The sequence below is a fragment of the Lemur catta genome, chromosome 19, assembly GCF_020740605.2.
Source record: "Lemur catta isolate mLemCat1 chromosome 19, mLemCat1.pri, whole genome shotgun sequence".
Classification (NCBI taxonomy): domain Eukaryota; kingdom Metazoa; phylum Chordata; class Mammalia; order Primates; family Lemuridae; genus Lemur; species Lemur catta.
The window spans coordinates 10296339-10368427 of record NC_059146.1 but is presented as its reverse complement, the minus strand read 5'-3'; positions in this window follow the sequence as shown (position 1 = coordinate 10368427).

Below are 72089 nucleotides of genomic sequence, written 5' to 3'. Positions count from 1 at the left end.
ACAAGCATCAGACAGAAGGAAGACTCTTTTTTAATTATGAAAGGAGGGAGAGAAAAGAGAATGGGCACAGAGAAGGCAACTTTCTAAATGTGTTATTGGGGCCGGGCGTGGTGGCTCATGCCTGTAATCCTAGCACTCTGGGAGGCCGAGGCGGGTGGATTGCTCGAGGTCAGGAGTTCGAGACCAGCCTGAGCAAGAGCAAGACCCCGTCTCTACTAAAAATAGAAAGAAATTATTTGGACAACTAAAAATATATATATAGAAAAAATTAGCCGGGCATGGTGGTGCATGCCTGTAGTCCCAGCTACTCGGGAGGCTGAGGCAGTAGGATCGCTTGAGCCCAGGAGTTTGAGGTTGCTGTGAGATAGGCTGACGCCACAGCACTCACTCTAGTCCGGGCAACAGAGCAAGATTCTGTCTCCAAAAAATAAATAAATAAATAAATAAATGTGTTATCAGGAAGAAAAACTTTTTATTTGATTATTTCTATTTTCTCTTTGAAATACTAAAACAAGAGCTCTACTAAAAAATGAGTGAAGAGGTGGTTGACTATGTGCTTGAAAAGAATGATTAAAGTTTGCAACATTCTCTGTAGAGAATAAAGGAAATTACTGAAACAGAACATTTAAGGGATAGCACTGAAAGTTTGCTTAATATTGGAAAACAAGAATTTGTATTGTGTCATATACTGTTAAATATATATATTCCATTTAGATGTGGCAGTCAACCAGAATAATGGCAGAATTTAGAGTGGAGAGGACTCATGTATTCTAGGTACTGCATTCTTCAGTAAATGAGAGGGATTTATAATATACTTGGTAGAATAATAGAGACTAAAATTATGTAGCTGGAGGAATAGGCACAGCCAGATGGCATATTGCTCAAAGGAACAGATGCTTTTAACAAGAGGGTGGAGCAGCAATGATGCTGAAACTACATTTGTGAGTGAACTGGATGTAATCCCCGTTTCCAGCACTAATGTAGATGGGATAGAGGATAATGAGGAAGCTGTAATAGGAATTATACTCTTAGCAGATAGACAAATTTCAGTTAGTGTAATGAGATGAGAGCAAAGTATAGTGAAAATGTTCAGGTTGCAAGAAGGATTTGGAGCTGAGAGTTTAAGTTTCAGAGGCAGGATGACACACTTTGAGAAAAGGAACAACAATGGGAGAAAGTTAGTATAAAAGCAGCAAAGCATACAGTAGATACTGAAAAACACTGAATTGTTCACTTTAAAGGAGTAAATTTTAGGCAGGTGAATTGTATCTCAACACAAATAATTTTTTAAAGCATGGAAAAGAAATAAAACTAAAGGTGATATCATAGATGGTGACACTACAAGGGAGTAATGTAAGAATTACCTAGACACAATTTTTTCAAAGGAATTAGCTTCATCCATACCCTAGAGAAGAGAGGTAATTCAGGCTCTTCCTAAAAATAATAAGCAGCAGACAGTAAAAAGCAATGTACACACATATTTGAAGACACAGCCAGCGTCCACCCTTTGCTGTAGTGCTTTCTCAGCTGACTTGCAGAGAAAACTGTGAGCACTGATAAGCATTAATGCACATCACCACGGGCACAGAATCAAATTATGAATGGGGTCAGCAGGAATATAGAAGCAAACAGACACACGACTAAAGTAACAAAAAAGCACATGGATATTTGTAGCAGCCTTATTTATGATTACCAAAACTTGGAAGTAAACAAGATGTCCTTCAGTAGCTGAATGGATAAATTGTGGTATGTCCAGGTAACGTAATACTATTCAGGGCTAGAAAGAAATGCACTATCAAACCATGAAAAGGCATGTAGCAAACTTTAATGTATATTATTAAGTGGAAAAGCTAATCTGAAAAGGTTATATACTGCTTGATTCCAAATCTGTGACACTTGGGAAAAGGTAAAACTATGGAGACAGTACAAAGGTCAGTGGGGGCAGGGGTGGAAGGCAGAAGGGATAAATAGAGCACAGAGGGCAGTGAAAATATTCTGTTTGATACTGTAATGATGGACACAGGCCATTATGTATTTGTACAAATCCATAGAATATACAACACCAAGAGTGAATAATGTAAACTATGGACTTTGGGTGATGTGTCAAATTAGGTTCATCAATTGCAACAAATGTACTACTCTGGCAGAGGATGATGATGAGGGAGGCTAGGCATGTGTTGAGGGCAGGGGATAAGGTAGGTATATCTCTGTATCTTCCTCTCAATTTTGCTACAAGCCTAAAACTACTCTAAAAAAATAAAGTGTTAAAAAATTTATTGGCAAAGAACCATTATCTCCCCATGTGTAGGTGAACTCTTGCTCTCCAAAAGCAGAAAAGCAGATATGGTGCCTCATATGAAATGCATAAACCCCTAACTTTTTTTACTTTTGTGTCTACTATAAATTTTTACTATCCCACTGGAGTTCATTCTCTATAGATAGAATTCAAATCAGAAAAAATAACATAAAATAAAAAATATAAAGGAACAGGGATTGTGATGTTCTTTTTTATATATCATCTATTATCAGCAGAAAAAAATGCTTATTCTGTTCTAGGCTTAGTGTTGAATTTTGAATAGCAGAGAAAAAGAGAAAATGAAGACAGCCCTCACTGACAAATGTTCCACAGAAATAAATCCGAGATGCTACAATATGGCAATTACATTGATATAACAGACAACAAAGCCCCTTGTAACAAATCCCAGGAGCTTTAAGAGAAGGGAAGAACACTATGTTATCATAGAGGGATTCACTTCATGTGAAATTCATTGAGTCTCATGAGCTGTGTTTTGAGATTCTGTTATCATTTTAATACAGCTAGTTTTTTTAAGAGTTGTTTTAAAGGCTTTGCTTTTTATAACAGAAACACAAAAGGAGAATACTAAACAAGACAATTTAACAAGAATAAAATAATAATTAATTAAAGCCATATCAGAGTCTGAGAAGATATTGGAAAAACTGATTTTGAGCAAGAATAGTCTGTGTTATAGTTTCTTGATATAATTTTCTGGGTAACTGAAAGGCTGGACAGGAGAGAAAGGTAAAAGTGTTTAAAAGTAGAAGAAAAAATAAGCACATATATTTCCTGGAGAAAAATTTAGCAGTCTAATTATGTCATTTACTTACAACACTTAGTTCAAAAACATTAAATTGAATAAATTAATAATGGATTCATAATTAAGAGAGTCTTTGTAATTCTTATAATGTAAACAGAGTAAAAAGATTGCCAACTTTCTATAACCCATTGTCTAATCCCACTGGAATTATAGTTCATGTCTTGGGCATTAATCAAAAGACTTACACTTTGATTTCCTTGTTCTGTAGAATTAAATTATTTAGATTCTTTTTATTTAGCTCTCAAAGGAGGGCCTCAAACACTCATAGGAAAATTTCAAGATTCTCCTCTAGTACTACTTTGCTTATCCTTGTCTATCTTTGGTTGTGCCTTGGTTGGAAGCAAAAAAACAATTCAGAATTCTTAGTGCATTAATACTTAGATAACAGTACACAAGGCAAAATTTCAGAAATGCCATTTACCATCTCAGCAACTTGACAAGTTATCAAGTCTTTTCACTCTATTTTAATTTTTCAGTTATAAAATTTTTTAAATGACATTAAGTATAGAAGCCTAATTTTCATTTGTGATAAAGAAAATAATAATCGTCAGACTTTTGTGAGTGGTAAGGTTACAGAGCAATGATATGGCTGTTTGTAAAGTAGAAATGGTATAGAATTCCTCCAATAAAACTGTTGATATAAGTGAGAATGAGACATGTTGAAGAAGGATATACATAAAAGCCACTGAGTGGATTTTTATGTACAAAAAAAATTATTGAATTCTTAGAAAACTGTTAATATGCTGAAATTATTAATAAAATCAAAGGAAAAAAAGAAACACTGAAGCACATTTTATGACTGACCAAACAATAAAGTGGAAAGGAATACAATTTAAATATGGTGAAATGGAATAATGAGGTAGGGTCAGAGGTGCAATCATAGATAACTCAGAACTCATGATTAATATCAAACTAGAATCGACATTGATATCCAAGGGTGAGAAACAGCTTTGGAATGAATACTGGTTAAAGTTTGGCAGGAAACTGGAATAAGATAGTGAAGAAATTAAAAATATTCCAACCTGGCAGGGGAGGAGCGAGATGGCTGACTAGAGACCTTGCTTGCTGGACCATCCCAGAGGGAAGGAAGGGTTTCAGATAAAGAAGAGAGGACAGGGGACACAGATCAGGTTTAGGTCAGAGAGAGAAGTGCCAGAGCCTGACAGAGACCTCACAGAGGGAAACTGTAAAGCAGAGAAGGAAGAAGATAAAGGAAAAAAAGGTATCAGTGAGGATCAAGCACAGAGAGACTCAGAGCTCAGTGAAAGGGTAAGGGGGGATCCTTTTCTCCCTCCCACAGTCCTTTGGTGATCAGTGACTTGGTAGCTTTTCCACCCCCACGAGCCAAGCACTGTGGCAACCATGGAATTGTAAGATCCTGGAGCTTGCACATTCATGTGGGGTTCCTTTCCAAAGAGAGTGACCCAACAGGCCAGAGAACTGGCTTTCTTACACTCAAACTCTTGTCATTCCCCTCCCTTACCCCACCCACTACAAGCCGGAAAGCAGTTTGAGCCCAGAATTTGTCAAGTGGCCACCTCTCCCCAGCTGGCGCATCCTCCAGTCTGAGGTTTCCACAGATAGAGAGGCCCATGTGTTTCCCCTTGAGGACATGCAGTAGACTCAGGGTGCCTGATCTGGGAGCTCCCTGCCTGCTGGAGTTTCTCAAAGACACATATCAGCAGGTCAGACACACAGTCCAGATCCCATGGCCCCTGGACACAAGCAGGTTGCTGGGGGGGACACAGGAATGACATTTGGGAGTTGGACTCAAGAGGTGAGGGAGCCCATGTGTGTGGAACTGACTGGAGAATACAGTGGGGGTTTGAGATGTGGCGATCTGGGGAAGTGCTCATCCCCCCCACAGGAAAGCCATGCTATTGGACTATGGCGGGTCCTCTGGCATGAAAGATCCCAGCCCATGGTGTCACACTAAGTGTGCCCTGTTCAGGTGTGCCCTGTACATTACCCCTGCCCATTTGCAACCAGATACTGGAGGGCAGGGACAATGTAATAGGGATGGGGCTCACTCCCTACAAGCCAGTTGGGAAATCACAGCCCCTCCCTCACAAGCAGGCTTCCCGGTCTGGAGAGTCTGCCTTGATCCTCCTCCCCGCAGCTTTCCTTAGTGGCAAGGAAGATGACCTTGGAGCCCTGTTGAGGCACAAAGACATGCTGTTGGATTAGGGCAGGTACCCCTGTGGGAAGATCCCAGCCCACGGCACCATAGCAACTGAGCACATTCAGGCATGCCTGTTTGCAACCAGACACTGGAGGGCAGGGTTAATGCAAGAAGGCAGAGCTTACTCCTGACAGCCAGTCAGGGAGCTATGGCCCCTGCCTCAGGAGCAGCCTTCCTAGTCTGAAGAGGCTGCCTTGACCCTCCTCCCAGGACCCCACCTAGCGGCCAGGAAAATGACTTCTAAGTATTGCTGAGGCTTTGCAAAGCCTTCCAGGCTCACATAACCTAACCATGCCCAGTCTCCCTACTGCACCCACCTCTGCTGTAGTGGAGATAAAGCAATTCCCTGGGAGCTACAGGGTCTCATCCAAGGCCTGAGGCATCCAAGTGCACTGCTTGAGGGACTAGAGCTTATCACAGGCACCAAAGAACTTCTCTGCAGTTGGCTCTTTTTTGCAAATATAAACCATTAACAGGGAGAACAACTCTATAGCTCATTACAGCATCTACCAATTCAATCAAACAAGGCATGCTGATTGTTACAAACATCACCCACCGTGTCAAAAATTTAGCTGGGGGTCCCAATACAATCCACACTGCTGGGAAGAGGTGAAGACAGCAGGATAGAAGTAACCTGTGGGGACACTGCTTCTTAAGAGAGAAACAAAAGTTACAGACAACTCAATCTGTGTGGGGGTCTCCCTCCTCCACTGCAGATCTCTGGGCTGATCAAGGAGCTGATCAACTGAGCAGTTCAGGAGCTGCTCAATCAGTGAAGGGACATTCCACCAGAAAGCAGGTGCAACAGAGATCTGGTGTCTGCCAATCCCAGGCTTCTACACCAACACCATCCTGAACTCTCTGGTGCATGAAGCCAGATCCACTCAGGACCCAACCTTCTAGCAGTAGCCTGTGCATCAACCCTACCAGACCAGGGAGGGAACAGAGACTCCCCTGTGTCATGCCCGGTGACTAGGGGCCGAGCACGCCTTTTCCCTGTGTGGAAGTTGATCAGAGGAGGATCCCTACACACCACAGGCACCACTGGGGAAGCCTGGGGTGAATGCCTCAGTGGGTCCTAGGTGTGGGTGGAGAACCTTGGCTGTGCCTACACAGACCCTAGGCTGCTGAGCCAAACCCCTGCCTGCATGACTGGGCATCCATCAGCAGTCCCCATGCTGGTAGAATAGCCACTCATATGGGCAACTCTGCCTCTGAAATCCCCAGAGCCAACTCTAAGGCTCTCACTGAGCCGGAGTCTAAGGCTCTGCCCCTCTAGCTCCAGGGCCCCCGCTGGGCCTGCAATGCTACCCTTGAGACCCAAGAGCTGTATCTTGACCCCAAGACCCCAATACCAAATCCCCATCACTACCGCTGGGCCAGCAGAACCTCCTGAGGTCCAACACTTCACTCAGAACTCCCAAGCCTTTAACTGATGAAGAAACTGAGTCTTTTCCACATGAGCAAACACTGAGGGAATTTGCCATGACCAGATCTGCCCTGCACAAAATACTCAGAGCAGCACCATACAAAAATGAGCACAACAGATATCCACCAGCATAAATTCACCTAAACCTCCCTCGAAACTGACAAGCCTTAGAAAACAATAGAGCAAGAGATAAAATACAGCAATAAGGAACTATCCAACAGGATGAATAGATCAACATCCCACATATAAATGCTATCAATTAACGTTAGTGGAGTGAATGATCCTCTCAAAAGACATATGCTTGCTGAATGAATGAGAAAACACAACCCAAATATCTGCTGTCTTAGGGAAACACATCTAAACCACAAGAACACACACATTCAACATGAAAGGATACAAAAAAAATATTCCATCCAAATGGAAGTCAAAAGAGAGTAGCTATAGCCATTCTCATATCAGATAAAATTGACTTTAGGCCAACAGAGATAAAGAAAGACAAAGAGGATCATTATATAATGGTAAAGGGAGCAATTTGACAAGACATACAAGTGCACAGAGGCAAGTAAAATTCATGGAAATCAACCAGGGGAGAGAGAAAAAAATCTACCTAATGGGTATTGTGAACACCGTTTGGGTGATGGGCATACCTATTGCTGGGACTCAAGCATTACAAAAGTGATCTATGTATCCTGAAACATTTGTACTCCCTTAATATTTTGGAATTTAAAAAAAAAGTATATCAACCTGGCATATTGACTCATTTGAATTAAGAGCATATGCAAAAAATTATTCTGTTAACCAAAATCATAAAATGAAATTCTAATATTAAAGATACTCTCCCTATACAAGGAGAAAAGGCAACATCCTTACCTTCAAGGACAAAAAGTTGAGACTGAGAGAATACTGTGCAGAATTTATTAGAAAAACTCTTACCTTTTAAGTTTCCCCACACAATTTAGCTACTTCTTCACAACTTACTACTCTTTGTCTAATTAAATATATAAGTAACTGACTGTTACTGCTTCTTAGGTATTCATTTCTTTATAATGGATCTCATGCCACATAAAACTTGTAGTAAATAACTTTGTATGCATTTTCCTGTTTATCTGCCTCATGTCAATTTAATCCTCAGGCCCAGCCAAAAGAAACCCTAAAGAGGAGCCCAGGCTTTCCATCTGTCCTCATTGGGTAGCGTTTAATTAGGATATTGCCTTACCCGTTTCCTGCCTGTCCCCAGCCCCAACAGGCTGGGAAAGAGAAGCAAACTCTTACTCTTGATTACTCTCAGAGGGGAAAATAGAGGATGACCTAGTAATGGAGTAATTCATACAGAAATCCACCTTAAGGCAGTGGCTAAACATTTACCAATGCACAGGAAACAAACAGGAAATATGAATTAATTAATGACAAGCACAAGACAATAGGGAGTCATAGGGTCTGTGAGGAAGAAAAGAATGCAGGTAGTCACTAAAGTCATTGAAATTTAAAGCAAAATGACTATAAGTTTCAAAGAAGACAAATAAATCAAAAATAATAATAAAATGTATATCTATGGCCAGATAAAGACTTTGGGCCACCAATTTATTTATTAAAAAGACAGAAAAAGTCATAGGTAAGTTAAAGACCCAACTTTGCAAATGAATTAATAAAATAAATAGTTTTAAAGAAAGTATGTACCAACTGAGAAATAATAAAAACAAAACACAAAAATTTGAATCAGAGGAGCAAATATTTCTAAGGTCTAACCAATCTCCTATCACAGTGGGAAAAGTAGCATACAAAAATTATTCCTAAAACCCAATTTTCATCAGACCTTGCAAACCTTCAGGTGCTTAACGTTTGAAAACACATTTTAGGAAGCATTATATAAAACAGCTGTCCACCCTTCAGTGTCTACCCTCGAATTTCTGTTCAAGAACAGGGACATTCTTAGAGTGTTTCTAGCCGATAGGGCATAAGAATGCCCTGTCACTGCTACATCTGTTCACTTTCTCATCTGTGCCCTCTCACTTCCATAATGTCTGCCCAGTCACTGCCTTATCTCTTCTGCATTGAGATCTCTTCTGTTCTGCCAGGAAAGCAATTTGAGTCAGGTATCATTGCAATTCTAATTTCTTCAACACCATGGTCTCTTGCTTCTCCACCAAGTTCAGAAGTTCTTTGTCCACCTGACATAGAAGCAACTCAAAAAAATATAACTCAGACCAATGCCCTCCAGGACACACTGCTTTAATTAACATTATTGTTGCATCAGATTGGACCAGTAAATTTCTACATATAGCAAGACCTTCCAATTCAGGTGTTTTGTTATACGAGGAGAGTTATTTTGATTTTTAATGACAATATTTTTCCCAAAGCTTTTTCTTTACTTTGATGCATTCTGCAACCAGCATTTAAGTGTTACACCATATGTGAAATATCCAATATTTGGTGATCTAGCACATAGAGAGCAACAATGCCAGATTAATACATCCATTTAGGAAATACAAGAAATAGATATTTTGTTCTATGATTTCCATTTGTAAAATACTAATTCTGTGCCCAGGTTAAAAGGAAAAACCTTTGTATTAGATGGGCAACAAAAGTTTAGATTTTGATTGAACTGGATTTCTTAATATCAAATTAGATACTGCCTTTATACTCCAAATTAATGGTACACGCTATGGAATCTTCCAGAAATATTATCTAATAGTGGTGAAGAGAAAAAGTCAAGAGAGGCAACTCCAAGATGATAACAGGTAGAGGAAGAGATGCTTGGTGACTACTCACTGGTGGCTAGAAATATAGACACGTAATTCCCCATGAGAGTTATGGTAACAATCATTCTGCTCTACCCCGCTGAAGAGAATTTACTATGAAGACATCAGAAGATCAACATTGTGAGTCAACATAGCAGACAAGATCAAGGTCAGGAATAACCCTGCTGTATGGAGAACCATAAAAGGGCTTGGTGCCCAAGAACAGATGAAAGTATTTTAGAATTTGGAAAGCTGAATATCTGTAAGCCATGGTAAAAAGTCTGGATTAATATCCCTATAGCTCATGAACGAGTTAAAATTTTAGATTTTCCTACCAAAGTAATGCTAACCTTTTCCAACTACAGCTCTGTAAAATGCAGGGAAATTTTCTCACACATAGATATAATCACAGTTAATGTACTGGAGTGGGAGGTGCAGTATCCCTAAGGGAATTTATGAAACAATAATAGTTATTTTGCTACCTTATTTGTGGTTACCTTTAGTGGTTTTTTGCCTCAAAGGGTAACCCAGTACTGTGCTTTTTAGGCGGTTCCTTTCAAAGGAAATATCATCATTCATGTCATTTTTTTAATTTGTCTCTATAGCGCTGCTGAACTTTTAAATCTTTCAATGAAAGTCTTTTGGTATATTAATTGGTGATTAGAAAAGAGTTCACCAGACAATACTAATTTACCACAAGAAGATACAGTTGTACTTTGGTATCCATGGGGGATTTATTCCAGGACCTTGAGAATATCAAAATCCATGGTTGCTGAAGTTCCTTATATAAAGTGGCATAGTATTTGCATATAACCTGTGTACAACCTCTCATATACTTTAAATCATCTCTAGATTACTTATAACACTTCATACAATGCAAATGTAGTTGAGGTTGAGTCTGAGGATGTGAAACCCATTGAAAAGGAGGGCCTAGTATATTTTATTCCTCCTTTAAAATAAACTCTTTTGAAAATTGAATCTGTTTTTTATTTATTTTTATACTTGCCAGGTAAGAATGCAAATTTACACTAAGTTTATTGATATTCCTTTTGGTAGATTTTGTTGCCGTCACATTCACAGACATACAAATCTAGTAATTATTTAATAATATAATAATATTTAACACATTAACACTTTGTTTGGTGCTTATCATGTACCTGGGTGCCAGAAACCATGCAAGAAGCACATGTGAACGTACATCAAGATCCTGTCAACTGATTTAAGGGAACAACAAACTAAACAAGAGTTTGTCAGTAAGTCATGTGTGTGGCACTATTTGTAAGTGAATTTGAACTTGAATTTATTTATTAACATAGATTAAAACTAAGGTACACAGATGAAAAGGGAAACAACATTAAAGTCACAAGAATATAAGTTACTTGTAATAAGTGATGTGCTGTTTTTACTGGAATTAGGAAAACTGTGAAGAAGGAATTACCAGGAAAGGAGATGTATGCGGCCAAAGCAAGGATATTTAAAACTCATTGCAAGTCAATTGTGTTTTTGATAGAAATGACATTTTAAATACAGTATTAGAGTAAGTTGGTGATTTCTGAAGAGAAATCTTAAGATCTATCAAAACACTATTTTGTATATACCATTTTTACTTGAATTATATGCTTTCCAAGCACCTGGATTATTTATTTATCTGCCTGTCTTTCTACCTACCTATCTGTCTATCTGCCTGTCTATCTAGTAATCTATCCATGCCACCTAATCAGAGACATTTTGCTTCATTTTTATCCATTTGACTATAAATTTTAAACAATCACCTATACATTTTCATGGTTATGGACAGAAAATATCGTGCTTCCCTTATGCTGTAACATCTGATACCTGGCCAGGATGAATGATCAGAATACAGCTTTCTTCTATTATTATTTTGTTTCTTATTTTTTATTGTTTGTTTTTCATCATGCTACCCTTTCCCTTTTCCCCCCTTTCTTCCACAAAACACTTCAAATTTCTGCTGCAATCTTATCTTAAGCTTGTATTTTCTACTTTGTCTAGCAGTACTTTGTTCAACTCTAAGTGCCACTCATACAAACATTTGTTCAGTGAGCTACAGATGATCTAAAGACTCAAGACTTGAGTCTGTGATGGAAAAGTTTAAGAGAAGCCAAGAATTCTTAGATGCAAAATGAGATCAAAGAAACAAACATTATTTATAATTTATGACTTATCCACTTCAAAAACATGTGAGGATGCATGGACTTCATTGAAATCAAATTTGAAATTCTTCATGAGTGTTCCTTGCGAACACAGAGGAAACTGCCTTGAACAATATTTTACAATGATAACTCATTGCAGAAAATATGGAGAAGTTAAAGGTAGCAAGTCTTTAGGAAGTTTTTGTGTTTTTCTGTATTGAAATTTCTTCTTGTTGACCTTAAAAGCAGCCGTAGTCAACTCTGCTTCCATGTATATACTGATTCTTCCATACATTAGCTGTATGCTATTGGGCAAGATATTACTTCATGTGCCAATTTCATCACCTGTAAAGTGTGAATAATTGTGTTAACCTATGTCATAGTGTTGTAGTGAAAATTAAATGGGTTAATACATATAGATGGATGAGAAGAATATATGGCACTTAATAATGACATAAATAACTATTACTGTTGTCATTATTTGTCAAAAATCCAAAAACAGATTGTTCATATCATTTATAAATATGCTGTTTCTAGAAAACAAATTTATTAGGTTCAAAAATTCATAATTAATTATCCCTGATGCCAATGAAAATTAGATGTTTATACCCTAAAATTAAACAATGTAAGAAAATTAAACTTAAAAGGGTTTCCCACTTTACTTCTACATTAAGCCAAAATAACTTTTTTTCTATGCTAAACCCAGAGGTTTATTGCTCCTAGAAATTCTGGTTTAACTTAGGGTCTGTAGTGAGGGAAGTGTTAAGTGAAGAACAGAAGCATCCAGGCATGGTGGCTCACAGTATAATCCTAGCACTTTGGGAGGTCGCAGCAGGATAGAGTTTGAGACCAGCCTGACCAAGATAGCAAAACCCTGTCTCTATAAAAAATACAAAAATTAGCCAGGCATGGTGATGTGCACCTGTAGCTCCCCCTACTTGGGACGCTGCAGCAGGAGGATGGCTTGAGCCCAGAAGTTTGAGGTAGCAGCGAGCCATGGGATGTCACTACACTTTAGCTTAGGCAACAGATCAAGACCCTGCCTCAAAAAAAAAAAAAAAAAAAGAAAGGAACAAAAAACCCCAGAAGATATACATTTTATTCTGAGATTCTAAAAGTAAAAATAAAAATGTTCAGTGCATTTATTTTGAAGAATAAAAATTTCTGACTTTAAAATAAAAAAATAAATTCCATGTTCTGAAACGTATTTTTAATAAATTATTTTTCTAAGTCAGTTTCAAAGTATCAAATTTTCATGAAATAGTAAAATACAAAAATTAGTTCAGTACACACAGCATTTTTTTGGTGAATGAAACATGCTGTATGTAAAAAGAAAATGAAAAAGATAAAACATCAACTTGAAGCCAAGTTTAACATCTAACATTAAATGAATACAACTTTTTTTTCAGTTTTAAATATTATACACAGACATGTACACATGTAAAACCTTTACAATTATATGTTATAACATATGCATACATATAAAATGTGTTCTTTTTTGTCCAATTTGATGCCAAATATATGAGACATAAAACAATCATATAGTAGCTAACTTTTTAAAATATTATCAAGGTTAACATTAGACTATGAAATTTTGAATACAATGAGAAGAATCACTGAATATATACAAAGAATTAGATTTTCTAATATGCCCTAGAACTATTCTCTGATATCAGATTTCAAACCAAAGCTTAAATTCATGAGGGAATTGCCAGTGTCAACCATAATAAGCATATAAAATATCTAACACAGTTTTACCCTTGAAAGAAACTCTTCTCTGTTCAGTTTTATTTCATGTGGCTAATTTCACCACTATCTATAAAATGCATTTTGATAAAGTGAAACTTGATGTTAAAATATAATCATGCCTATTCTCTAGCATAAGAAGTTTTATCAATATTGAAGAATGAGCATATCAAAGTCATATGCAATAATATATTCCTTAGCTTCGTATGTGCATATTTGGTATGCAATTATATTCACCCCTTGATGTCTTATATGTGATTAGTATTTTTGTGAATTATCAGCTCAAAAGAAAAACAGTGAGTATTCAGCACTTCATTCTAGGCTTTAGAAGATATTTTTCTTAATGAGAGATCCCAGAATTTTATTACAAAACAATCAAAATTATCAGTTTACTTATAAATGATCAGCCTTGATATGATTTATATTCCATATGAATTTGAAACAAATTTATGGAAAGTTATACCTTAACCAGAATATTAATTTATTTGCAATAGTTAAAACCATAGTGGAATATTGTAATTATGTTAGTAAGCCAGATCTCTTTTCCAATTTCAAAGTATCCGAGGCATTCTATTAGCAACAATAACATTGTTTTACTAACATTTTATCAGAACAAAGGTAAAAACAAAGACTACTGAAAATGACTCAGCTCTAAGGGAATTAACCCTGCTTGTATGTAGACTGTCTCAAGACATCTATTTTTATACTTTTAATCTCACTGTCAAGAAATTATATATTCTGGCTGCTCTGGGCTGAATATCTTAATGTTTGTGTCTCCCTCCAAATTTTTATACTGAAGCCTAATCCTCTGTGTGATGGCTTTGGAACTAGAGCCTTTGGGAGATAATTAGTTCATGATAGTGGAGCCCTCATAAGTGGGACTAATGCCATTGTTTAAAAAAAGGAGGATACATGGGATCCTTCTCTCTGCTTTCTGTCATGTGAGGATAAAAGGAGATGTTGGCAGTCTGCAACTTGGAAGAGGGCTTTCGTCAGAACCCAATCATTATGGCATCCTGATCTTGAACTTCCAGCCTCCAGAACAGTAAGAATTAAATTTCTGGTGTTTATAAGCCATCTAGTCTATGGTACTTTGTTCTAGCAACGCAGACAGTCACAATACGTTGACCATAATTTCCAATGTATTAATGTGAATGTGTTTTAAATATCTCACCATTTTCCTTTCAGAGCACTGATTCCCAACCACTTCAATCAATTATGTTTTATTAAATAAACATTTACTAGGCACAATAGATGACTTCTTATCCAAATCAGCTGATCAACAAAAACAAAAATATTCTTCACCAAGTTTTGTGCAAATACAAGTTATTCTTTGGGCATAGGTCTACTAATTGGAGTTTATGTTGACTTTATTTTATATCTTAATACTACACTCATAATGCACCATCTAATATTTTTTGATAATCATTTCTTTGAAAAGAAAGAAAAATTGCCAAACCTCCACCTAAAATAGTGCAAGTTGTCATAAAGATAGAATAAGGAAGGCGTTTCAGGAACACGTAAGAAGAAGCACTTAACTAGGACTGAAGATCTCAAATAAGCACGTATTTTGAGACTTTCCAAGGAAGTCAATGATGGCAAAGTCATTCCAGTCAAATGACACATGAAGTTCAAACACCTGAAGGTGATCAATAACAGAATCAGGCAACTGGATATTTTCAAGCACCAGTAGAATGTTAGCACAGAAAGGTCTACCATGTAAACGGCTCTAGAGAATTTGGTTTTGTCTAGAGATGAGATATGTTTAAGAACTTTAATCGGAAAATTTTTTTTAATTTTTATTAAATTTATACTTGAGATTGAAGCATTAACATGTAAAGTCAACATCTATTAATAATATATGGAAATAGAGGAAAACCCTAGTTTCAAATCTATAATCTGATACTTTCTAGCTAAGTGATTTGTGAAAATTTCTTCAGTTTATATTGCTTATTCGTTGTCATTCTTTTAACCCCAAATCTTGAGTGAAACTATTTCAAGATTATGACAAGTTGAAATTCTCTGGCAACTCACAGCCTGGCTATCTGCCTCTTCCTCCCAAGCCCCCTCCCTATCCCACCTTCTCAGACACACACATGCATACCAACTATGTGATGGCATATTCTGGGAGAAGCATGGTATGGTACCTGCAGACCAGAACCTGCCTTGCCCAGGGGTTAATATTTCTCCACCCTTTTTTAGTTTCTCAAACTTCAAAGGCTCTTATGGCTCTGTGGAGCTCATGATGCTTATATTAATTTTACAAAGTAGAAATGGATACAGAAGATGGTTTGCTAAATCCCTGTACATGTTAAAAATGCATTTCTTTACATATGCCATATAAATGCACATCCAAAATGTCAGCACCAACCATATTCCATAGGTATCACAAAACTACATAGCTCACAAAAGGCTGACAGTTAAAATTTCTTGTCATTATAGAATACAGACTAGATAATATAGATTTCTTCCCTTTCCTTATCAATAGCCTTACCAAAATATCCAAGGTAAGTTTATCTTTTTTCTATTAAATATTTATCTATCTGCTATCAATCTGTCATCAATCATCTATCATGTATCTATCTCTCCCACTGTTTCCCTGACTCTTATTACTACCTACAATGTACATTTTTCCATAAAAATCCCCCCTATGTTGCTTGAAGTTGACTTACATGAGACCATTAATGAGAACCTTCTGGTTCACTTACCACGAAGCATTTACAAATTTTCCTCTACATTTTATTAATAGACTTTCTACTGGGCTGTAATGTATTACAGGTAACATGTCTGTGATATTCCTGCTCCCGTTAGGCAAACTTCTGCTAGTACTGTTAGAGTTTCTTTTATTTTTTTTGTTTTGTTTTCCCTTTTAACTAAGCACTGGCACTTTCACTGGAGATCACTCTCATGTGTTGGAGACTTTATGCAGCAAAGTGATGTAGCCAATGAAACACTGAATATAGAAAATATGTTAAAGGTATGACATGCAAATATTTTTTCTGTTATTTTGTGTTGTCATTTGCTGCAATATAGCCAAAACACAAACCTTTTGAGAACAAAGCTGTTGCAGTTTCACATAAACCTTTTCTTTATTTCACCATAAGTCCCAGTTGTTCTGGGTGGAAAAATTACAGAATGCTGGATGGGAAGAAAAATCCGAGTGAGTTATTTAAAATGCTGCATTCCCCACTACCCCAACCTTCCTGCCAGGGAATAAGACTTTAATATTGACTATGTGTGAATTCCTTAGGAAGAATTTTCTCTAGGAAGCTCTTGAGTCTCAATTAGCTCTGGCAAATATTCCCTTTCGGGTCACCAGACATTGTCAGATAAGACTAAAGTCCTGCACTGACATCACCGAAGGATAATCTAGAAGTCTTCCCTGAAGCTTAAGAGTTACTCACGGCCTTCAAAATAGTATTTTAATCGCCCATGTGTTTATTTCTTGCCAAGTCTCACTTGTGGCTTCCACTTTACTTTACATTCTCTCACTTAACATTGATAAATTAAACTTACTGCTGCTGGGTTTACACTTAGCTATCCAAAGGTGAGGCAAAACCAACCCAACAGTGATATATGACTATATATACACACATGCAAATATAGTGTCGGGGAAAAAAAACAACCCTGCACTAGCACACAAACTTTTTAACATTTGTACTTGTATAGTGAAACAGTTCCATCCTCAAGAAAAAAAAAAAAAACTATCATCTTATTTATCTTTATCTAAAATCACTGTAGGAAACATTTTCTAGTTTAAAATGTAAAGTACAACTATATTTCACAGAAATATTAAGCATGTTTTCCAGAGGGTTTTTTTTTTCTTCTAGATGATTTCTTGATAGTGTGTTCATTAGAAAATTTGCAAAAGAATTCCTTTCTTCTTAAGCATTCCAAAATATTTAATATATAAAATATTTAATATTTAATATATAATTATGAAAATGCTAGTATTATCTGCATTTATATAGTACAATATAGAATTGTGTGATAATTCTTCACTGTTAGTTTAAATAAATGAAAGAAAGCTTTGAGAGAAAGCAAAGCATCCTACATATAGAACTAAAAATGACATATGCTAAAAGGTTAGATGTAAATAAATTGAATCAATAAAGCAGTAGAGTAATTTAAAGCAGAAAAAACAATGAAACTGTTTTTCTGCAAACAGAAGCCTCTACCTAAATCCTCTTGGAAATTTGCTTGGCATTACTATACAGACACTGAGATCCAGGATTAATAAGACAAATAAGAAAACATGGATTTGATATTATAGAATAAACAAAAAAAATAACAGAATTCAAACATGGAATTATAGAAGGAATGAATACATAAGAATATATCAAAATGATTTTAAAATGATTAGTAGTAGCGGAAAAATGTGCAGATGGAAAAGTATAATACGATGACTTTAAAAATGATGAATTATGAAAACCAGTAGGGACTAGAAAGCTTTTAAAAAGGGTGTGCATGGGGGGGGTGCTTAAAACAGAGAAGCCTAGTTATTAAGAAGAAAATATCCCAATCAGTATTTCCAAATAAATATTGTATAGTAGACTTAAACCTGTGGTTATAAAAATCAACCTGCACAGAATTTTTCTATCATACAATATCTGATATATTAATAACAAAATATATGTATATTTATATTATTTTAAATACAAATGCATGATTCAAGCAATGTAAATTAATAACTTCATTTATACATATGCAGCTGTACGTATATCTTCATTGTCATAATTATAAATTAATTAATAAAGATATTTTTCTTGAGGTATCATATTTTCATATAGTAAAGTAAGAAATCTGGATCCGTTAACATAAAAAGATAAGCAATTCTGGTCAAGAACTTACAATAAAACAAGTTAGAATAAAAGATTTCAAGCAAATGCGTGTGCTCATTAATCTCTGACAAGCTGAAAGGACAAAAAATTATCTTGCCTCAAAATACACTTTATTTATCAGTATGCCCATCCAGTTTGCAGTAGATAGGCTCTGCAGGGCCACTTTAATCCTCTATTTGAATGCAGCTTTCTAGATGTCAGATTTAAAATATCTCAGGGATGCTAATTTTCTCTACTTAAATATCACCTTACATTCTGAAGTCCTCTTACGGTTTGACTCCTGTGAATGCAGTCTCTTTACTATGACTTTGAAAATAGTTCCTGAAATAAACATTTTAAAGCTGAACTTTAAAACTCAGATTTGAGGACTTATCAGTGTTTATTTATTTTATAATACCTTTGAAACATAGATCCTCTTTATTTTAAAAATATGTTTTTCTATGTAAGTTAAATATACTAACACAAAAATATTATGATTTCTTTTCCAACTCTACTTGGCAGCTTTCCATTTGATAGATTTTTTCTTTTCTTATAATTCCTCAAGGTAATATTTGAAATAAGATAAAGTTTAGCTTCCAGTGTAATGTATTGCTTATATATTCTATCACAAAGCTGCTTGGACCTATTTAGTCTCAGTTAAAAAGTATGAGGTAAACAAGCACCCTTTTGTAAAATGCCCTGCAAAGAAAACAAGATGAGCTTTTAAGGTTTTGAGCAAGCCATGATACCCAAATCATGAACTTGAGAGTTGTCTTAGATGCCTCATCTTCCTTTTAGTATCTCCTTTTCTCACTTTTCCAGTTCATGACGTTACACTCAACAGGATATCGGTTGATTTTAAACAATCAAGAGTTATTAGTGATTAGCATTCAGGTGGATGAATATAGGTAAGTGGCTAATAAAACATTAATATATACTTTTCATAGATATTGTGTCAAATCCTCAATGATATAAAAAAGAAATATTTAATTCTGAAAGCTCTCACAGGGACCAAAGTAAATATACTGGCATTTGTTACGAGCTGAATTGTGTTCCCCAAAAAGACACGTTGAAGTGTTAGAGGATAACAGTGCCGAATGAACCTCAGGAAATCAGAAATGCAAAAGACCACAGGACTTGACATTACTGAGCCACAGAGTCCTATTTATATGTATAATTTCATTCAACCCAATGACTTATTTTAAAAAAATAAAGGTTTGGGAACACCATCATGTCTAAGAAGAAAACAAACTTGACAGCTTAAGGAACCATCTTAATTTTGCAAATTTCAACAAAATTTCATTGCCTGGCACATAGTAGGCATGAATATTTGTTGACTGAAAATAATGTTTCAGAAAGAATATGGATTACATATAAGAGACTACTGGACTGCTGTATCTACAGAGTCTGTAAGAAGCTTGATATGTGACACTGGACAGCCACGAACTCAGTATCTTCAACTGTATGATGAGGAAGAGACATGTTAGAAGGATCTTTTAAATTTCTTCCAGCTTTTAGGGGTTTTTTGGTAGAAATTTTTTTTAATTCAGGATATTACGGGGGTACAAATATTTTGGTTACATGAAATCCATTTGCCTCGCTCAAGCCAGGGCCACAAGCATGTCCTTCCCACATACAGTACACCCCATCTCCATTAGCTGTGGGTTTACCCACCCAACCCGCTGTACCCCCTACCCCATCACCCCACATACCTGACCGGCACCCAGGGAGTGTTACTGCCATGTGAGCACCTTAGTGTTGATCAGTTAGTACCAATTTGATGGTGAGTACATGTGGTGCATGTTTTTGCATCCTTGTGATACCTCACTTTGAAGGATGGGCTCAATTTTTATCCAAGATAATATAAGAGGTGCTAGGTCACCATTGTTTTTTGTAGTGAAGTAGTATTCCATGGTATACATACACCACATTTTAGAAATTTTAAACTGTTCCCTTCTCTTTCTCCTGTCTGTACCTTCACTTAAAGGGGGAAAAACTAGAATTCTACATTATAAAAAGCTTTTTTAAAAAAAACTGCTGGTTCAGAAAATAAACAGTATCCATTACTAAATGACTCCAAATGAAAAAAGATACATAGAAGATAAAAAGTGGACTGATTCTATTATAATGTTTAGAATGAATCACTTTTAATTACATAAAATTATCAAAACATTTTAGGCTCATGTTACTGATTGTATGAAGTCATATTATTATTTCAGAACGAAGCCTAGAACAGTAGCTCTCAATAAATATTTGTTCAGTGAAAAAAGGTAATTGATTTTTTACAGAAAAGAGATAGCACTAAGCAACAATTTTAGGCATTATTCCACAGAACTTCAGAATACCAGCACAGTTTCTTAAAAAAAAAAAAAAAACACTAAGGTGATATATATCAGGTCTGTGGTTACACTACTGTACAACATGCAATGCAGTATAATGCAGCTGTCTAAAGTAATGTTTTAAAAAAAATCTTACTGTGGAAAATGCTTTCAATGTAAATTTGGGTAAAAAAGAACAAAACTACATATAAAGTGTAATTCAAGTAAAGTTTAAAAATATTCATAGAAACAAAAAATAAACAACAGACTGTTTAAAATGATTACTTGTTGGTTATTAGACCATGAGTAATTATTTTCTTCTTTGAAAGATCTTCACAGCCTCCCTCCCTCATAGATCTGTAAAGCATATTCACTAATAAAATGACCATGGGCCCATTAAAAAATAAAAAGAAAGTATTGATATCTATCAAGTTTTAACATCTTTTGTCACATGCTTTGAATTTCTCAAACAAGAACTAAAGAAATGGGAAAAATTCAAATATTTATTAAAGCAGAAAATAAGGATTTTAGGCCAAAGTCAGTCATAAATGATTGATATTCAATTTAGCAAATACTTGTGTAAGTTCCTCCCCATTGAATAAATTGTTTCTAACCAATAGAATGCCTCAAACTTGAGATATCATTTCTGTGATTAGATTTTATAAGACATTATAACTTGTTTTACTAGCAAACTCTCTCCCTCTCTCTGAGTGTCTCCTGTGAACAACCAGCACGAAACTGAGGCCCTAAGTCCAACAACAGGAATGGAACCAAATCCTTTCAACATATGAAAATCCATAGTATTTCTATACGCCAACAGTGAACCATATGAAAAAGAAACCAAGAAACTAGTCCCATTTACAATAGTTACAAATAAAATAAAATACCTAAGAATAAGAACACAGACAGCCACACACGAGTGGGCCGCTCTCCCACGGGAACAGCACAGTGAATCTGCAGAGAAGCAGCGCAGGACAAAGCAGCGCTGGGGAAAAAAATGTGAACTGGAGAATTGACCACTAGGTTCAGAGAGTGCGAGACACACAACAGGGAACAGACTATGGGATGGCTGCACTCACTGGCCGGCGGGGCAGTGTAGTCTGACCCACAGGAGGACTCTCCCTCCAGGGACTCCACACCCACTCGGGCAGGGAAGTGCCTGAAGTCGGTGCGAAGCTGAGGCACAGGCCGACGGGCTGTCTGCAGAAGAGACAACGTCGGGGGACACTGTGAACTCCCCAGTGGGCCGCGCTAGGTCCGCACTGGGCGGGGAGGGTCAGGTCTGAGCGGACACTTACCGGATCTGCCGGACGGAGTCTGGGGACAGGCTTCTCGCCTCTGGTGCTGGCTGGGTCCAGACCAAGGGAGGTGAAGGCCGAGGGAGAGGCCCGGCCTCTGGAAATCGCACAAGATTCTGCTGGCGCAGGGTAGGATAGAGTTTGTGGGACTCTCTACTGGACAGGCACGAGTCAGTCCATCAGGGAAGCAGAGGGGACAGTCGGTGGCTCTGTGAGACAGCCTGCCAGGTCCAGCGCCTGCTGCCCCTGAACAGCCGCCTCAGGTGCCGGTTCCCCGAGGGTGGTCGGCGCCATCTGGGGAGCCCATAGCCTGGGAACGCTGAGGCGCATCACCAAATGGGGCACTGCCGCTTCTCCCCCCAGCAGGGCAGGCCCAGGCAAGGGATTCAGGGGGCCCGCCCCTGCCGGCAGTGCAAGTCCTGCCCTGGAGGGCGGTGTAACGAGAGAGCCACTTTCCAGGCTGATTTGCCCCACGGCTGCGGCCTCGGGGGGGGGGCTCCTGCCGGGCCACGTCCACCTCACGCTGGCCAGGCTCTTCCCTTGGAGGGGCAGCGTGAACCCAGAAGGCTGTCTTTGAATGTTCCGCCCCCAGCTGCTTGCCTTTTTGCGTTGGCAGGTCAAACCTTGCCCTTAAAAGACGGAATAACGAGAGAGGCCGAGTTCTGGGCTGAGCTGTCCCGGCCTCGGAGCCTCCCACCTGGCCGCTCCGACCGCCTGCCGACCAGGCTCTTCCCCTGGAGGGGCAAAGTAAGAGAAGCCGCTTTCCAGGCCGAGTTCCCCGCAGCTTCAGAGGAGTTTGTCCCCTGATGACCACTTCTACCTCACGCCTACCAACCTGCGCCCTTGGAGGGGCAGAATAAGGAGAGAGGCCGCTTTCGGAGCACAGCAGCCCTGAGGACACGGAGGAGTTTTCCTGCCCATCCACTTCCACGCCACGCCTACCAAGCAATTGCACCAATTGACACCCCCCACCTGGGGCTGCCTCACAACTGTGGCTAAAGAGCCCTAAATAGCATATTAGCAGCTCTCCCCTGGCAGCAAATCAAGCAACCACAGAAGTATATACTCTCAGGCTTGCAGGCACCTGTTGCTCTTCTTACTCCACCTAAAGCAGCAACAGGGCACAAGTAATCCTTGGGAGTGACAAGTCATTTCCCAAAGATGGGGCACTGGTATACCCCATTTTGGGGTTTAGAGGCCAAAACAAAGGTATTGGAATACCTTCATAATCGACTCCTCCTCGCAAACTACAAGCAACAACAGAGATGATAACCCCATAGCCCAACACAGTGCCTCCCTTCTCAAACTAGCAGAAGACAGCGGAGTCACTCACACCTGGGTGATTCACCCAGTGATTCACCACCTGGGAGACTAAGCAAGGGGTCCAAACTTGCTAATCTCCTTTGGCAAGAGGTAAAGACAACAGGTCAGAGACAACCCAACAGGCTAAACACCTCTAAGGCAACACAGGCCCAGAGCGCATCTCCCCAGCACTGTCAAGGAACGTCCCTTCAGAGTTCGGTAGTTAAAGCCATAACCCAGCCCCAGCACCCCCAGTTATTCATAAAATAGCCTGATGAGAAAGAATACTGGAAATATGAAGGGTCATAGAGAAAAGTCTACCCTAAAAGAAAATATTTTATCTCCATCAATAAATAACAACATACATGATATGTTTAAATGAAAAGAGGAAGAATTCCGAATATGGACTGTAAGAAACTCAATGGAATTGTCAACATAAGAAACCACAAGAACAATACAAGAAAGGAAAGAAGAATTCTCTCGAGAAATTGAAATACTACAGAAAAACCAAGAAGAAATCTTGGAAATGAAGGAGGTTTTCAAGAAACTTCAAAACACAGTGGAAAGCCTCAAGAACAGAATGGATCACATAGAGAAAAGAATCTCACAACTTGAAGATAATGACTATGTGCTAAATAAATCAGATGAAGAAAAAGAACACAGAAACAAGAGACAAGATGAAAACATACAAGAAATGTGGGATTATGTAAAGAAGCCAAATATAAGAATCATTGACATCCCTGAGAGAGAAAAAGAAAATACACAAGGGCTGGAAACCTTATTTGATGGCATACTGGAGGAAAATATGCCTGGCCTGGTCAGAAATCTGGACTTCCAGATAAAAGAAGAACACAGAACTCCTGGGAGACTCAATGTGAAAAGGCAATCACCATGTCATGTAGTCATTAGGCTGACCAAAGTAAACACTAAAGAAGCAATCTCCAAGCAGTTAGGAAAAAGCAGCAAATAACCTACAAATGAAAACCTATCTGACTAACTGCAGACTTCCCAACTGAAACTTTACAAGCCAGAAGGGACTGGGTGCCTATCCTTAATCTCCTAAAACAGAATAATGGGCAAAATAGAATTATCTACCCAGCAAAATTAAGCTTCATCTGTGAAGGAGAAATAAACACTTTCTCAGACAAACAAACTCTAATGGAATTTGCAAAGACCAGACTAGCCCTATAGGAAGTACTCAAACTGGCATTACCCATGGAACAGCGCACTAGACCCTCTCCAAAGTAAAATCACTCAAGAGTTAAAGTCTAGAACCTGGTCTCCAAGATGGCTCAAATAGTAAAACAAAACAATAGGAATTTGCCTAACAACATGAACAGAAATCTACTTCAAATATTAATCCTCTCAATAAATGTGAATGGCTTGAATTGTCCTCTGAAGAGACATAGACCGGCAGAGTGAATAAAGACCCACAAGCTTAGTTTCTGCTGTCTAAAAGAAACACATCTAACCCACAAAGATGCTTTCAGACTCAAGGTCAAGGGATGCAAAACAATCCTCCAGGCAAATGGACCTCAAAAGAAAGCAGGGGTAGCTATACTTATTTCAGATAACATAACCTTTAAAATAGCAAAAGTAAGAAAGGACAAAGATGGCCACTATATAATGGTGAAAGGGAAGATTCAACAAGAAGACTTAACAATACTTAATATTTAGTGCACTCAACTCAGGAGCACCCAGATACATAAAGCAAACCCTATCTTATCTAAATAGCATGATAAACAATAACGTCATTGGCAGGGCACGGTGGCTCACGCCTGAAATTCTAGCACTCTGGAAGGCCGAGGCAGGCGGATTGCTTGAGCTCAGGAGTTCGAGACCCTGTCTCTACTAAAAATAGAAAGAAATTATATGGACAACTAAATATATATATAATTAGCCTGGCATGGTGGCGCATGCTTATAGTCCCAGCTACTTGGGAGGCTGAGGCAGGAGGATTGCTTCAGCCCCGGAGTTTGAGATTGGTGTGAGCTAGACTGATGCCACGGCACTCTAGCCTGGGCAAGAGAATGAGACTCCGTCTCAAAAAAGAAAAAAAAACAATAATGTCATAATAACTGGGGACTTCAACACTACACTGAATGAACTGGATAGATCTTCTAAACAGAAAATAAGCAGAGAAATAATGGACTTAAACAGAGCTCTAGAACAAAAGGGTTTCACAGACCTCTACAGAGCATTCCACCCAAATAAAGCTGAATATACATTTTTCTCATCAGCTCATGGAACTTTTTCCAAAATTGATCACATACTAGGCCACAAATCAGACCTCAACAAATTCAACAGAATAGAAATAATATTTTGTATCTTCTCAGAACACACTGGTATAAAATTAGAGTTCAATTCAACAGAAATACAGACCACTTCACAAAATCATAGAAATTAAACAATTTATTGTTGAATGTCTATTGGTTAAAGGAGGAAATAAAGAGAGAAATCAAAACATTCTTCAAACTAATGATAATGGGGACACAAGTTATCAAAATCTGTGGGACTCAGCAAAAGCATTCCTGAGAGGAAAACTAATAGCATTAAATGCTCACATCCAAAAAGCAGAAAGCTCAAATATCAACAATCTAACAGTCTCAAGAAATTAGAAAAGGAATACCAAATGAACTCCAAACCTAGCAGAAGAAAAGAAATACATCAAAGCAGAACTAAATGAAATTGACAACAAAGAACTATATGGAAGATCAACAAAACCAAAAGTTAGTTTTTGAAAAGATAAACAAAATTGACAGGACTCTTGCCATTCTTATTTTTTTGTCTCTATTCATATCTTTTTATACTGTGTATCTCTAAAAACATTGTTGTAGTTATTATTTTTGATAGGTTTGCATTATAGTCTTCCTACTAAAGATATTAGTGGTTTACATATCACAATTATAGTGTGATAGAATTCTGTAATTACTATCGCCTGTTAGTTTTATACCTTCATATAATTTCTTGTTATTCATTAATGGCCTTTTCTTTCATACTGAAGAACTCCTTTCAGAATTTCTTGTAAGACAGATCTAGTGTTGATTAAATTCTTCAGCTTTTGTTTGTCAGGGAAAGTCTTTATCTCTCCTTCTTTGAAAGATAATTCTGCTACATATAATGCTCTAGGTTGGATTTTTTTTTTCCTTCAGCACTTTGAGTATGTCATCTCATCTCTATTGGCCTGTAGGGTTTCCTCTGAGAAGTCTTCTGCCAGATGTTTTGGAGTTTCTATATATATATTATTTGCTTCTTTTTTCTTGCTGCTTTTAGGATTATTTATTTATCTTTGACTTTTGACACTTTGACTATTATATAACTTGAGGTAATCTTATCTGCGTTGAATCTACTTCATGTTCTATGACCTTCTAATATCTGGAGATTCATATCTTTCTCTAGGTTTGGAAAGTTCACTATTATTTCTTTGAATAAACTTTCTACCCCAATCCCTCTCTCTCTCTCTCTCTCTCTCTCTTTGTATGTGTATATATATATATACACACACACACACACACACACACACACATACACATATATATCCTCGCTAAGGCCAATAACTTAGATTTGCCATTTTGAGGCTATTTTCTAGATCTTGTAGGCATGGTTCATTCTTTTTCATTTTTTCCTTTTCTCTTCTGACTGTGGATTTCCATGTAGCCCATTTTCAAGCTCATTAATCCTTCCATTTGATGAATTCTGATGTATTTTGCAGTTTGCTAACAGAATTTTTCAGCTCCAGAATTTGTGCTTGATTTTTTAAAATCATTTTAATTTCTTCATTAAATTTCCATGGTAAAATTCTGAATTTCTTTTCTGTGTTATCTTGAAGTTCACTGAGCTTCCTCAAGGCAGACATTTTGAATTCCCTGTCTGAAGGGTCACATACCTCCATCAATGCAGGATTGATCACAGGGGTCTTATTTAGTTTGTTTGCTGAGGTCTTGGTTTCCTGGATGTTCTCAATGTTTTTGAATATTTATTGATGTCTGAGCATTGAAGAGTTAGGTATTTATTTCAATCTTTTTAGTCTAGACTTATTTGTACTCATTTTTCTTGAGAAGGCTTTTCACATATTCAAAGGGGATTGAGTGCTGTGATCTAAGCCTTTGGTCACTGCAGCCATATCATCACTAGGGGGCACCCTAAACCCAGGAACACTGCAACTCTTACCAACTCCTCAAGGCACTACCGTGGTAGGGTTGTGTAAAATAAGCAAGAATTCCTTACATTACCAGCCAAAGTCTCTCACTCTCTTTCCCCCAGTCAGAAGGAATCTCTCTTCACACTGGGCTGCCTGGAGTTAGGAAATGGGTAAGGTGTGCATCCTCATGTCCACCAGAGCTGGCACTGTGCTTGGTCACACCTGAAAGCAATACAGTACTGAGTCTCACCTGGCGACTACTTCCTAGCTACCTCAAGGCCCAAGAGCTCTTTAGTCAGCAGGTAGTAAATCATGCTGGGACGGGTCCTTCCTTTTAGGGCAGCAGCTTCCCTTCTGACCCAGGGCAGGTCTAGAAATAACTATCCATCAGCTAAGGCCTGAATTCAAGGGCTTCAGAACCTTTTTGGTGCTTTGGCTTACTATGGTGGAGCTAGTACCCAAGTTATAAGTTCTTTTTACTCTCTCTTCTCTTTTCCCCAAGTGAAAGGATCTTCTCTGTGAACTGCACCTACTGGAATTGGGGGAGGGGTGGTTCAGTCACTCCCTTGGTCATGATAGCTGATGTCATACTGGGTTGTGTGTACCCCAAGTCTACTGCCTCTGAGACCAGTGCAGCACCAGGGCTTGCCCTGTGGCCTAACTGCCTAACTGCCACTCAAAGTTATTCTTGGACCCAGACCACCTTAGTCAGCCAGTTGTGGAGTCAGCCAGTACTCAGTTTCCTCCTGCTGGGGTAGGAAATTGCCCTGTGTACAAGGACTGCTCTACATGTTTCCTCCCCAGGCACTGGCGGAATTTTGCCCTTGGTTGTGTTGTACTGTGACAGCGCAACACTGAGTTCCAATGCAAGGTCCCACACTCACTTTCTTCTCCCTCATGAGCACACAGATTCTCTCTCCACACAGTGCTGATGCGGAATGGGAGAGGGGTGGTGTAGGCAATGCAAAACTGTCTCTCCTATCCTCTTCAATGACTCTTTCCTTGATATTATGTTAAAAACAGGTACCAAGATCACTCAACTGATTTTTTTGTTCTTCTGAAGGTGATTTTTATATGGATCAATTTTATGTTCCTGTGGAGGGTCGATCACTAGAGGGTTCTATCTGGCCACCTTGTTCCACCTCCCTGTATATAAACTGTTTCTTAAAACATTTTTATTTCCTTTTTTTGAATCCTACCATTTTCCCTAGAGGTTCACATTATTTTCTACTTTTTTTTGCCAGTGGAACCTTATTGCCAAGTTGTCAAGTCATAAGTGTGAGAACACTTTCATAGTACATTTTCCCACACAGTTGTCTTTGAAGTCATTGTTAATAGGGGCTGGGACAGATACTTATTAATCTTTTTTACTCATTTATTTATTTTCCTGTTTACTATTAAAGACATAGATATGTTATGCATGGTTTCATGTCTTGGAAGCATACCAGAAAAAAGCCTTCTAAAAATAATTTGGCTTAGGCCAAGAAATTGCAAATAAGACAATGTGTCACAGTTAAGAATACAACGAAAAAAAGAGACATATTAGTTTCAAATATTTTCTGCCTTTGCACAAATCTAATTGAAACCCAATCTCATATCTATCCAAATGTTTTAGAGCCTTACATGTAAGTCTGATTTTTATTTCTTTCAATTATAGAACTTACAAAATTCTTACTATTATATAAACTCATTTAGATGTTATTTGTTTCTGTGAATTTCTGCCATGCTCCATTGTGATTTTGCCCTAATTTCTGTATTTTGAGAAAATTAGTTTATTTGAGGAGGATATACTCAAAATGATTGATATGAATAGCTGTATTGCTTAGAAAGAATTTCCAAATGATTATTCACTGTTTTTCTTTCAATATTTAATTCTAATTACAGTTGTTAGGACAATCACTGAGTTTTACTTGATATTAATTATTTTCCAAATATAAAAACTTGCTCAAGTCTGTCCTATTTTATTTTTTAACATTTAGAATATTCTTTTATTCTAAATAAAATAATATTCTCTATGTCCTTTTCTTTCTCTACAAGAAATTCACACATCAGTTCTATATTATCACATTTCTAAATCCCTTTTTATCCTTAGTAATTCAAGATTTTTTTTACTCTAAGTTTAAAATATGCAGTTGTCAATATTCATAACTCTGAAAGACTATATTTTTGTTATAAAACATTCTTAGAAAAGCCATAACTGCCCATAATGCTAAATGATCATCTTTGAAGATAATATAGAATATTTTTGAACTTGTTAAACATAATCATGGAATACACTTTATATCACTGCTAAAATCATTTAACATAGTATATTATTTCCTGATACTGGTATAAATAGCCATAGTATCTTCACAACTTTGGCTAAAATCAACATAAAAACATTTAGAGAGGCTTCTCAAAGAACCTTTAAACATACAACATAGTCCAGATTGTATAGCATTTCTCATTTGGAAAACATATATTCAAATATATAAAATATATTCAAATAATTTTTGTTTATAATATTAGTAATATTCTTAGTATAAATTTTTATTGCAAAATAATATCCCATGCATATTAAACTGGGTCTTATAATAAAATGATTGCTTATAAGTGCTTTTGTTTCCTTATTCTTTTGCTATTTAGCTGATTAGCACAATATTGCTATCTTACTGGGCAAAAGAGAACAATCCACTAATACTGCCTTGGAATATTATGCTCACTTTGGAATTCATATTCTCCCTGCAAGTGCAATCAAAATAAATTACCCTACTTAGCCTATAAGTTGAATTCTAAACCACTTTTGTGGATTTTATCTTCAGATTTTTATCATTGACTTTACAATAAAGGAGCATTGCATTTAGATGTTACAGTCCATGTCTTTACTTGATGGCAATTAACACTCCCACACCCCTGTGGTGTATTCTAAATACCAGAGCACTTTACTTTAATAACACTTCAATTTAACATGGCTCTTCATGGTCATTGAGGGAAAATGACTAAATTAAATCAGTAACATACAAGTATTCCTGTGAACTAAATTAAACACAAAACACTTGATCTTCACATTCTATTTAACAGATGGAAGTAAAGAAATCTTTTTTAAAAAAATAGCACTTTGATATTGACTGAACAATGGCATTACAGCTATTAAGCTTGACAAGATGAACATACTCTCATATAAATAATAATTAGATATATCATCCTTTGCTACCAAGATATATCATCCTAGCTACCAAGATCGGCTAGATCCATTTCCTACGGAGGCCTTCAGGTGGTAGCTAAATTTTCTCTCTTGGCAGCCACAGGGAGGGGAAGGAGAGTATGAAGCATTATGGCACCTGCCGTTTGGCTTGGTTCTGTGGGGTTAGAGGTATTCCGAAAGAGCTGGGAGCCCATACCCTGTCCACAAGAGGCTCTCCGCTCATTGGTGACAGCCATCTCTGAACTGGTGTTGATAGGTTTCTCCAGCAGCTCAGGTACCCACCAGCAGTCTGAGATGCAAAGGAGGGGAAATTTAACCACTCCACCTACCCTTGTTGCTGGTCTCCAAGCCTCTCAGGGTTTCGACCCTGCTGATGCCTTTCTCCTTCCAGTTCTGCTGCTCAACTTTTTCCCATGGAGTCTCCTGTAGGTTCAGGCACCCTTCCTTCCAGTCCTCACCAGATCTATGTTTGTCTGCCTGTTTTTTGTTTTGTTTTGTTTTTTCCACTTTCATGTAAAATCTTTCCTTCTTGCAGAGAAACTCTGGCTGGACATGTTTCTCATCCACTATCTTGCCTCTCCCCATCATTGTGGTTTTAATTTGCATTTCTTTGATGATTAGTGATACTCAACACTTTTTTATGTTTATTAGCCATTTGTATTCTTTTGAAACAAAAATGTGTTCATGTTTTTTGCACACTTTTTGATGGGATTGTTTGTTTTTTTCCTGCTGTTTAGTTTGAGTTCTTTGTAGATTCTGGAAATTAGTCCATGTTGAATGTATAAATTAGAAATATTTTCTCCCATTATGTAGGTTGCTTGTTTACTCTGTTAATTATTTCGTTTGTTGTGCAGAAGGTTTTTAATTTAATTAAGTCCCATTGATTTATCTTCATTGAAGATTACTCTGCCCTGGTCTCCCTATGGCAGTGGCAGTGGCTGCTTGTCAAGGCTATCTAGGCAGTGGCCACAGGTGACAGGGCTGCAGGCATTCACTCCACCCAGCTCTAGATGTAATGGTGGTATGTGGCAAGGGGTGGCTTGTACCTAGCAGATCCATGGTGGAGAGCTGGAACACAGGACATAGCCCATCATGGGTCCATGAGGGTATGGACCTTGGTGTAGCAGTACATGTGGTCAGGGGGCTTGTTCCTCTGGTCAGTGAGTGGGGCTGCATGGGCTGGGTTGCTGGATGGCTGGGATTCTCTCCTTATACAAGTCTCACTGGGGTTGCTACTGTGGAATCTCTAGAGTGGTGTCAGTGCCCACTCTGTTTAAATCCCCTGGTGGGGGTGCACTTGGCTCCCAGTCACAGGCATGCGAGCATGTCTGCTCTCCTTCTTCCCTTCTTGGCCTGGCAAGGAGCTAGTTGCAATGTAGTCAATCTCTGTGCAGACTGGGTACTCCAGACTCTAGAGCTCAGAGTGACATCAGCTATGGCAACCCAGGAACAGGCAGGGGCCAGTGGGTCCCTGCTCAGCCTGCTCTACAATGCAACTTTACCAACAATCTCTAAGCAGTTCCCTGATAAGAACAGAGGCCCGTTTTGGTGGTGGAGGGCCCCCCACAGCTTGAGTCACAGTGTCTATGCAGACAGCATGCAGCTCTGGGGTTCTCTCCTTTATCCCTTCCCCACATGTACATGTCTCCCCCAGGTACTTTCCTGTCTTGGCAAGTAGATCTCCCCATGCCTGTCTCGTTCACTAGGAGTGTGCTCCATCACTTTTCTGATGATTCTCAAGGCTTTCTCCAAGAGAGTCCATCTGTAGGTGGGCATCTATGTACCAATTCTGATCCTCTTTGTGAGAGTGGTTCATGCAAGCTGCTTCTAATCCACCACGTTGGCCCCTGAATTTTTTTTGGGGGGGGGCATGATTTTATGAAATTTTCTATCAACATCAAAATAATAAAATCTGGATATTATAACTTGAAGTTCCAATGTTACTTTGCTTACTTCTAAATATATCTTCTCTAGTATGATCACATTTTTATAACCTTATTCTAGCATATAAGAATACTGATTCATCAATATATATAGAAACTAACTAGGCATGTTTTGCTGTGCCACAATCCTTCTCTACCTGGGCTTCTCCATCACAGTTAAAGGTAGCTTCATTCTTCTGGTTTCTAAGGCTCACGGGAGAGAGTCATCCTTGCCTCTTCTCTTTTTCTTGCTTTCTAAATCCAGCCCAGGACCAATAGCACTCCTTTGTACTACTGTCAACATGCATCTGCATAACAAGCATTTCTCACTATTCTGATTGTCCCAGTAGTCTCCTAACTTGTGTCCCTAAATTAACACAACGGATTTTAAAATTCAAGGCAGATTAAGGCACTCTTGAATCAAAACACTCCTTGGCAACTCAGTTTTCTCAAAGTAAAAACCATTCAATTTGATCCCAATACCTCTGTGACATACATAATTCCTACTGCTCTGACCATTCTTCAAGCTAATCCAGCCACACAAATCTCTTTGTTTCTTAAACCAATAGATACACATTGCCTCGAGCTCTTTTCTGCAGCTATCCCACAACTTACTTACTTCCCTCTTTCAAATCTTTGTTTCAGTACAATATCACCTTCTCAGTAGAGTTGACAATGGCCATCCTATCTAACATTGCAAGTTCCAGTCTTATTCCTTGCTACTTATTGCCATTGCTGCTTTATTTTTCTACATAGCACTTTTCACTTTCTGCATAATGACTTATTTACCTATTAATAATGTCTACCATGTCTTTCTATACCTACTAGAATGTAAGATCCTTGAGGGCAGTTTATTTAACTGCTGATTTCTTGCATTACACTACTAAGAGCAATGCCTTAAAACACAGCAATTAGTAGGTGGTGAATGAATGAAATGTGACGGTAATTAATCTCATCTCTGCCTTAACATAGATACAATTAATAATTAAGTACACTATAATCTATGTAAGATAGCATTTCAGAATTATCAGGAATTCTCTGAAGAGTTAATTCATTGGATTCTCTAAGGGAACATGCCTGTAAATAAAGAGATATACATCAAATTTGTAGATCACAATATTGATGTATGCAACCTGGGAAGGTAAGTTTCAGACTTCTTATTCTTATTTCATTCCTGTTAAAAATTTTTTCTTTATATTTTTCATACTTTGATTGTTATGAAGAAAATCATAATTATTTCAGTATGATTTATTATATAGAAAAATCAGGGTGAAATATTATTTTTTAAACAGAGATTAAATGAGAAGATAAGATGTAAGACACTGAAACTATTTAAGGTTATTAGAAAAGTAGTCTTAAGGAGATCATTTTAAGAACAACCACTTTAAACCAAATTTTGACCTTTCAGTTTAAAAGTTGTACACAAAATCTTTCCTATATCAAATACATTATAAAAGTCATAGTTAAACTTGCTACTTAGGGAACCCTAAAATAATTATTTTGTTAAAACACACACGCATTTTCCAATACAAATGATCTCTTCCATCTACTCTATATTCACTTAACATCAAATTTTTTAAAAGTGAGATGGACTTCCCAATTTGCTATAAAAGGTTTTGATACAGAATAGATGAGTAAGTAAATTTACATAGCTATAAATCTAACATATAAAAGTGGTTTTTTTTCTTTCTCTCTCTTAAACATATCAAACTCATTTCTGTAGGAATTTTCTTTTCATCACATAAAAAACTTCCATTTGAAATAAGTGCATTAACCTATTTTAAGAAACTTACTGCATTTCTATGGAACATTTCATCTCTACACACAGACTAAAATGCAATATTTTCTTTTTTTTTTTGAGACAGAGTCTCACTCTGTTGCCCGGGCTAGAGTGAGTGCCATGGCATCAGCCTAGCTCACAGCAACCTCAAACTCCTGGGCTTAAGCGATCCTCCTGCCTCAGCCTCCCAAGTAGCTGGGACTACAGGCATGCGCCACCATGCCCGGCTAATTTTTTCTATATATATTTTTAGTTGTCCAGATAATTTATTTCTATTTTTAGTAGAGATGGGGTCTCGCTCAGGCTGGTCTCGAACTCCTGACCTCGAGTGATCCACCCGCCTCGGCCTCTCAGAGGGCTAGGATTACAGGCGTGAGCCACCACGCCCGGCCAAAATGCAATATTTTCATACAAAATATACTTCTAGTAAATTATATTAGTTTCTTATATCCACATCTATAGGTGCAGCACTAGTCCCAGCAAACTAGGATGATGTCAGAGGTCCTTTAAACTGTAGTAGTTAAGTTGTTAGGTGAGGCATATATGTAAAGAAAAACATTTGGCCCTAATATAGAAAAACAATTGGCCCTAATAAATATTGATATATTGATATACACTGACAGACATTGCCTTCAACCCCTCCTTGGCAACAAAATGCCAGCATACTATATTCTGAAACCAAGTACTAGAACTCTTAGCTTTGAAATACTCTTCTGGCAACTTCCTTGGATAATCCTGTTTGCTAAGATGTTAATGATGATGAAAATGGTTAAAGGGAGCTGAGCAACCTGAGTAGACCAAGATTTAAGAATAGCACCCATAGATAACTGGGCAGCTTCAATTTCATCTCAAAAGAGTTTCACAGGTTACAAAATGTTTAAAAAACACTTTAGCCTAGAAGTCTAAATTCATTTTGTTCTGCTTCATATACTGATGTTACCAACTTGTAGAAATCAAAAGGTTAAACAAATTGGAATAAGTACTGTATATAAGTTTGTTCATTGATGAGTTCACCTTTGCGTATGTGACAGGGAAAGAATGCAAGTTTGAAAATGAGATCTACAAAAAACTGAGAAAAGGGAGTGAAATTATAACTACCTTCTATTTCAAAAGTAATATGCAGTGATTTTGGTGTGGCCTGTTATTAATGCCTATTTGCTGTATACATGTGATTAAATCCTTATTAAAATATTCCATGAAAAACTTAGGTCTATCCCATAATGAGCATGTTATTTAGTTTTTTCTCAATTCTTGTTTAAAATATTTTAGTAATTTAACAAGTAGAGGCACAAAAAACATCCTACAAACTCTTGAAGTATATACATCCTATCCCTTGGTTGAAATGTTTTATCAAACATTATCAGGTGGTATTTTTTGAAATGTACCTCTGTCTACTCAAACACTAACATCAATTTTATATAACGTAATTATGTGGAAAATCTACTTGCTTTATCAGACTTTCAATACGTCAAGATAAGAATAACTAAATAAACAGATGGTGCATTATTATCACATTTTCTCAATACCCAAAGCCTCTATATTTTTTAGTCATCCCATTTGATCTTCTAACCATATTAGGAATGATATTGTCAAGTTTCAGTATTGATGGATTAGAGAGATTTTTTAAAATAACTTAAAGTAGAGCTATAGAGCTACCAAATTTGTCATGTTTTCCTTTTTATGAAGTAATAAACTAGATAAAATAACACTGTAGCAAGTATAACAGAATGCTACTAAATATATCTACAGAAATAGCTGTAAGTAAATATTTTAGGGATAGATTATTTAATAGATTCAGTATTCTGTCTGTGGTTTCCAGATTTCAATTCAGCCAGACAGTGAGAAGGAAAAAAATACAGATGTACAAAAAGGATTATTTTCATGTATACATTTTCATACATAAAGTGAAAATAGAGCTTTGTTAAATTTACTAAAATTCATAACTTATTATCTTTGTCATTTTCTCCTTTAAATGTATTTTAATTATTCAATCCCTTTTCACTTTCTTAATTCTGCTTACATATTTTTAAAATCATTGGGCTTATATTTACTTTTTGACATAGACATCTCCATTCCAGCATGGCTTTTCTTTAAATATCCTTTTAATAAGAAAAATTGTAAAACTTATAACTATCAGTACAAATAAGATTTGTTCCTATGAATTCTCATGTATTTTATAAGATCTGTGTCAGATTTTTGAAATATGGGTTATTTTTGGTTTAAAATTATAGTTTAAAATTTTAGAGTCTCAGTTTATACCCATTTTCCTCTTCATAGTTGTTAATAAATGCTTCATATATGGTATTAGTGTTGGAATCATAAACCAGTATTAAGAAAAAACACTTGTAAAGAATCTTTGGATTTCATATTCATTATAAATCATATATTTCTGCAACTACTTTTTTAGTCGATAAATTCAAGTCCAAAGAAGGTAATTGCCATCTCAGGCATTTTGATTAAAAGTAGAGTATGCTGTTTTGAGATTTCACAAACTGAACATAATTTGAATAGCCAGCTCTAACGTTCAAAATTACAAATATATTACTTAGGATGATATTATTGAAATGAGGCAGTGTCTAGCTTGGGTCTAGAAAACCACTACGTTTGTTTCTAACTAGAACTAAACGAAGAAATTTAATCCTTGGAAGAATGAATCTCAGAAGCTGACAGTGGTCATGTTTCTTCCCAAAACCAGGAAGCAGGTCTGGGAGAATTCCTTTTGAGCCAGAATTCTCTTTGTGTTCTTCATTATTCTCTGGGCCACTTTTCTGAGCCACCCAATAAGCTCATTCTCTCAATGTAGATAGCAAAAGTTTAACTGCAATAATTTTTTATTTCTTTTTTTATGCTTCATTATCCACACTTTTCCTAGGAGAAATCATCTTTCATATTGCTTCAATTATCATCCCAACTCAAATGACTCATTTATTTTTGTCTCTAGCCCAGAATGCTCCAGAGTTTCAAACCTTAGCACTCAACTATTTAATTGACATTGTGAATTATACATATCAAAGCCAATTCAATATCAGAGTAAGACTCACAATATTTTCCTATTCCAGCATGCCAAAACAAACAAAAAAGTTACTAACTGGCTTTTAGTGATTTCCAAGTCTATAAATGGATTCTTCATTCATATGTTGAAGCAACTGGAGTCATGGAATTATTCCTGACACTTCAATATCTCTCACAGGAGTCCAACACTACTTTAGATCCAAATACCTAATCCATTACCAAGTATGGCCAATATGCCTCCTGAAAAAACTTGTGTACTTCTTCCAGATTGTTCCAATTCCACCACCACTACCTTAACCATCTCACATCAACTCTTATTCATGCTACTCAAATCGGTTACTAAACACTCTTGTATTCGCACTCTCCTCTAGACAGTTTTTGAGGCAGTGCCTGTGATTTGCTAAAATGTAGATGTTCTCATGTAACACACCTTTGGACTTTTGCTTGAAATAGGTGGCTGTTGTTTCCCCGTATCTCTTAGAGTAAACAGAAATACCTTAAAATGGACTTCAAAGACCTGCACTAGTAATCTCCTATGGGTCTCCCCATAATTATCTTGCACTGTATTTCTTTTATATTTTTCTCTGCTCAATCTTTCTTTAATTTCCTCATATAAATCGTAGTCACTCTCACTATAGGTCTTTTACACTCAGCAGTCCCTCTCTATGGAATGTTCTTTTCTTTCCTTTAATGCTTGGTTAATTCTTACATCTTTAAGGTCTCAGTTCAGATGTGAGATCCTCATAACCTTTTACTTGCCACCTTGGCTGGGTCAAATTTTCTCTGTCACAGTGACTTATCACAATTAAAATGCTGCATATGTTTTTGTTCTTAATTATTGTTTGTCTTCATTCACTAAAGTGTGAGTTTCATAAAGGTAGCAAATGGATTTAGCCTTGTTTAATTTGTTGACAGCTCTTAGCAAAGTGCTCAATAATATCTTGTACTCAGTTAATATTTATTAAATTAATAGCTATAAGTACAATGAATATCTACATTCAACTATTTTTTCTTAAAAATGGCAAGTATTATTGTTTAAAAGAGTGGAGTATGTCTCTTTTAAGGGAAAGTAGCTGCTAATCAAAGTAAAATGCACTGGTTCGATTACTAACAGCCTCTTTTACGATAATCAAATAAGATTAAACCTTCCAAATATTTTTATCTTATCATAAACAGTGTACTATACTTGCTGGTATATTTATCATTTTTCTTTAATTTTATCAACTTTATTGAGCTATAATTTATATACAGTAAAATAGCCCTATTTTAGGTGTAGATACATATATTTTAAGCACAAAGTGATGTGACAAAATCTTGTAAGCACCACAATAATCAAGATATAACATATTTCCATTTTCCCAGGAAGTTTCCTTATCCCTCTTTACAGTCAATCCCCACTACACACACACACACACACACACACACACACACAGACAACAACAAATCTGATTTATGTGACCACAGTTTTGTTGCCTCTTCTAAACACAATATATGTGAAATCAAATAGTATTTATATTTTTGTGACTGGTTTTTTTGCTCAACATAGTGTTTTTTGAGTTTTGTCCATGTTGTAGCATATGTCATTATTTTCCTAATTTTTAGTGCCAAGTAGTAGTCCATTGTACACATTTACAACAGTGTATTTTTTCAGTTACCTGATGATTGATGTTTTGGTTGTTTAAAGTTTGTTTTGGGCTATTATTAATGAATTTGACATGAACATTCTTGTACAAGTCTTTTTGTGGGCATATGTATTCCTTTCTTTTGAGTGAATAGCTAGTATTAACATTGCCAAAGAATTGTCAGTTTTCCAATTTGGTTATAACATTTTCCCCTGCCACCAGCAATGTATAGGAGGTATAGTTGTTCCTCATCTACACTGATATTTAGTGGTAGGTGTTCTATAACTTGGTTATTTTTATTGGCTGTGAAACAGTGCCTTTGTTGGGGTCTTTTTGGCATTATCCTGATGACTGGTGATATTGAACATTATATCTTATACTTCTTGGCCATTCATATATATCCTTTGATGAAATTCTGTTCAAGTCTTTTGCTCATATTTTAATTGGATTGTTAATTGTTTTCTTATTGATTTGTAGGAATTATTTATATATTCTGGGTACAAGCTCATTGTCAGATACGTGTATTATGAATATTTTTCACTGAGTCTGTAACTTGACTTTTAATTTTCTTAATGATGTGTCTTGAAAGGCAGAATTTTTTATATTAATGAATTTGTTTTTATTTTTCATTTATAGTAAGTGCTTTGTGTGTCCTATCTAAGAAATCATTGCTTACCTCAAAGTCTGTTTGACAGATTTAGCTTTTATGCTTAGATATATTACACACACATATATATATAAAACACATCTCAAATTAATTTTTCTGAAAGCTGTGAGGTAAAGGTCAAGGTTTATTTATTTTTTCCTTCTTCAAGTGGATATCTAGTTGATCCAGCAAATATTTTTCTTGAAAAGATTGTCATTTCACTGTAAAATCACTTCAGTGCCTTTGTTGAAAATCAATTGAATAATCACACATACACACAGATACCAAACTAGCTCAATGCTGGCATTGCTAACTTTGCCAGCCTGATTCCTTCTTCAGCCTGGGACCCATCAGTCTGCCATTTCCTGTAGCCTTCATGATACCTCCCCACACACACTACCAGCCCTGGCATCTCAAGGGAAGATAAAATACAGAAGGAGACGGCAAGAGAAAGAAAGAGGATGGGAAGGGAATTGAAACAGAAATTCCTTATTGATCTTTTGTCTCTTTCTATCAATTACTGAGAGAACTGTGTTTAAATCAACTATTACTGTGGATTTACAATTTTTCTCTTTAGTTTTGGTAATTTGTTGATTTATGTTTCGTGTACATTGGAATACTATTGCTAGGAACAACCAGCCTTAAAGTGATCAGAAGTTTATCTTTTATTGTAATGAAATGTACATCTCTATATCTGATAACACTTCTTTTTTTTGTTTTTTGTTTTTTTGAGACAGAGTCTCACTCTGTTGCCCAGGCTAGAGTGCCATGGCATCAGCCTAGCTCCCAGCAACCTCAAACTCCTGGGCTCAAGCAATCCTCCTGCCTCAGCCTCCTGAGTGGCTGGGACTACAGGCATGCGCCACCATGCCCTGCTAATTTTCTATATATTTTTAGTTGTCCAGTTAATTTCTTTCTATTTTTTGGTAGAGACGGGGTCTTGCTCTTGCTCAGGCTGGTCTCGAACTCCTGACTTCGAGAGATCCTCCTGCCTCGGCCTCCCAGAGTGCTAGGATTACAGGCATGAGGCACCGCACTCAGCCTGATAACACTTCTTGTATTGAAGTCTACTTCAACTAATAATAATATATACATACTAGCTTTCTTATAGTTACTCTTTCCATGGATATATCTTTTTCCATCCATTCCTTTACGTTCAACATATCTATGGCTTAATTCATTTTCATTATTCTTAGTTTTTTATTATTTCCTCTATGATCTTCTAGCTTTTGCTCTTTGCATTATTTTATTTTACTAGGTTTATAGGTTTATTCTGTCTGCCTAGATTGAATTTTTTTTTCTTTTTTTTTCTTTCTTTTTTTTTTTTGAGACAGAGTCTTACTCTGTTGCCCGGGCTAGAGTGAGTGCCGTGGCATCAGCCTAGCTCACAGCAACCTCAAACTCCTGCGCTCAAGCAATCCTCCTGCCTCAGCCTCCTGAGTAGCTGGGACTACAGGCATGCGCCACCATGCCCGGCTAATTTTTCTATATATATTTTTAGCTGTTCATATAATTTCTTTCTATTTTTAGTAGAGATGGGGTCTCACTCTTGCTCAGGCTGGTCTCGAACTCCTGAGCTCAAACAATCTGCCCGCCTCAGCCTTCCAGAGTGCTAGGATTACAGGCATGAGCCACGTGCCCGGCCTAGATTGACTATTTTATGAGTTCAGGTAACACTACACAACCATATAATTCCATTTCCAGTCTATCCTTTTTTAATGTAGTCATATATTTTATGTCTACATTTCTTATGAACACAATAATATAATTTTATAATTTTGAATATCAGTAGTCTCTTATCTCTTAAAACATGAGAAAGAAAACGTAAAGGTTGTTTTGTGTTTTTTAAAAAAAATATTTATTCACATATGAATCTGGTGGTTTTCATTCTTCCTGGAAATCTGAGTTTTCTGGTATCATTTGCCTTCAGGCTGAAGAACTTCCTTAAACATTTCTTATGGTACAGGTCTACTGGCAAAAAATTTTCTCATTTTTAATTTATCTAAACATATCTATATTTTAGCCTCAATTTTGAAGGATATTCTTTACTGAATACAGAATCTTGAATGACAGATTTTTGTTTGCTTGTTTCAACACATCAATGATGTCATTACATTGTCTTTTGTTATCCACTGTTTCTAATGAGAATTTAGCTAGTAAATGTATCATACTCCCATTCAATGTTAATTAATATTAGTAATGTAATGTTACTTTTTCCCTGACTGATTGCTTTCACAATTTCCTCTATTGGTGTTTCATACCAGTTCTATTATGTGCACTATTGTGGCCTTCTTGCATTTATTTTACTTGTTAACTATACTTCTTGGATCTGTGGCTTAATATTTTTTGCTACATTTGAAAAACTTTAAACTGTTATGGTTTTTTTTTTGGTTTTTGGTTTGTTTGTTTTTTAGTATTTTTTTCTGCCCCATAATATATTCTCTCTTTCTGGAATTCTAATTATGTTTATATACAAATGTGTGATATTGGTCTATCAGTTACTAATGCTTTGCTGATATTTACTGTTTTTCTACCTCCAGTGGGATAATTTTTATTGGTCTATATTCAGATTCACAAAATTTCTTTTTTCTCTATAGTCTCAAATCTTTGGCTAAGCCCATTAAATGAATTTTTTAAAATATCACATAATGTAATTTTCTATTTTAGAATTTCTATTTTATTCTTTTTAACACTTCCACTTCTCTGCTGATATCACCTATTACTTCTCTATGTTATGCTATTCCTTTTATTTCTAGAATATATTTATGATGGATGTTTTAAAGCCTGTATGTGCCAATTCTAACAGGTAGGTCATAATGGGATCTGTTTCTATTATCTTTTCCCCTTGATTGAGGGTCTTATTTTCCCATTATTTTTCCATACTATTCACATGTATATTATACTTTAAGTAACGGATAATAATTTTGCCTTGAATATATGCCAGGAAAATATACCTCATGATTCTGTGTAGAATGATTTTTTTAAATGCCATTATAACTTGTTAAATATGCACAAAGAATTAAATCATAAAGGGAGAGTAGAAGGTATGCATCTCTCCATGTGAGGATTAGCTTAGGAGGACTGGATCAACTAGTGACTTTTCTCTAACTTGGACATGAAATAATTTGTCACTGGAAAGTCAATATCACTCTTTTTCAACCTTAATCATCAGCACCAACATCAAGCCTAGCAGGGATAATTTAAAATGGTATCTTCTGATAGTTAGAAAGTCACTTGCTACAATAGGGATTATTCTGAATACCTCTGAATATAGGAGGGTCTAAGAGTAGACCAAACTTTTGAGTCCAGTTCAATCAGTACTTGTGTTGCATTCATGGCCTTCAACATCAAAAGAATCTATGTACTGGAAGATTTTCAGAAATAGCTTCTAACTGAAGGGAGGTCAGGAAAAATAAAATGTAGTGTGCCTGAATTTGTCCCCGTAATCTCTATGCATGGGTTTTTGTGTAAAGAACTTGACAGGTTTGATCATACACAAATTTTGGCATATCAGTGAGTGTCAAGAATTAAGTTTTTGTTGCTGATTGGTGGTCATAAATGGGGCTCTATGCTGGTAGGATGTTGCTGGGAAGAGGAGGACTAAATTGCTGGAATAGAAAAGGGTGAAAAAGCAATTCTAGAAATGGAAGATAAAAAATGCAAAAGCTGAAATATGTAATATATGCTACTACCCAATTGAAAGCATCCTTTAATCATCATTTAATGTTTGTCAAACTGTGTTACCAGGGTCCACGGTTTTCCAGCTACTGCGAGATATCAGGAAAGAGGGTGACGAATGTTGGCATTTCTCACATATGCCCCAAAGCCCAAAACAAATCCATCTTCAACAAAATAATTGTGTGTTTTATTAATATATATGGTTGAATTTTCAAGAAGATTTTATTCTAAAAAACGAGTCCATAGATATAAAGATGCAGAAATTACTAAGCTAGACCAGGGTTCTCTTCAAATAATAATATGGATTTAATTATAAATGCCATGTTGTTGTAGATATTATCTGTATTATAATGCATATATAGAGATGGAGATTTTAAAAGGAATATATGTTTAATATATTTTAATTATAAATTATTTAAAAAGGTCTTAGGCCAACCCAAATATAATATTGATAATATATTAATCAAAGAAATGTGATTGATTATGCTTCTCTATTTTTGATCATTTCATTTAGAAATTTGTGGTTTAGCAATTTATAAACCTTGTTCTAATATGTTTATTTCACAATTGTATTTTAATAACTATCATACCTAAAAAATATGCAATGAAAGATGTATACCTCTAAAAGAAGAAAGGCCATCACTATTGGTGATGACTTCATGCTGATCAGCATATTTAACCTAAACAATCAACTATTCACAGGCTTCTGTTGAAATGTTGCTAATAAATATTTAGAAATCAATAGGAAACTTTTGAACAGTAAATTTGTTTGTACATCTCCTGAATCTCTTCATTTAGAATATTTTTAAAGAGATAAGAAAATTCTATCTCCAATGGTCTTTTTTTAAATGTTTGTTAAACAAAAGATTTTTAAAGGTAACTTAACTACCTTCTTATGGCAATAAAATTTCATGATAATTGGCACAATTCCAAACACCTGTTTTCAAAATGGCACTGTTTAAAGCACACATTTATTCTGAAAAGCATTAACTTTCCCACTTGTTGTAAAAAGGGCACCTTTCTGTCAACAGAACAGAACTTTCATATTTATTTTCAATTTTATAACATCTTATCAGTAGGTTACACCTGACAGTCACTTATAATTCAACAAAATTTCAACAAATTCAGAGCACCATATTTAGTAAAATAAAAAAACATACTTCAGCTTAAACTTTGACAACTCTTTTAAGGACTACATGAAGGTAACTAGTAAAATGTTGGGCTGTACAGATTATCATAATAATGACTTGTGTCAATAAAAAATATGATAAAACTTTACAATTCAAATGTGTTTTGTTATAACACCAACCATATTTAGGATATGTTGGTACACAATTATAGTATATCAAAATAAGCTGAAAGCGTATGCAATGGGGAGGACAACAGTGGCAAACCCTGTGCCTTATGAAAATTAAACATCCCTGAAAATACATGTTTTATGAAATGAGTGAGAGTTTCAATGACAGGTCATATATTACGTTTTAAAAACTAAATGTTCTCATAATTTAGGTAAAAGTTTAAATACATTCTACTATTTCTTCCTTTATTTCTATAGAACACATAATAAACCCCTTGAGGTGTATGCGCCACCGTGAAGACAACCTGGCTACAGTCTGCCAACAGTATAGAACTATTTGATCTCTGTTACAATTCAGTCAACATAACATTACTGGAGCAAGAGTAAATCTCATTAAACCAGTGCTCAAAAAGCTTTATGTGCTCTCCCTTGGCTACAGATAATGTGCAGATGATTTACCAAGGCAGTCAGGACCCACTATTTTCATAGATAAATTGGCCTTTTCACATGACCTTCCCCAGATAAATGAATTATATGCATTGATCATATAGAGAGATTGCTTTTTACTGGATATGGCTGATGTTTTCCTATCTCAAGGCTTTTATGATTTCATTACCAGCTATCTATCTCTTATCATCATTGCTGCCTCAACAAATCCTACTTCTTTCAAATTCCCCCCACCCATGACTATTTCTTTATGCTCATTCCCTTGAATGGGGAATAGGTGTGTATTTCATCAAGTATGTGTACTCTCTTACATTTATCTGAATATGGGAAAATGCCCTTTTTATCTGAATGTGGGAAAATGCCCTTTCTCTTCCACTACGTTAAGTGAAGGATAGTGACTTGCTCATGTTTATATTCTTTCAAACACACATACCTAGGTATATTGTCAGCTAGACAGATTTATTGAATTTAAATTTATCTCATTAATGAGAACTTTTGCTCATTAGTAAAAGAAAAATACATCAAAAATAGTTTTGTGCTATCCCTAGATCAGTAATAAATAAGAATAACTTGCCAACTTCTAAGCTTTCTGCCAGTCCAGTTTCAGGAACAATATTAATTTGTCTTTCTTTGTTTATTTACTCTTTTATAAGATGTTGTATTATTTATACTAATAATTGTTTTTATATTATGCTAATAAGCTAAGAAAATTTAAAATTGTGATTTTTTTATTTTACTAGATGAGTTAGACAAACAAAAAAACTAAAAAACTTTTATAATACTTTGAGACCAGAAAGGAAAAAATGAATAAAAACCTTTAACTGCTGAAGGAAATGCTCTACTATTTACACACAGTAAGAGAAACATTCTATACCATAAATAATTACTAAACATTTATAAGTTCAGAGCACAATTTTCCTAGTTATTCAAGCACATAAAATAAATAAACCCTGAACCTGGCATTCCAGATACCTTACAAAATTCTGGAAGATAATGATGTATTTTTAAAACCATTTAATATGCAGTCAGCCACATTTCTTTTTTGAAATAAGCTTTTTCCAATTAAACTGGAAAAGTGAAAACAGTTTATGCTTTTATTTGCTATGATAACCCTATATGTCAGAGTTATGGCATACAATTCCAGATAACACAAAGAAATAAAGACTAGCTTCAGGGCATTTTTTCCCTGATATACAATTTTATGGTTATAATAAATATTTCTTTATTAAAATCTTGTGTTATCTGTTGAATGAATGTGTGTTAGATTATGAGTGAACATTGAAAGCTTTGCTGTAGATTTCATACCATGTTGTTACAAAATACTGCAATGATGTAAGTACTGAATTCAGAGAATAACTTAAAGAATCCATAGAAAACAATAATCTTTTAAAAAACTCTTCTTTCCTCCAGTGCAATTTTTTATTAAATGTTGACTGCATTCTTGCCTATTAACTTCTTATTTCTAAGGTAAGCAACTAATACTTTAAAAAAAAACATATAAATAGAAATGAGTTGTTTTGATTTCAACAACAGAACTGAGTTCTCTCCTAGTCACAGTTACCAAAGTATTTATTTAACCAGGAAGAAGAGATATTTTTCAACATGAGCAGTTGTCTCTTCGTTTCTTCAATCACTGGAGAGCATTTAGAATGAGTCTTTAGTGTACATACTGCTCAGAATAAAAGATCAGAGTTCTAAAATGATGATTCTAACATAGGACAAGTCTTCATCCCTTGTTACCAAATGTAGGCAAAAGAATATACCTAGAAATATCGGTATGTGTGTAACAAGGTTTTATAAAGCTACTTTAAGTTCATGCATGCCAGTTACCAAAAGTAATTACGATCTTAAATATGTGCTTCAGTTTGTTTAAATTCTGAAGAGAAGATGAAAGTATAGGATATGACAAAGGTGAGCATATTACTCTCATTTCTCTATAAAAATTTTGAAACATTTGGAAATGCAAATAGATATTCTGTTCCAGTGGAAAACCTCAGAAAACTTTCTTAGACATATTTTACACTTAATCATTTATTTACTTGTTAAATATTGAGTGTCTGATATATATACATTGCAGTCCTTAACCCTGAAGATAAGTTCCATTACCTAATTTGAAGGAGCACCAAGCCTAGTAGAGGAGATGAATGTATTGATCACAAATGCAAATCTGTAGATTAGGTGAAAAGGAAGAAGGAATGGCTATTCCAAATCTGGGTTGGTTAGCGATGGCTTCCCTAAGGAAGTGAAAGTTGGATTGAATTTCAGTAGGTGAGTAAAGATTATTTAGACTTAGGTAGGAGAAAATAAGAAATAATAAATGCTAATAAACTAGCACGATGTGCCTGGGAGAAATCAAATCAATGTGAAGAATAAAATGCAAGGCACTGCATAACTGTTAATAAATTTGTGCCTGGGAGTAGGAAGAGCGCCAATAATGGCCACCCTTGAATGTTATGGAAAGTGGCCTGTTAAGTGAAGGAAAACCCCTGAAAGCTGTTAAGCAAAGAATTAGTGTTGTTAAATTGCATTGTTAAAAGACAGTCACTAATTCTGTGAACTATGAATGTGAGCGGGGCAAGGAGAAAGCAGAAAGACTGCTGAAACAGAAAAATTAAAATAAGGCCCTAACTGATCTCGTCTTGCCTTCTTTTGCTGATGTCCTCTCCTTTTCCTCCTCCCAGTTTACCCTGTTCCAGCCTCCCTGGCCTCTATGGTCATTCATGAACACGGTATGTACTCAAGGCCTTTGCCTTTCTATTCCTTCATCCCGGAATGCTCTTCCCTCAGTCATGCACAAAACATTCTCCTGACCATCCTTCAGGGCACCGCTCAGATTTCACTTTATCAGACAGCCTATATGAATACCATCTCTCTCTCTACAACTCCGTACTGTATAATTCTCTATTCCTTTATTCACTTTCTTTTTCTACATACCACTAAGCACCAACAGCCATAATCTATATTATTTTCCTTTCTGTGTTCACCTACTAGAATGCAATTTTTCTTCCATGAGAGAGGAAAACTTGTTTGATTTACTACTGTATGTCTAGAACCTTGAATAATGTATAATATATAAAAGACACTCAATAACTATTATTGAGTCAATAAATGATAACAACAATCACTGTTAACATTTATTAAGCACTTACTATGTGTCAGATGCTGACTTAATTAAGTCCTTGTTCTGTGTAATCTCAATTAATCACCGTAACCTGATGATAATATTATTATAACAACTGTTCCCATTTATAAATGCAGCAGGGATTTGAAATGGCTTTGATAAAGTATAAGGAATGATTAGAGAAAGCTAATTTTAAAAATAGAGATAAACTTGGCAAGATTTGGTGAGTGAGAGAGAAGTAAAGGTAAATGCCCAGGTTGTCCATTTACGTAACCTTTGTTGTAAATGCTTGCATCAACTTAGAGAATACGGGAGGAGAAAATAAAGGGCAAGATGTTGTATTAAGCATTGGCACATGTATATCAAGCAGCATAGAAATTATATCACCAAACCGAATTACATGTTTGCCCTCTTATTGTACAATGTAGAAATTTATTTTTATTTATATTTATGAAAATAATAATGCAAACGATATTTAAGACCAATGAAGTCAAAGATAGATTATCAGGACTTGTTTATACCTTAAAGATAAGGTAAACTGCTCTTCTCTCCTTTGCATAAAAAGGAAAAAAAATTCAAGCCAGAATAAAAATCAAATTTTCTCAAACATGTATGCTTCTAACTTTGGGGACATTGTCATTGATATTTTTATTGCAGAGTCTTAGAAATCCCTTATATCTAGTAAGGTAATATAAATGGTCTGTCTTCTGTAGTTGATTATTTTTTTCTTAAAGCCATTGAGCATTTTTATAATCTGCAGTCCTCTCTTTGTATGGTTTACCCAAATTTAAGAGAAAATAAAAATAGCTTAGTAATTATCAAAACAGTCCTGTTCTATACAGCAGTGCCTTAGTATGTGTGTACTAAATTACTCCAACTTAAACCACTACATTGCTAACATGAGAAGTTTGCCACAGAGCAGGGTAATATATATCAATTCAGATTATTACATATTCTGTAAGAGAAATTATAATATGAATCATCTGGTAACTCAACAATAATTTCTATTTGTCATATAGCAACTGGTTTCTACTTCCAAATTCTCTGCTATGATTCTCAGACACATGTTCAGCAACCAAGGTCATATATCAAATTCCTTACTGGCTTGTCAAGCATATTTGCCTATAGCTGTGGTGTACTAGAGTTCTTCCCAGCTCCATGTTTAGTGACATCATGTGGGTAGCCTGAGATCAGATATGGTAGGAGTATTTATTCCAATGGAATTAGAAAAAAATATAAACAAGTGTGTGTGTGTGTTTTATCCTGAATAACTGGTTGTTAAATACTTACTGGCACATGACTGGCTATATCCTACTAGTGATCATTTAAAGACTATACCACTACCTTAATCTTCAAAAGTAAAATTAGATAAGATAGTGTGTTGTCAGTATCAGAAAACATCTTTCCAATGCCTTATAGAATGGTGTACATGCAGCACCAAATTAATTGATGTGTTGAAATCAGTAAAAAGCTTGTGCCACTTAGCTAAACTACACATAAATTAGAAGAATTTAAATGGTCTGAATGTATAATGTGTAAACTAATGAATTTCTCTGTAGAAATCACTGCGTCCAACAAAGAAAGAAGTTGTTTTCGGTCCTGCTTTTCTATCTAGGGACCTCCAGTGCCCACAGTGCTGTCATATAGGTCTCAACACTGGAAGGAAGTTTTTATTTTTTTCCCAGAGGCTCTCTTATGTCATAAGCACTTCCAGAAAGATCTGCATTAAAAAGTATCATCAACGAACAGAAAAAGTCAATGATTTGAAAGGCACATAAAAAATTGCTCTTTAAATTTAAAAAATCCAAATATTAAATCAAATGCCCCATATAATAATAGAATTTTTTAAGTATGCCAGTCTGTAAAGCACCATGTTATATATAATGTTAACATTTTATATATTATTACATTGAATGCTCATGCAAGATCAGTTTTATTATCATATTCAATTTATATGTAAAAAGTAGGGCTTAGAGTGATTGTATTGTGCTGAGAGTTTCATAGTTAAAAATTGGGCCGAGCACGGTGGCTCATCCTTATAAATCCCAGCACAATGGGAAGCCAGGGCAGAAGGATCACTTAAGCCCAGGAATTTGAGACCCACCTGGGCCACACAGTGAGACCCTATCTCTACAAAAAAAAAAAAATTTAAATTAGCCAAGCATGGTGGTGCACCTCTGTAGTCCCAGCTACCTGGGAGGCTGAGGTGAGAGGATTGTTTGAGCCCAGGAGCCCAAGGTTATTGTGAGCTATGATTGCACCACTGCAATCCAGCCTGTGCAACAGAGCAAGACTCTGTCTCAAACAAACAAACAAAAATTGGCTGAATCCTATTGGAACTTAAGTCTAAGACCCCAGATCTCTTTCTCTTATCTGCTTGCCCAATTTTCCCTAACATTCTCTACAGTAAGTATCTTGGGAGAAAAATGGAAGAGAAAAGTCATTTGAAAATCTCACAAAGTGCAAAATAGAGTACTGATGTAGAAAAAGAATTTTAGAAGATAAAACTTGAGTGGCTCTGTTCAGTAATAGAGTCAGATCTTAATGAAATTTCTTGTTCTATTAGTCTGGTGAACTGTGTGAATATGGGAAAATTAGTATTTCTGGCCCTCAATGTTATCATCTGTAGCATAGTTATAGAATTAGATATGAAATTGTATATAAAGCCTCTAGTGCAGACTCAGGTAGTAGTGAGGGCTTAATAACAGGTTAATATTACGCTATTGCTGAAAGGTAAGCGTCTTTACTGATAAGTGATGACAATATAAATATCAATATTGATTTTTTCAAAAACAACTTGCAATTAAGCCAACAATAACACTTTTATATATGACCTTGACTTTAATAATTTTTCACTAAGTTTTTTTTATATATTTTGTTTTGTTTTCCATTTAAATTATAACTGAGACTCAATAAGGGGAAAAAGGAGCAGATGAAAAGAGAGAATTAACCAGTTCTGTATCACTCTAAAAACACTGTAATTTTCCTACCAAATTGTGACTAAAATGAAAACAATGCCATTAAAGCAAATTATAGGCCATTATTAGAGAATCCATATTGTGTATATGAATATTAAAGACATTGTTTACAAAATTATCAAGAAAGAAATATTGAGTAGGCCTGGTATTTGCAAACTGTTAAATCAAGAATAAGTATTCTTGTTTGATATCAGCAAATACAAAACTAATTTATGGGAGTGAACAGTAAAGTGCAAAACTGGCAAAATATAAAATGCAGTGCAGGATGAGATTGGAAGTGATTATTATAACTTAGGGTCCGCTTCACCTGCCCCCACAATTGATCTCAAAATTTAACATTCTGATACTTTTCCTTCTATCTCATGGCAGTTAATCATTCCTATTGCAGGTGGTTGTGCTGTCACTTTCCTACCAACAATACTTCTTGAGTCATGCCAGTGTCTGTAAGTAACACCAGCATCACTTGTTGGTTCTTTTTTGACACTGAGGCAATGAACTGAGGGTGAAAGCAAAGCTACCGTTGATAATTGGCAAGATATATTCAAGATTCAGAAACCTGCTTTCTGAATTAAAACATCCATCAATGTCTCAACCACCCTCTCCATCTGTTTCCTTCCTTTAAAATAAAACTGAAATATAAATAAGTATTTGAGAGGCAAGAATTTTTTGAACCTTTGATATTTAGAAACTTACTGATATAATTCAAAGCACAAATATTTTAGTTTCTTTTCCTCTACTTTCATTGTCATTGTAATTATTTTAAATGAATCAGTATTGTGATCCTGAAATTTTCACCCCATATAATTTTAATTTGCTATTTAATATTGTGTATTTTATATAGAAGGCATAGTAAGGGAATCATAAAAATGCTTGCATTTTTTCTATTTGTGCAAATCAGAAAGCAATGAACATAGTTTAATGAAATCCTAGACAGAATACAGAAGAAATTCATAACTGTGCTCTGTCATAGTAAGATAGATGTGTTTGTGTACATATGTGCAATAACCACATACACACATATGTGCACACCCACACACAAACACCACCTTCTCCATGACAACAAAGAAAAACCTTCAAAAGTGTCATAAGGCACAAACTGTCTTTTCATAGAAGGCATATATTTGAGTAACACTATTATTTGAACAAATTTATTGTCATTTATATTACTGTTTCCTGAGAAAGTAAAATAGATTTCAGTATTTTCACTTAGCTTTAATGCCTATTCTTTTCATCGAACTTTGCCATGCACAAAGTATCTTTATAAATTTTATCCATGTGATCCTCACAACAACCTAGAAGTGAGTAGAGTATGAATATTCTTCCTACTCTACAGATAATGAATTTGAGATTTAAACAGGTGGATCATAGGCAGTAGTGATGAAATGATAATCCAGTACTTCTGATTCCCATATCTCTGATTGTTTTGCTTTATTGAATGATGTAGCTAAGCTATAGTGACCTTTAAAAATGTTTGCTAAGTCAAAATGTTAAAAAAAAATTTAAAAGATTTTTTTTTAATTTAAAAAACTTAAAAAAACTTAACATGGCAAAACAAAAATATGTCAAGCACTGAATGATAGACCTATGTTCAAAAATAGGTGGAATAAAATCAAGTCCTCAAAAACTTCAAGAGCTAATAAAAAATAAATCATATTTAAAAATAATTATAACATACTTAAGAAAATACAACTGTGTGGGATGTGTCTCATCATGGTAAGAGATAAGGATTGGTGCACAGTCAGGGCTTAGATCATGGAAACTAATGTTAATCTAAGGATTTGATTTTTTTCCCCTCACATATGATATAATACAAATGAGGGAATGTAAGGAAGATAAAATATAATAAGACTTGTTTACATAATATATAACCAATTAAATATTATAAATACATACTGACTTTGAAAAGATTTATAGAGAAAATGGTGGATGGTGGTACCATTCCACAAAATAGATTAAATATGATAAACTGCAAGTCTCATGCCAAAATGTGGAAGAAAGATGTTTCATGATACCTGGTCACTCTGAAGACACAGGAACAATGAATCATAAACCCCCAGTGAAAGGCTGAACCAGGGAGAGAAGGAATCACTGAGAGATTGGCTTTGAAAGAAGTAAATACAAATTTAAAAATCAATTAAGTTTCTAGATTGTTTTCAGAAAAAAATTTATTAAATAATTTTAGCCAGAGTCAAGGGCAAAATCTACTTTTAAGTTTTAAATTAACCATATTTTCACCAAAGTCCCTTATTTAAAAGGCCAAATACAAGTATAAGGAAGAGAAATCAGTTCTTTAGGATTTTTTTTTATGAGAAAATATGTTAAAAGTTATGTAACCAGACACTTAGAATACATGAATTCACATTCCACTACTTCCTTTAATAGAATTAGAATTACTGGGGATCAATGGGTGACAAATGGTGAAATAATGAATGTTTTATCCTTTACCATAAAAAATATTTAAATTTGCAACATTTGATACTTAGAGAACAGTATGGCAAAGTAGTCATCACTAAAAAACCCCGTAAAAAATTGAAAAAGTATCAGTCTTTGAATTGACATATCAAATTTCCTTTGCATTTGCCCTACTCCAGAACCCCAAAAGATTCAATCTATCTTAGATGAATCTGTGTTTAACTACATGGATAAAGAATTTTATAAAATTGAAAATTTTTGTTGCCTAAACAAATACTACACAAAATATTAGTTAGGTTTTCAGAGTATAGATGTAATTCTCTCAAAGATAGAAATGTAGTAGCTTTCTGAGAATTTAATTGGTTAAAACCAGTTTTAATTAAAGGTACCATTATCTAATCATTGTAATAGGGATCAGCTAGTTCTCTGGTTAAATTAAAATACAAAAACAAGACAGAACCAAAGCATAACCATGTAAAACACACTATTGTACACCATATAAAAAATAAGTTAAAAGGAGGGAAGTGACCTGCATGGGACCTACATTACAGTCTAGTACACTATAAATATGACTGATTATTTGTACAAATTATAAATACCACACTTTTTCTATAAATATAGCCAATGTCTATAAATATAGCCCCAAGAAACGGACATGACAATTGGTTTCAAGTCTATTGCCAAAATGATCAATATAATGAAAAGTATTCATAATGTTCCCTATTTTGCTAAGTGTAACTACACAGAGATCTAAATATAGGTCTTGGCTTCAAAGTTTCAGTATATTTTAATTTATAGAGGAAGAGGAAATAAAAAACAAGGCCTCTGAACTCTCACTACTTAAATAAAATTCCATTGACTAGTTTCTCATGAATGAGTTTAAAAACTACTGAAACCAGAATTTGAATTTTCCATGCAGAAAGCTAACACCAATGGTCAGAAAAACAAGCTATATTCATTGGATTTTGCATAACAAAAATCTGCGGAATGAAAAGAGTACAAAATTTTAAATACACACACACTTGCATTTGTTGAAATGCTAGCCCTACCACTTACTAGATATGGCTCATTGATCTATCTTTCATTTCTCTAAGACTAATTTTCTCTTCTGTTAAACAGAAATAATAATACCTACCTTGAAGGGTAGTTATAAGATTGGAAATTACAAAGGTAATTTTCAATTACCACCAAGTAAATCTCTTGGTACTTAATAAAATCTCACAAGTCGACTGCAAATGCAAGAGATTTACATGAGAGTCTTGCTCTATACAGTCAATGTATTTCCTCTCAAATAGTTTATAAATACCAAGTTGTGTGATCCCATGTTGCCTCCTTTCCCTAAAAGTCTCTTTCCATATTAATTCACATGACCAAGTCCACCACATCTTTCAAGTCTTTCTTTTTTCTTTGATTTTATTTTATTTTTTTACTTTTTTCAAAATATTACAGGGGTAAAAATGTTGAGGTTACATATATTTACATAAACTGATTCCTGGTGCCCACCCCCTGACAGCACAAGTCTTTGCACTTACCTTATCAGTGCTTTTCCTGAATTCTAAAATTTCCTTCCCTATTCCCATCCTTAGTATCCACCATCCCTCTTAGCTTGGTCTATTTATTTCATTTTAACACTGCGGTCTCCAACCCCACCTTCTGAGGCTTTTAGGAACCTAGGCTGTTAGTAACCTGGGCCACACATCAGGAGGTGAGAGGCAGGCAATCAGAAGCTTCATCTGTGTTTACAGCTGCTCCCCATCGCTAGCTTTCTCCATTCCCTCGACCTGCCCCTGCCCGTCCCCCACCCCAAAGGTCCCTGGAATAATTGTCTTCTAGGAAACTGGTTCCTGGTGCCAAAATGGTTGGGGATCACAGTGTTAACATACAATATATTTTATCTATTCATTATATTTCTTATTTTTCTCTGCAATTTCTTTGTAAACTCTGGGACCCAAGTAATCTGACTTACTTTGTTGTTTTGTTTTGTTCTCTGATTTATCCCAAACATTTAAAATGGTGCCTGATGCATCTATGTATTCAAAAATATTTGCTTTTGAATGAAGATAGTTAATTAGATAATCTCTTGCTTCTAAACTTTAGGAGTTAAAGACATGATTTATTTCCCAGAATAAATGTTAAAGTATGGGGAGGGGGCTGACCCTATTTAAACATTTATGAACAAGCAAACACCGGAAAATAAAATTTCCCAAACGAAAAAATAAATACATACTAATCTAATCTAGGATTGTTACCTATCCCCCAGTAAATTTAACAATAGCCACTTATGCAGAATCTGTAGGTGTTTCCAGGTATTTTCCCTAACTCACTGAATGGCTTTTTGAAACTTATTCTTCTAAACATCTTTATATTTGAAGATACTACTTAATATGTCAATTTCTTATCCATAAATTTGTTGAAAGTACTTTTTATTAAATAATATATTAGAAATATTTTCATGACGAGAACTGCATGTTTGAGAGCAAAATATATAAAATCAGAAAAAGTTCTGGACAGTCAAACTCAGAAATTCATATTCATCTAACTTTCTAACTAATCTATGAGATGTAAGACTGGTACTCTATTTGGATTCCATGAAATTTATTTTACTTCTTTTTAACATAGTGCTGTATCTTAAGCATGTATTTTCTTTAGTTTAAAAGTTACCAAACTGGGATGCACCTTGCATTTACATAATGTCAGGGAAGAGGAACATTTAAAATTGTTAGAGACATTTATATTTAGGACTATACTTCTTTTTCATGACCCTTCCAAACTACCTCAGTATATTTTTTTGGCCTGTAGGTTAGATTAGCTTCAGCTAAGCCACAGACATTTCTCAGAAAAACAAATGTCTCATAGAAATCCCAGAACCGACAGATGCTATATCTCTTTCTTCTCAGAAATCTGACAGAATTCAAGTTCAGAGAAATGAAAATACAGTTTGTTTTATTGAGAATAACTTAGGAGTTGGTCTTTGTCTAGCTTATATATGTGTATATATATATATATATATATAATAACTTTGAACAATGAAATCTGAAATAAGCATGCAGACATTTCACTTTCTTGAGTTCAGTTAAACATACCAAACAAGTTTATTTTATACATGATAAAGTAAATGACTACTATACACAAGTCACTGTCCCTGTTCCCAGAGAATAAAAAGTTGAATAAGAAACAATCCTGCTCCTTAAGAAGCCTACTGTTTTTTTTTTTTTATTACAAATCAAAGCAAAAATTAGGTTTATGGAGAATGCAAAAAGGGACTGTTTAATTTTGACTGTAGAAATACATAGAGGCATTATTGAGGAGGTTACACTTGAAAAGGCATTGAAGAATCTTTGTGATTTTGGTGAATGAGGTAAAGGATTCTAGCTAAAGTAAATAACTTGGAAATGGCATATGTTATTGTATGAATGTCAGTATCCCTCCCAAACTCACAAATTAGAACCTAATATCCAATGTGATAATATTACAAGGTGGGACCATTGGAAAGTGATTAAGTCCCACCCTCATGAATGGAATTAGTTCCCCTGTAATTGAAGCTTGAGGGAGCTCCCTCGCCCCTTCTACCACATGAAGACCTTATAAGGCAGAGAGGAAGTATTCACCAGACACAGAATCTGCTGGCACCTTGATCTTGGACTTCTCAGGCTCCAGAATTGTGAGCAATAAATTTCTGTTCTTTATAATAAATTACCCATTCTAAGATATTTTGTTATAGCAGCCTGAGTAGATTAAGACAAAATATAAGCATGCAATTGCTCAGAATATTAGAGGATTTCATAGGTGTCTACTGTGTGTCACGAGATCTATGGGCAAGAAAAAGTTTGTGAAAGAAAACTCATATGATTGGTTAAAGCAATACAGTTTTAGAAACTTAAATGAAAAATGTAAAAAATTAGATTTTACCATGTGTTTACCATGGAAGTTTTGAAAGTATTTGAAGAGTGTCACTATTTAGAAAGATAAGTTAAATTGTTATAGGCAGAAGTGTAATAATTAGGGTACTGGAGTATCAATTAAAATTTAAGTGAATGACATGATTACATTACTGCCTACATTGGGATAATAATGGTGGTGCTGATGTCGCATTTTTCGTTACTTACAGCTTTACTTATAATTTAATCATTAAATTATAGCCCTGGGATGATATTCGTTTAGTACGTAAAAGTGTCCCTGAAGTCACCCTGAAGATACTGCATCCTTCATTTCAGGAAACTATAGATATAATTTGGTTAAATACTCATTCAAGGCAATGACATTGAATCATTAACCTAGTGCCAAACAATAGTAAACTGCCCAAAGTTAGGTTAAGTAAAGCTATATGTGAATAGACTGAAAAAGGAGTGTTTTTCAACTGCAACCACAGTGACCCTTAATGACAATTTGTAGATCTCCAGAATAAAGTCAGAGAGTCAAAACTATAATTTATAAAAACAAACAAAAATCTGTATCTTGTGCAATAGAATTAAAAATGCAAAATCCTTATTAATAAATTTAACAAAACACAATCTCTCTAGCAGCAACTAGAAAACTTTGTTCAGAGAAATTAAAGAAAATTTTTAGAAACCTGAAAATGATGTGAATAATTGTGAAGAGAAAACAAGGCTTATGATTAGATGGTAATACTGTAAAATACCAATTCCCCTGAAATTGATCTATAGATTCAATGTAATCTCAATCAAAATAACCACATAATTTTGTGGGAACAAAACAAACTTATTCTAAAACTTAAGAACAGGGGAAATTCTTCTAAGAAGGAAACAAGTGGAAGAACTGACTCTCTATCAGATTCTACATTTACTACAAAGTTTCATAGCAGACGATGTGGTTGGTGGAATAATGGCCTCCCTGGTTTCTCCATGCTCTAATTACTAGACACTGTGAAGATGTTATTTTGTATGTTAAAATCGATTTTGCAGATAAGATTAAGGTTAAAAAATCGTAAAATGGGGAGAATATCCCAGATTCAGTGGACTCAATCTAACCACAAATCCATAAAAGTAGAAGGAAAAGGCAGAAGAATTGAAGAAATAGATGTTGGAAGAGGCAAGAGAGATTCAGAGCCTGAGAGGGATTCAAGTCCACATTTCTGGCTTTGAAGATGGAGCTTAGAAATGCAGCTAGCCTCTGGAACTGAAAACAGCCTTCAGTCCTACCAACATAAGAAACTGAATTCTGCCAACAACATAAATAAGAAAACTGATTCTCTTCTAGAGACCCCAGTAAGGAAGATAGGCCTGTCAATACTTTGATTGCCTAATGAGACTCGTATCAGGCTTCTGACCTACAGAACTATAAGGTAATTTTTTTTCTTGTTTTAAACCACTAAGTTTTTGATTGTCTGTAATGGCAGCAATAGAAAACTAATACAGACACTATGGTATTGGAGAAAACTAGATAGATAAGGAAACAAAATAGTCCAGAAATAGGCCCATATATAGACATATATGAACACTTTATATATGTAAGAGATGATTTAGAAAATCAAACAATAGGAAACAATAATCTTTTCAGTATATGACATTGGGATAAATGAGTGGCCTTGGAAAAATATTATTTAGATTTGTAATATAAAAACAAAACAGTAAAATTTTCTCAGAAGATAATAGTAGAGAGTATATTTATGATATATTTACCAAAGGATACCATTAAAAGTATAAAAAAAGCAAGGGTCAGAGTAAGAGGATATATTTGCAACATATAGTATTACATAATATATAAAGTATTCATCACCAAAAAAAGTCAGATCACCCAAATTTGGTAAAAAACTTTAATGTTACCAACTAACAAATTCAACTGATAAGTAAATAGATGTAACAGTAGTTAACCTCATTAGTAATCAGGAAAATGCAAATTAAACTAAAAGCCCATCTCTAAAATGATGGAAAAAAGAAGAAGAGAGAGAGGAAAAAAAAAGAAAGAAGAAAGGAAAAAAGAAGGAGAGAGAAAGAAAGAAAGACTAATAATACCAAGTATTTATTGTTAAGGATATGGAACAATTATGTCTCTCATTTAATGCTGGTGAGAATGTGATTGAAAATCACTTCAAAAAAAATGTTTGTCAATATCTAATAAAGGTGAAACTATACATATTCTATGGGCTTTCAATTCCACTCATAGGTAATAACCAGCAGAAACATGCACTATTTCATCTAGAATCCATATACAGAAATGTTGATAGCAGCATTGTTCATAATACTCTCAAGCTAGAAACACTGAAAATGTTCATCATAAGTAGACAAGATAAATATAAAATATATTTTAGAGAGCAATGAAAATGAGTAAATTACATCTACATACCGTTACTTTGGCAGCAGGAGTGGGAAGCATCTTAAAAAGAAAATTTTGAGTTAAGGAAATTGGCATAAAACAACATAGAGTTTGATTGCCATTTATACAAATTTTAAAGCAAGTAAAATTAATTATATTGCTTATAGACACACACTTATTTTATATAAGTATAAAGCAAAGAAGTCATTACCATAAAAGTCAAGATAGTGGTTACTCTAGGAGTAGCAAGGAGATTTTGATTCAAAAGGCAATCAATGACTGGGAGAGGTGGCAAAATTCTATGGTGTTTACATAAATATTTGTTCTACTATATAACACTTAGATCTTATGTATTTTTTTCACTCACGTGTGTGTGTGTTTGTGCGTATGTGTATTGCCATCCATAGTAAAATGTTTGAAACAAATAAGTTAAATCATGCCCCTTCTCTACTGAAAGCGTGCAATGTCTTCATGTCTCACTTGAGTTAAGCGCAAGTACTTACAATGGTGCACAAGGACTTGCATTATGTGGCAACATTATCTGCCTGATCTCATTTCCTACTGACTTTTTCCTTACCCATTCTGCTTGCCACATGCTGGCCTCCTTTATGTTTGTTGATCACATAATCCCACTTCTGGGCTTTTTTTACTTGCTCTTTTCTCTACCTGGAACATTATTTCCACAGGTATTCTCATTTCCCCTCTCTTCCTCTAAGTCTTTGCTGACTTAGGCTTTATCAATTAACACCCTATTTAAAACTACTAAGTACCATGGCCGCTGATCTCCACTGCTAAAGCTTTGCATTTCACCTCCCTTGATTTCTATTTCTCCACATTTCTTATGACCTTTTGGCCCACTACACATTTTGCTGGTTTATCCAGTCATTTTTTGGCTTGTTTTCCTCATCTATGTAAAAATAGAAGCTACATAAGAGCAGGGAATTCCTATTAAATCAGCAAATGAGTAATTGAGTGAATACTTATGATATATAATTTTATCATGACTTCAAATGATTTTGCCTATGATAAGCATAAATTTGATTATCACTAGGCATTTATTTTCAAGTGCTTACAACTTTTGCTTGGTAGTAATTTTTTATGGAACTATTTCTATAAGATATTATTTCTATTAATCTAATCAATACCTTGTTACTTATTAGGAATGTTGATTTAATTATTAGTATTCTGAATCCACAATTATATTAAAAAGCTAAATTTTATTGTGAATAAGGCTCTGATCTTTTTAGAAAAATATTTGCCATGGCATGATTGTGTTGCTGTACCACAGAAATATAGCACCTCAGGGTTTACCAGAGTAAGGATTCCAATAGACTGTACTTCATCCACAGAAGCCCATATTTGAACAAAAAATGAATGCTATACATGTAAAGAATAATTGTTAGTAATTTTGTGAATGGAAGGAAACTTGGCAGATTTTGCCTGCTGAAGGAAACTAACTTTGACAGCTTGACATATTTTAATTGGCTGACTATTCCAAGAATCAAAATGAGCAAAAGAAAATATAGGAATAAGAGGAAATTGGGAATAACAAACAAAGATAATCAAAGAAAATTTGAATAAAGAAAGACTGGAATGATGTATGGGGATCTGCAAAAGTGTAAGTTTCACAATTTGTTGAAGGAGCACTGGGAGATTTGAGAATGCTATAAAGTAGAAGGTTAAAGGTTAAGGGGAGTAAAATAAATTGTGAACTAGAAAGTATGAATATCAAAAAGAGTGAATGCATTTTGTTCAAAAGTATGTTTAGATCAAAACATTAGTGTTGGATAGAAACTGGTTCAATCAGAGAGTAAAGATTGTCCTGGCAGGAAAAAATAATCAGCATCTATCAACTTCCTCCTTTAGAGGTAATATGTAACAACAGCAACAATAGAAACAATAACAAAAAAATTCCCTTAGACACAAAGTTATAGAGAAAAATCTAAAATCAGGGCTTTTGGGAAAAATGATACAAAAGTCAATGGGCAAAATTTACCAGCAGAGACAAATAGTCAAGAAGTGGCAATTTTAAAGTGCTATCTAAGTTAACATCAGTGACTTGGGCAAAGTCTAATAGAAGATAAAGGAAGTAAACTTTGACATGTAGAATGTGCATACATGAGTAGGTGTGACTAGAAGTGCTATTTTTTGATATGAAAGTGAGAAAGGTCAAAATAGATAATACACACACACACACACAGAGGGGGTTACCATATTTACCTACTGAACTTTGAACTTTGAATGATGGCAAATATCCACAAAGTAATGATAAAAAGAGTACCAGATAACAGCCAAAAATATCAGAAATAATCCTCTTACTAAATATATATGATAAAATGTTAATGAAAGAAAAATAAAAGTAAAAATGTTGAACAAAATCTACTATTGATCTATATTTACAAAATTACTTGATGGGAGCCATCATATTCTTCATATATATGTACTATTTAGTAAGATAACAGAACAGAGTACCTTAAGGAAAGTAATTTTTCAAAAAAGCCCAAGATAAAATTTTTTAAAAAGATTTAAAACTATTAAATTTGGATGTCATCACAAATTATAAAAGAACAATCCATATAAGCCAGAGATGGCAGCAAATAATTTTTAACTTAGGATTTACTTCCAAAGTTCCATTATACATTTTATCCTATTACTTTGAAGAACAGCTAATATAGTTCTTCTATATTCACCTTACTACAAATGTATTTTATAATAAATATTAATGAAATATCCTGACATTGTGCATTACTATTAAGTACAAACAAATTCATAATTTTTTATGTCTTACTTAGGGTTGTATACAATGTGATAGGCGCCATGGAATAGAAAAACTTCTGCATCCAGAAACTTGACACAATAGCATGGGAGACACATGCACATATAGAAACACACAAATACATATATATATTTTTTTTAATTTACAATTCATTGAGTGCTTCGTAAGTCTCATTAAACATGTTATGTACATTCTTTCATGCAAATACAAACACCTCTAATAAAGGTTAAGTCATAAGTGTGTAAAAGTGAAATCCCAAAAGAGAACTATGAGAGTTCAGAAGAGGGAGATATTTCTATTGGCAGGAGGTTCTCCCAAAAATGTGTCTTATGATAATTTGTTTTAAAGCTTGAAGAAGAGGTAAGATTTGAAAACTTACTTTAAAAATAAATTGGTCTTACTATGATTTATCTTTGATAGAAAATGGAGACTGGATAAAGAAAAATTATGTTTCATAAAAAAAAAAAAAGACCACAGTGAACCTGTTATTAGATTCTAGCCCTGTCCATTGTTTTTGAGTTGTTATTATTCACCTATAATTTGGACTGAATATTGAATTTTTTTCCTGGCTATGAGTCTCCAAAATCATGTTAAATTTTTCTCCCATTTCCTGACTTGGATTCATTGAAATTGAAACTGGCTTTTCCCTCAAAATCCAAAGAGAAATAATTTACAAGTTAATTTCTGTCTCCTGAGTCCATTCATTCCCAACGGGGTACAGAAGCTCATATATCTTTCTTTATAGAGGAGAAGGAAGATGAGGAATGTGCACAATTCTTTTAAGGGGCAACAAATAATTATTAGGGATCATTTTCTTGTGATTCCCCTGTGCTATGCATGTTAACATTAATTTTGTATGCCTTTTCTCCTATTAATCTGCCTTTTCTCATTTGATTTTTGGTGACCCTTTGAAGGGTGAAGGGGAAGTTCTCCCTTGGCCCCGACATTGTTTATAAAGTCGACATCCTCAGCTCAGCTCATGGGAACACCCATTCTATTTTATAGAATGAGGTGTTGTCTAATTCTAGAATTGGAAATAAAAGCCAGTTAGATGTTTGAACTAAATTTGGGTTAATTTTGTCTTTTGACAGGATGAAAACCAAAAATCACACATCTGAACACAGACAACTTTACCCCAACCACCCACACCTAAAAAAAAAATTAAGAACCTGAATGTGAGAGCTAAACAGTGCTCTCAGGCACATATTTAGAGAACACTGGCTTCCTCACATTTTTTGTGCAACATGGGGTTAATAGTGTTTTTCTTCCTGCTTGCTTTTAGAATCTATGCTAAGTATTAGTAAATAAAGAGTGAAGAAATACTAACAGAAGCAAGCAATTAAGTAGCAATCAAGAACATTTGTTTTACTAAATATATTTTAACAATGTGAATAATGTACTCATGGAAATTTGAAAATTAACTATAAAGATGTCTGCATATGAATTGCAATGTCTTTTCAAAGTGTATGGCAATTATTCACAAAGCCTTTGTGTAGCTACATCTTAATAAAAGTATTTAAATTGATAAAAGCTCAAGCTTTTAATTCTTCTTCCTAACTTATGTACATTGTCTTATTTGGCGTTACCTGGAATGAACCTTTGAGAGTTAAATATTTCATGTGGAAGTATGTTAACTCCAAGTGGCAAGGGACCTCAAGAGAGTGTTGAATAATAAATAACAGCATTTCTTCTTTGTTAGCCTCTCATATCTATGCTTCCTGAATACCACCCTGAGTATCCAAAGAAAGTGTATGTTTGTGTGAAAGAGAAGCCAGATACTACAGAGCCAATTTCAGAAGATCTCGTGCTGTGGCATCCAGACAATTAAATCGCCACATTCCCTTGGTGCGCTACATGGAACACAGTGGTACCTGGCAAATAAATTTGAATTATCTTGTTTTTACTGTTTTCTTAGGACAATTTCAAGTGAGATTTTAAAGGTTTGATTTTTAATGATTATTTGCTTACTCTGCTATTGTATTTCATGTAAGTGGACTTTTCCAATAATGGCATATAACATACTTTACTAAGCTCAATAAATCTTAAAAGGAAATACTACTGAATAACTGCATTGATTAAACACTGAAAATAAAACAGAGTTTTAATGGGCACATAAGAAACTAAGTAGCCCTGTAATATTAATCAGCTGCTGTGACTTCACAGTAGGATGATACACTATGACTAAGATCAATGACAAAGTGAAACCAAACAATAATGTTTAAATTACATCATGTATTACAAAATTGAAAGAAATAAGTTAAATATATAGAAAATTTAACTCCAAATGCAGGGAAAATAAATCCTATATCTACCATTATGACCACATCTTAAAGAATGATAAACATTTAGCCTATAAAGAGCTATTTTCAACATTGAAAGAAGTCAACTTTCCTCTTAAATTAGGTAAATATAATGAATTGTTATTTGAATAACAATACAAAATGTCACCCATAGAGTTATTTCAATTATGATGTGAAATGGGTTATGGATTCTGCTTTTAAACTATTCACATTGATTCGTCTTTAATTATTTTTAAGAATTCAATGGAATCACACAATTCAAAGAAAATAATAGTACTTTGGTGAATATAAAAAACTAGAAAGATTAGTATAATTTATTTTTTGTTTTAAGAGATTATTTTTGTAACAAATACATTTCTGTATATTTTTATATTTACTGTGGGTAGATTCTCCTACTCTATATTATAGGTGGCTTAATTATATGCTAAAATATGATTTTATAATAATATCCCAGTTGGAGTTATATTTAGACCAAAATCTATTAAATATGCCAATTTTCACAAAGATTTCTTATAAGATTCTAATTTCTTAGAATATCATGTGAGCAAGTAAGGTACTAATTTTAACCATCTACCTGAATATTTTATTATTTGTATATGTGAGTTATGTTAAAGAGTGATAATTTTGACAGACTGCATTTTCTAAGAAAGGTCTCACATTATCTACTACCAGATATATAGTCTGTAATGTGACATTGTCTCTTCCTCATTAAAAGATAGAATCTGAAGACATTAGTACTTTGAGATGGGAGTCTGCCAACCTCATTTGCTGGCAAATTAATAAACTTCACTTTCCTTCTCCTCAAAAAAATATCAATAAATAAAATAAAGCAAATAAATAAAAATAAAAGATAGAATCTATTTCCTTATCCCTTTTAACCTGGTAGGTCCTGTGACTGCACTGACCAATAGAATACAACAGAAGTGATTCTGTGCCAGTTTCAGGGGTCAACATTAACTAGCCTGGAAGCTTTTCGTGCCTGGAAGCTTTTTGTGCCTGCAACATGAAAGCTGCTCAGCTTTATTAAGTGCAATTACCCTGACACCACCATGCTGTAAAAAGTTCAAAGTTTAGGATCATGGAGAAGCTCATGGAATGTGAGCTGTCACGTAGAGATTACATCAAACTTAAAAGTCTTTTGTACAGCAAAGGTAAAAACCAGTAGTATGATGAAACAACCTACCTAATGAGAAAAAGTATTGGCAAACTATGCATCTGACAAGGGCTTAATATCTAGAATATGTAAGGAACTCAAACAACCCATAGCAAAAAACCAAAAATAATCTTTAAAAAATGAGCAAAATCCCTGAATAGACATTTCTCAAAAGAAGGCTTACAAATAGCTAACAGATATGTGAAAAAATGCTCAGCATCCCTAAACATCAGAAAAATGCAAATCAAAGCACAAAGAAATATTACTTCTCCTCAGTTAAAATGGTTATTATAAATATAAATAACAAATACTGGTAAGGATGTGGAGAAAGGGGCCTCTTATATACTGTTGGCAAAATATAAATTAGCATAGCCATTATGGAAAACAATATGGAGGTTCCTCAAAAATTAAAGTTACCATATGATTCAGCAATCCCATTACTGGGTATATATCTAAACAAAATAAAATCAGCATGTGGAAGAGATATTTGCACCTCCTCATTTATTGTAGCAGAAGTCACAATACCAAGAAATAAAATTAACTTAAATGCATCCATCTACAGATTAATGGATAAAGATTTACATATATATACACACACACACATATATACACACACACAGACACACACACACACAATGTAATACTATTCAGCCATAAAACAGAATGAAATTCCAAATACCATAATTCACAGCAACAAGGATAAAATAAGCCATGCACAGAAAAACAAACATTGAATGATCTTACCTACATATGGGATATAAAAATGTTGATTTCATAGAAGTAGAAAGTAGAATAGTAGTTATTAGAGGCTGGGAGGGTGGGAGGAAGGAAGGAATGAGAGAAATTGGTCAATGTGTACAGTTAGAAAGGAAGTATCAGTTCTGGTGCTATATTACACAGTAGAGTATCTATAGCAAATAACAACTAATGGTAGAGTACATTTCAAGATGACTAGAAGACAAGATTTTGAATGTTATCACCATAAAGAAGTGATACATGTTTAAAGTGATATATATGGCAGGTACCCTGATTTGATCATTATACAATGTACACATGCACTGAAACATCACACTATACTCCATAAATATGTACAAAATAAGCAACCCAGATGAACTCTCCCTGAGTCTTTAACTCATAATCATTTGGGCAAAATAAAATAACTTTTGATTATTATGTTTCAGGATGGTTTGTTATTAATTGCTCAAATGGAACATGTTAACTGGAAGGGGGATGCTGCCACAATAAGGCAGTGAAAGGAACCTGAAGGAGACTCAGGGAGACTGTAGGGGAGATGGGAAACACAGTGAAGAAATAGTATACAGACTAGATAAAGATGACCATGGTATGAATTGGTGGAAACTTAGTAAAACTGGTGCCCATGGTAACATGGAAAATAGAAAAGGTTTTTAATGAACTGACAGAACTGGAAAAGGAGATATTCAGGGAAAAAAAAAGGAAAGTGCTAAGTGGCTAATTTCAGCTATGACAAAAATCCCAAATAATTTGTAGAGGCCTTGTAGGATGAAACTACGTGCAGAAAGATCAAGTCCAAGGAGTTCCAAGGCACCTGACATATAAATTAAAGGCTATCTTGAAAGTGGATCTTCCAGTTTCAGTAGCTCCAGCTGACAACATATTCAGATACAAATCATTGAACCAAATACCTTGCAAATTTCTCTGTCTTAAATTGTGAGCAAAAAAAAAAAGTGTTATTTTAAGCCAGTTAGTTTGAAATCCTATTATGCATCAATAAATAACTGGAGCCTAATGATTCTTTTCCCTATGGAACTATAATTTTACATAGATCACTCCATTAATTTTTTTAATTGCAGAAAATAAGTTAGAATACTGGTTCTTAAAGTGCAATTTAAGGTTATGGAAATTTCTAAATCATAAATAGCATTTAGATTTAACAGCTGGATAATTGGGTTTTATAATTGTTTTATATTCTCTAAGTACTATATCAGTTACCTGTAAGGACTAATTTTTAAAATGTTATTGTCTTTGCTTGTGTTTTCTTATATTTAGGGAAGGCCAAGTAAAATAATAGTAAGTTTAATAGATGACACATCCAAAATTGATCGTATGTACATCTGTTGTATGTTTGTATATCTTTCTTCTCAGTCCTTTGAATGTAATATTCCATTGCTATTGACATTCATGTTTGTTGATGAGAAATGTGTTTTCAGACTGTCATTCCTTTGCAGTCAATTTGTCTTTTCTTTCTCTGATACCTTTAAAGGATTTTTCTTTACTATGTTCTCCAGTATCATTACAATGGACTAGGGTTAGATTAATTGTATTTATCCTTTCTACAATCCTGTGTGCACTTTAATCCGAAGACTCAGATAATTTTTCAATTCTGAAAAATTCTTACACTTTCTCACTTCAGCTAAGCTTTCCCAACTACTGTTCTCTCACATTAGCTATGGTTGAGTCATAAGTATATTCTCTATGACTCTCAATTTCTCTTCCTTATTTTTAAGTTTTTTATCATTCTGTGCTGCATTCCTGGTGAGCTTCTCAGTGTACATTCCTCCCATTCAATTTATCTCTTTTTGTGTTAGTAGAGGTGGAAAGATGTGATACCTTTCCTCATCCATCACCACATACCGTTCTAAAATAAAAGGTTACGAAGTCAAAGGCATAAAAAATTTATTTGATCAAAGTTTGACATGACAAGGGATCCTTCAGAAATGAAGACCCAAAGACTCAGGGAAAACTGTCTTACTTTTATGCTTAGGTTCAATGAAGAATGGACAGCCATGCAGAAATGAGATTAGACAGAAGGGTCCAACGGTAATAGACTGAGGGAAATGTCTGTTCAGATTCTTGCTGTCTTCTCTGCTTAGCATTCCTACCTCCCAGATTTGGGGCAGGACCTCTCTGGAATGAGTGTTTTCAAGTGAGAAGGGAGAAGGGTGAGAATAACTTTCTAGGTTTTATGTCTTGCTTTGGAGGAGAGGAGTTCTAGTTTCTATGACCACTTTGGGGAGCAGGAATTCTGGTTTATATGACTTGCTTCAGAGGAGAAAAAGGGGCAGGACACAGGAGGATGGGAAAAGATCAGAAAGACCTTGCTTCTGATGCCTTCCTGTGTTTCCTGCAGCTTGAAGTACTCAGCACACCAAGTTATCATACTTGGGGTATCGTGTTCTGAGCCTCAACATGTTGTCTGGAGATTATGATACTTCGAGGAGTGTTCCTTTTATACCTGTTATTGTATTTTAAAATCCAAGATCTGTAATTTGATTTTAACATCCATCAGTTCTTACATGATTCTGTCTTGTTTTATAATTTCGTGCTATTTTAGGGATGTTATTTTTTTTCCATTTCTCTTTTAGTATCTTAAACCTACTTTGAAATCACTTCAGAATTACTCTAACATTTGCATTTTATTCATTTGCTCCTATTTTTCAACTGTTGCTTTTGCTGATCTCCCATGAGAACTCTGTCGTTTTTTCTTCTGTTCCCACCCCCCCACCTTTTCCCCCACCACTTCCCTTCCTTCTTTGTCCAGTGCTATTTCTGTTGCTTTCAGCTAGCTTCCCAGACCCCATCTGAAATCAGGAATTATACTGGTTGTCATGTTGTAATGTTCCAGAGCATTCTAGGTCTCTCTCTGAGGTAACATATAGTGCATCCTAGACAGGATATGTTAACTTTTCTCCTCCTTTCACGGTGAAACAGCTTTATAAAAGCCATAACTCTTAGAAATGATCAAAGCTTTTTTAGTCTCCCTTCTTCCATGTATGGGGAGTCTTAATTCAGCCCTCATTGTTATGCAGAGTAGCTGGTTCTTGTCTGCTGCCCCAGTGATTTGTAATTCAATATATTTACCCCACAGTAATTAAAATGTGATGATGCCTCTGTCTGATTAGAACCCTATGGACCAGCATACTCATAGTATTACTACTAACTTATGAAAATATCTTTTATTAAAAAATTGGTTTTGTCATGTTTGGGGAAAAAAAAGGAAGTGAAGTATGAATTTATAAAGCCAACTTGAGCAGAAATCCCCTAAGAGCTCACTTTTGCTTACCTTCCCCCACCCTCCAGTCTAGACCTCAAAGCCTTGACTGCAGCTATCATGCAAGGTCCATTTTTTCCAGAGATCTGTATGATACAAAGGATCCTTAGTCATGGAATGTATTAGGACAATAAAAATGTTCATTCAAAAGGAAAGAATTTACACACAGTTATTGAAAGATATGTTAAGTTCACTGTATAAAAAGCTATAAAATTAATAATAACAAGTTCTAGTAGCAACTTCTATTAGCAACCTTTATTTCCTCCTTACCAAGAAACAGGTACTAGATCTAAACTAGTTGAACTAAGAGTATGCTTTAGGACCTGACAAGTCTCCATTCTGTTCATTTGTGATCCTGTTGTACATCCCTGATTGTCTTGCCATATGTCTCACACTGGATCTTTCATCATTATTCACAGATAGTCATTATTCTATTTTTTTCTTAAGCATGTAAATGGCTGTATAAAACTGTTCCCTCTTTCTCTCTAATCAGATCTCTGAAAGTCTATTTCTCTCTGGAGTCTTTGGTTCTGCTCTGCACTGGATAGGTGAACCTTTTAAGCCAACTTTGGTGGAAAATGCCACTTCAAAGATGCATTTGAATCTCAAGAGTGATCTCCAGTGGCAAAGTAATGTATATACCATGAATCTGCCCACCTGATACCATTGAATTTTCTCACAATCAGTAGTTTTCCCTGCATTAGTGTTTAGTTACTCCATGGCCAACATCACAAAGGTAAAAAATGTGTATAGTGCCAAATGCTAATAGGGGTATACAGTGAAAGGCATAATTCTTACCTTTAAGGAGCTTGCAGGCTATTTGGGAAAACAATGAGAAAAGTTTTCAACATTTTGCTCTTTACTGGTTAGACTGAAAGAAGAAGATATGAGCAACTGGGAGATTAGGTAGGAGAAAATTGAAATGACAGTGTGAAATAACAAGGGCCTAAATGATAATGATGGCATGGGAATGAAAAGCACAAACCAAAAAGCACAACAAGAAGGAGTCAACATACTAGAGGACAGAACCTGAGAAATAAAAGAGCAAAGGGTTAAACATATGCTAATAAAAAGGGCAAAAACAGCAAGAACAATAACAAGAGTTACATGTGCTAAGTGCTGACTAAAATATTTCAAGCACAGGGAACCAAATGTTAGTGCCAATGACAGAACCTGGAAAGGGAGCCGTTTTAATGAGGGCAATTATTATTGGGTCATAGAAATTCCCAAGTTTGATGTGATTGCAGGTCATGCAAAAGGAGAAGCCCTGAGTCAGTAGAAGAAAAAAGGTATAGGTTTTCAAGCATCAATGGAGTCAAATCTAAAATGCTGTACATAAATTAAAAAAATAATAAATAAATAAATAAAAGCAATAGAGTAGAGTAATTCATTACCTTATAGGATTTAGTTATAGTTATTAAATCTACATAAGTTCTGAGAATTTAGAGATAAAGAGGAGATTTTACATTTTATCACTTTAGCAAAGAAGTATTGAAGCAATGTCTTTCATTTTTCATTTTCTAGACCTCCCTTAATATAAATCCTTACACATTAATTGCATTGCTTCATTGCTGTATAGCATCTCTCTAAAGCACAGTCCCATGGTATAAATCACCATAGAAAACTAAAAATGTCACTGCTTCTTTCTGTAAATGCATTCTCATTCTCACCTGTAATTTAATTCAAAATTCAAATATCATTTTAGACATGCAGAAACATAAATTACATCTGAATCTATAATGGCCTCTGGAATTATCTCTTTGGAATGTCTTAAAGTACCTTGCAATACACAGTGAATTAATAAAACTGTAACAATTTTCCTGGATTTTTTTTTTCAATCAACTAAGATACAGAAACAGAAGAATTACTGGTATTTGGAGATTGAAATGACCATTCCAGTTTGTTTTTATTGTTGTTTTATTTCAATTTAATGTTTTTCAATAAGGTAAATGTACAATATCCCTAAACAAGCTTCAAATGAGCATATTTCTATAGAGCTCACAGAGTCCCTTTTTGTGTCCCTTTTTACCTTGGCACAATAGCCTACTGTGCAGAGTGCTCCATGGAGAATTCTTTAACACTGGGTGGCGCTGTATACTAACAGAAAAATATTTATTTAGCATGAATATATGTTTTCTTAGCTTCAGTTCCTTTTTGCAGTCTTGGTATCAATTATCACTGGATATTATTTTGTGAGTCCTTCTGATATTCCACTCAC